The sequence below is a fragment of the Ornithorhynchus anatinus genome, chromosome X3 (genome assembly GCF_004115215.2).
Source record: "Ornithorhynchus anatinus isolate Pmale09 chromosome X3, mOrnAna1.pri.v4, whole genome shotgun sequence".
Classification (NCBI taxonomy): Eukaryota; Metazoa; Chordata; class Mammalia; order Monotremata; family Ornithorhynchidae; genus Ornithorhynchus; species Ornithorhynchus anatinus.
In genome coordinates this window covers 26501718-26572912 of record NC_041751.1, presented here as the reverse complement: position 1 = coordinate 26572912, position 71195 = coordinate 26501718, and the positions used below count along the sequence as shown (strand labels likewise).

Below are 71195 nucleotides of genomic sequence, written 5' to 3'. Positions count from 1 at the left end.
CCTATCAGAAGCGATGGGGGGCGGGGGGGCGGGATGGTAGGGGGCTTCCGCGGTTGCCCTGACAAAATGCTGGTGCGTTCAGCTCATCCGACAGTGGATGTTTTAGGTTCCAACAAACCTAAACACTTCCTCTCATCCTGCTCTCACTTAAAGGTCAGGTTTTGGACTAGCTCCCCGTCCTGGGGGAAACAAATGAGGAGTTGGGGGGAGATAAGGGCGAGGGCAGGGTAGGGGAGGAGGAAAAGGGAAGGGATTTTCCTGGGAGGTGGAGAGGATAAAGTCTTCTAAATGTGCATTTTTTTTTCCTCTTCGGCTAGTAGTGACACCTCTGCCATGATGAATAATCCAGACATCTTTTTTTCCGAGGCCCGAGTGACATACAAGAGCTTCATTGGCCTGTGAAAAAGAAACAAGCTTCCGTAGGCGTCAAGGTACCTATATATGCCGAGCCAGGAAAGCTCTCATGATCGCCAGGGAGAATCCAACTTCAGGCAACACCATGAATGACTATAGGCCACAGAGGCATATGCCCTTCAGAGGCTGGCAAGGTAACCTTGGTGTAGCCATGCACCCCAAGGGCAGTTCTTTAGGTTTCGGGAGCTACCACCGCCTGGTGGAGAGGGCAAGGGTATGGGGGCTGTGGGGAGAGAGGAGGGGGATACCTTCCAAGGGGCTAACTACTTTGTATCGGTCCAGTTTTATACAGGTGGATCGCCTTACTTCAACTGACCGCCCTGGTGCTGTCTTACAACTTCAGTGGCTGCAACCATCACCAGATTAAAAAGGATTATAAATTTGTCATATTTGCCAGTCTGAACAAGGTAGCCCCGAATTTGATTTTGGATGGGTGGGTAATGGGACTTTTAGAATATATACTTTAAATGCACTCCTTTGGAGAAACGGGATGCGAAAGCCTTTACCGGTTTATTTCTTGGCCATTCTGTTGGTTAATTTATAACCAGAGCAAATAACTAAGCACGTGTGATATCGGTGTTGGCCAAGATGTGTGGCCTTTTTCCAAGAATTCCTTGAATTTGGAAAGGGTTACTGACATTTCCATCGTGTCTCTCCAGTAATTCTCACTGAGAGGTGTTGAGGAAAACCCTCTTTTTAGTATATTAACTCGAGGTGCTATTCATGTGACCTTGCCTCATCTATGTTCTTTTCCAGTCCTGCAAGGAGAATGAAGGAATGCATCGCGGTGCAGATCGGAGGATGGATGGGGTGTATGTGTGTGTTTGTGGGGTGTGTGTGTGTGTGTGTGTGTCGGCTTACCCAAGACTCAGGAGTCAGAGCGAAACCTTAGTTGGAGGGAACGGCAGAGGACACGTGCTTGAGGTCTTTCCAGACCAGAGAGAGAGAGCATGATCAGGGACTACTAGAGTGATTTTGCTTTTCAAAAGTTGTTAATTTTTTTTAAAAAGATGGTTTTCTGCTTATGAAAAGGACAGCAATCATTTTTCTAACGGGAATGCCATCGTTTAAAATTATGACCTTATGTATACCCGTGTCTGGATTTGGGGGATGCACTTGCAAGCGTATGCACGGTTGAGCGTGGGGGGGGGTGGATTTAGGGTCCAAAAAGTGTTTATTCTCTGAATTAGACTGTGAGCCCGTTGTCGAGCAGGGATTGTCTCTATCTGTTGCCGAAGTGAATATTCCAAGCGTTTAGTACAGTGCTCTGCACATAATAAGCGCTCAATAAATACGATTGAATGAATGAAATATGGCATATGCCTTAGTTAAAAACATAAGCTGCGCTTTCAAGGAGAAGTCTTGGAGAGGGATGATGCTCCTTTGGGAATCTCAGGATCGCTTTGCCTTTTTTCTCTAGATAAACACTACTGGCCTTGATGGGATTAGTTCCTGCTCCAACACGGTGAGTAGGGCAGTGGACGGTTTGAGATCTGCAGCGGGGTCCTGCAGGAGGCGGGGTTGCCGTCTGGGTCTGGGTCTCACCGAGGAGCTCAGGGACTGGAGAACCCCGTCCTTGAAAAAAAAAAAAAACCAAACCCAACTCTTAAAGCCTCCGGTCCTTAGCTCTGCAGCGCTATCTCATTTACGCACAGCCAGGGGGTGTGTCTTCAGGAAGCTCATTCAGTGTGATCTAACCGTAACCTTCCTCGGGAGCCTTACGTTAGGGAGCTAATTACTCTTTTAAAAGTCAAGAATTGGAGGAAGGGAACCTGGATTTCCGAAGGCGCGTCTGTATCCTAATGGGGGAGAAATACGGTAATCGGAGAGCCGTCTGGGGCCACTAGCGCCACCTATGGACCGCGCTCCGACACTGAGCCCTGACGCCTCTGCTACTGGATTCGTTTGCACAGCTGCAGACGCCACTTTTCCTTCCTCACTTCTCCCGGGACTGTTCTTCCTCCCTAACACCAACTGCCCCGGGCTCTCCCCTTCCCCTCTCCACCCCCCCCAACCCACACTTCACTCCTTTTCCTTCCTTTCCATCTCACTTTCATCTCTCTGTTTCTGCCCCTACTCAGTCCATCTTCCTAACTCCTTGTCTCTTCCATTTCCCACTTCTTTTTCTCTCTCTCTCTCCTCCCCCCCTCCCCAGCCCTCCATCATCGTTTTCCTTTCGTCTCCTTTTCCCTTTTTCATCTCTCTCTCTCCCTCTCTTCCACCTTGAGCAGGTCACTTGCCTGATGGTTATAGATCGGACCAGTCCCAAGGTGAAGAACTGTTCCTCGGAGGAGTTAATGAATCAGATCCTCTCCACCCTGAGCAAGCACTGTCCAGACTACTCCGGATGGCAGGTAAGGCCTGACTGGACGTCCATCTCCCTCTGTTTTGCACTCCGGAGATTTGGGGGCTCTGTTTGGGGGGGGGGGGGTTCTGCCTATACAACTACTGACTAATCATGCTGCTTCGACCGAGACTGAAGCGATCTTGCCTGTGGCTCGAGCCACTGTGTCCCCGAGGACATAGTCTTAGGATGGAGGGGAAGATGAATGACTTGTAAAAAGCTATGGGGAGAAATTCCACAGCCAGAGCCGGAGAGGGTACTTTTGTCAGGGAACACTTCTGTTCGGCTCTAGGCAAGGCACTCTGGAGGCTCTGGTTTCCTCTAACCGAAAGAGGGAATACATCAGACAATCAGTGGTATTGATTTAGTGCGTATTATGTGTGGGACACTGGACTAAGCAGCACTTGGGGAAGTGCATTATGATAGAGTGGATAGACTCCATCCCTGCCCACGGGGAACTTACAGTCTAAGAGGGGAGACAGACATTAGAATAAATTACAGATCCTAGAAATGACAGAGTGTATTACAAAGTCTATACTGTGAAGTTAGGAAACTTCCACTCCCAGGTAGCTAACATAACACTAGGACAAATTCTCATCTTCAGCGGGAAAATTGTCTTTGAGTAATCTTTTGCTAAGGAGGTCTGAATAAAAAGAGAAAAACTATAGACGTCAATCTTTTCTAATTTTATCCTATGAAAGCACTATTTTCCTAGAGTTAGGGTGAGCCCTTCAAAATTCAGAGCCAACTGTCTACACCACTCAGTTTCATCTCTCCCCGGATAAGGAGGAAACGATTAGGGCTCACGAGGAGCAGGTTGGCCTAGTGGATAGAGCACAGGTCTGGAAGTCAGAAAGTCATAGGTTCTAATCCCGACTCTGCCACTTGTCTGTGGTGTGACCTTTGGCAAGTCACTTCACTTCCTCTGTGCCTCAGTTACCTCATCCGTAAAATGGGGATTAAGACCGTGAGTCTAATATGGGCCAATCTGATTTGTTCATATTCCCCCACCTCTTAGTACAGTGCCTGGCACATAGTAAGAGCTTAACAGATACCATTATTAATATGAGGAGGGGCTCTTCTGGTTGTTGAGAATCAAAGACCCGGGGGTACAAGTGGAGATGCACCTAAAATTGATACTCATCAGCCCTGGCTGGATTCAGGTAGACTTGTGTCCTAGCCGGTTTATGGGGTAGTTTTAGACTTAAACCTTCAGGCCCCATAAGCCTCTTCAAAGACTGTCGAAGCTTCTTTCCTTCCATCACCTGCACTAGGGCAGGGAAGAGTTCTGATGTGCCCACCGTCATTCTCCCCAGTGCCACAAACTCCAGTTCCTAGGGGCTAAACCTCAGCTCAGTGAAGGGGCTTTTCTCGGCAGAGGTGGTCTAGTGATTCTCCAGAATTAATCTGGAGTGTATAAAGGGGGTGCTGATGGAGGCATTCCACCCTCTCTTTCTCAGGAGGGCTCCTGGCTTGAACCCTCCTGCAAAGTAAGCCAAGAGACTCAAGTGTAATGATACTGTTAACTCCCGGCCCACGATCCCTCAGGACACGGTGGGAAATTTTCAGTTGCCCAGCATCTCAGTCTTTGGGAAATGATAAATTCCTCTTTCCCCTTCCCAGGCATTCTCCATGCCATTCAGGCCTATGGAGGGGAGAATAACTTGGCTGCTGGAGGCAGCCTGTTTCCAAGGTGAGTGGGCTGTGGAAATGCTCTACCAATCAATCAATCAATTAGTCAGTCATATTTATTGAGTACTTACTGGGTGCAGAACACTGTAGTAAGCACTTGGGAGAGTACACTTTAACAGATTTGGTAGACACATTCCCTGCCCACAAGGAGCTAACAGTCTAGAAGGGGATATAGATATTAAAATAAATTACTGATATTTACAGAAGTGCTGTGGGGCTGAGGGTGGGGTGAATAAAGGGTACAAATGCAAGTGCAAGGGCGATGCAGAAGGGAAAGGGAGTAGAGAAAATGATGGCTTAGTCAGGGAAGCCCTCTTTCAGTAGGTAGATGTGATACCCAAATATTAGCATCTTGGACTTAGTATGTTCTGTCATTCTATACTCTCAGACACAACCAGACAACCAGAAAATCCAAAGCAGAGGGAAAAGAAGCAAAAGAATAAGGAATGATAAAGAAAATAAAAATGAAGCATGTTTTCAAATACTTGCAAACTTGAAAAAAACCTGGCAACATTACAGTCGGATACAGCCAAAATGATGAGAAGAATTGATGGTCCGTTAATGCCTATAGATTCTGGAAAAGTGCCTTCAGTATTTTTAAAGATTATTTATATTTTTTTTAAGAATTCCTCTGAACTAACTTATTTTGTAAACACAAAGATAAAGATGTTCATTTGTAAAAAAAAAAATGGCTAAGCATCACAATGTATGACTTTCTTAATAAAATATTTTTCAAAGAAATGTAATTGTGGAATGTCTCTTTTTATATACTTAATAAGTAGACGTGTTTTACACCTCCCTAGATAAGGTTCGAAACATGTGTCCTGTCCATGGTTTTATGATTTGCTTATCTGGTTCAAGTTATTTTTGAATGGAGATGCAAGATTAAATGAGTTTCTCTCAATGAAAATTGGCTTTTAAAATTTTTTTTATGTTTTATGGTATCTGTTAAGTGCTTATTATGTGCCAGGCATTGTACTAAGCACTGGGGTAGGTACAGGCTACTCAGGTTGGACAAAGTCTATGACCCACCTGGTGCTCACAGTCTTAATCCCCAGTTTTTACAGATGAGGTAACTGAGGCACAGAGAATTTAAGTGCTTGCCCAAGGTCACACATCAGAGAAGTGGCAGAGCTGAGATTAAAACCCAGATCCTTCAGACGCCCAGTCCTATGCTCTATCCACTAAGCCTTGCTGCTTCTAGTTATATACTCTGCTTCCTATTATATAATAATGTGGTACGAGTATTAGTGTTAATTAGTACTAATTAGCTAATTAGTATTAATACCAAATAATTATTTGTTAAGCACTTACTATGTGCCAGGCACTGAACTAAGCACTGGGGTAGATATAAGGTTGGACATAGTCCCTGTCTCACATGGAGCTCACAGTCTTAATCTCCATTTTACAGATGAGGTAATTGAGGCACAGAAAAGTGAAGTGATTGGCCCAAGATCACTCAGCAGACAAGTGGCAGAGCTGGGATTAGAACCCAGATCCTCTGACTCCCAGGCCCATGCTTTTTCCATTAGGCCACTCTGCTTCCCGTTATAAACTACTATATTACAGCGTCTCATCATTATACTAATCACAGTCAAAATTTGAAGACAGAGATGTTAACGGATGAAGCAAGGTTTCCTTTTTTGGAATATAATTTTTTCATCTTTGGCACAAAAATGGATCTCAAGTCCACAGTGAAGTAAAGCTCTTGACAAATGGTGCAGATCACACATGGCCAGACTACTTGTTTTGTTGTGTTCTGTTTCGCTTTGCTGTCTGTCTCCGCCGTTTAGACTGTGAGCCCATTATTGGGCAGGGATTGGCTCTATCTGTTGCCGAATTGTACATTCCAAGCGCTTAGTATAGTCCTCTGCACATAGTAAGTGCTCAATAAATACTATTGAATGAATGAATAAAGCAATTTAACCCATTTCTGAAGGATGTACTATTCACTCGTCCATTCAGTAGCATTTATTGAGCTCCTAATGTGTGTAGAAGCCCCCTTTGCTGACCCCAAAGAGCTTATGATCTAATGGGGGAGACAGGCAGATATAAAATGATCCTTACTTTATATATGGTATATAACGTATATGCTGTCTATATATATATATATATTTATACTAAATAGTGAGCTCACTGTGGGCAGGGAACGTATCCACCAGTTCTATTATATTGTATTCTCTCAAGCACTTAGTTCAGTGCTCTGCACATAGTTAGCGCTAAATAAATGCCATTGATTAACAGGATATTGAAAGCATGAACCCACAAATATGTTGGAAAACAGCTGCTATAATATGAAGGGGAACAGAGCCATACGAACGGACTAATACATTTTGGTAAACATACCATACATTTTACTGTTTGACAGAAATACAACTGTGGAATTCATTAATTTTGCTGCGCTAAGTGGTAATAGTCTAAGAACATCCTGAGAAAAGATAAATAGTGGTCCGAACTAAATTACAGCAAAGCAAGTTCCATTATCATCGACCATCCCCTTCTCCTCAACGCGTTACCCAACCTTGGCTTCACGGACTCCGTCCTCTCCTGGTTCTCCTCTTATCTCTCTGGCCGTTTATTCTCGGTCTCCTTCGCGGGCTCCTCCTCCCCCTCCTATCCTCTAAGTGTAGAGGGTCAGTTCTTGGTCCCCTTCTGTTCTCCATCTACACTCACTCCCTCGGTGAACTCATTTGCTCCCACGGCTTCAACTATCATCTCTACGCAGATGATACCCAAATCACCATCTCCTCCCCTGTTCTCTCGCCCTCCCTCCAGGCTCGTATCTCCTCCTGCCTTCAGGACATCTCCACCTGGATGTCCACCCGCCACCTAAAACTCAACACATCCAAGACTGAGCTCCTTATCTTCCCTCCCAAACTCTATCCTCTCCCTGACTTTCCTGTCACTGTGGACAGCATTACCATCGCTCCCATCTCACAAGCCCGCGACCTAGGTGTCATCCTTGACCCCGCTCTCTCATTCACCCCACACATCCAATCCGTCACCAAGACCTGCCAATCTCACCTTCACAACATCGGCAAGATCCGCCCTTTCCTCTCCATCCAAACCGCTACCTTGTTGGTACAATCTCTCATCCTATCCTGACTGGATTACTGCATCAGCCTCCTCTCTGATCTCCCATCCTCCCGTCTCTCCTCGCTTCAGTCTATACTTCACTCTGTCGCCCGGATCATCTTTCTACAGAAATGCTCTGGGCAGGTCACCCCACTCCTCAAAAATCTCCAGTGGTTGCCCATCAACCTCCGTATGAAGCAAAAACTCCTCACTGTTGGCTTCAAAGCTCTCCATCACCTTGCCCCCTCCTACCTCACCTCCCTTCTCTCTTTCTTCTGCTCACCCTGTACACTCCGCTCCTCTGCCGCTCACCTCCTCACTGTCCCTCATTCACGCCTATCCCGCCGTCGACCCCCGGCCTCCATCCTATCTCTGGCCTGGAATGCCCTCCCTCCTCACATCTGCCATACTAGCTCTCTTCCCCTCTTCAAAGCCCTACTGAGAGCTCACCTCCTCCAGGAGGCCTTCTCAGACTGAGCCCCCCCTTTTTCCTCTGCTCCTCCTCCCATCCCCTTCGCCCCTACTCCCTCCCTCTGCTCTACCCCCTTCCCCCCCCCCACAGCACTTGTATATATTTGTACATATTTATTACTCTATTTTATTAATGATGTGTATATGCCTATAATTCTATTTATCTATTTTGATGGTATTGATGCCTATCTACTTGTTTCGTTTTGCTGTCTGTCTCCCTTTCTAGACTGTGAGCCTGTTGTTGGGTAGGGATTATCTCTGTTGCCGATTTGTACTTTCCAAGCACTTAGTACAGTGTTCTGCACACAGTAAGTGCTCAATAAATACAATTGAATGAATGAATGAATCTCAACAATGATCATCATTCCCCACGCACTAGTTAAGAATAATAATAATAATAATGATGATGATGGCATTTGTTAAGGGCTTACTATGTGCCAAGCACTGTATTAAGCGCTGGGGCAGATACAAGGTAATCAGGTTGTCCCACGAGGGGCTCACACTCTTCATCCCCATTTTTACAGAGGTGGTCACTGAGGCACAGAGAAGTGAAGTGACTTGCCCAAAGTCACACAGCTGACAAGTGGCGGAGCCGGCATTAGGACCCATGACCTCTGACTCCCAAGCCCGGGCTCTTTCCATTAAGTCACGCTGCTTGTCATCGTACCATTACCAAACAAATATATTGACCATTCTGTAAGATGGCTCTTGTGAATTGCTTTGGATTTTAATTCTTTATTTTTCTTCAAGAGGGATTTCATAGTGGGCTCATCTTTACTGCCAGGCTCAAGGTTGGGATCGTGCCAAGATTTGTAGGACGTCGCAGAGGTTCTCTTAAAGGTCTTGATCATCCAGAAGCCTCCTACTGCCTAGCACTTTGGAGTTTCAACTATATATTATATATAAGTATATATTCCACAAACAAGTTCTGTTCCTGGATGTAGGCTCCAGTACTGGATTTACACTTCCGTGTGTCTCCCAGAATGAAGTTGAGGCTATTATTCACTCTGCTGCACAGATAATAATTGTGGCTTTGTTACGCGTTTACTGTGTGCCAGGTACTGTACTAAGCGCTGAGGAGGATACAAGCAAATCGTGTTAGCCACACGGGCTCACAGCCTCGATCCCCATTTTCCAGATGAGGTAACTGAGGCCCAGAGAAGCGAAGTGACTCGCCCAAGGCCACACAGCAGGCAAATGGCGGAGCCGGGATTAGAACCCACGACCTTCTGCTCTATCTACTACACCATGTTGCAGCTTGGCCAGTGGTGGTAGCAGGGGCCAGACACAAAACTAGGTATAACTGAGATGAAAAGGAGAACTACAATAATAATAATGATGGCATTTGTTAAGCACTTACTATGTGCAAAGCACTGTTCTAAGCGCTGGGGAGGATACAAGGTCATCAGGTTGTCCCACGTGGGGCTCACAGTCTTCATCCCCATTTTACAGATGGGGTAACTGAGGCACCGAGAAGTTAAGTGCAAGCAGCGTGGCTCAGTGGAAAGAGCCCGGGCTTGGGAATCAGAGGTCATGGGTTCGAATTCCGGCTCTGCCACTTGGCAGCTGTGTGACTGTGGGCAAGTCACTTCACTTCTCTGTGCCTCAGTTACCTCATCTGTAAAATGGGGATTAACTGTGAGCCTCACGTAGGACAATCTGATTACCCTGTATCTACCGCAGCGCTTAGAACAGTGCTCTGCACATAGTAAGGGCTTAACAAATACCAACATTATTATAAAGAAAGAAAGGGAAATGAATGAGTGTTTAACTTGAGCATGTCTATCAGTGCTTTGGGTAGCTGTGAATACATGAATACTGGAAGGATAGGAAAAATGAAACACACAAATGCCTCTTGGAAACCCTGGGATTTAAAGACGGGGAGAACTCTGGTCCAGTCGATTTGAAAGACCAAGGAGTTCTAGGTTTGGGGGAGGAAAGGAGCTAGGGGTCAAGATTGGGAGATGTGTGAGTAAGGAGCTCTCTCCTCTGCCTATCTTCCCTTGTCTGGCAGCATTTCCTCTTTTTATCGTTCCCACCTCCATCAAGTATCAGAGATTCCAGTTACATCAAACTCCTCACTAGTCACTGAGATTTCACACCCACTTTATTTTTTAGATTTCTATCTCCGGTGTAGAAGCGTCTGTTTACTCTGGCTTGCTTTTTGCCAGTTTCTTCATCTGCCAAATTCCCTAATGATTGGATTGTCTTTATCTGAACGCATTGTTTTCCTCTTATGTCCTGGTTAATTCTCTCTGCCTTTTTCCTCCTTTTCCGCACACTCCCTTGCACTCTCGACCTTGAGTCACTTCCCTCTCAGGGACTCTGTCATGCTTTTCCACATTTGCTGGCTTTCTTCTTGTTTTCAATTTAGGTTTGTTATCTTTTGCATCCTATTAAGCAAAAAGCCACTTTGTGCTAACATCAATCAGTGGTATTCACTGAGCGCTTACTCTGTGCAGAGCTCTGTAATAAGCATGTGGGGGAGGACAGTATAGCAGAGTTAGTAGACATGATCCCTTAGCACTTAACCTACCCCACCTTGATTACTGCAACGGCTTCCTTGCTGACCTCCCACTCTCCTCTCTCTCCTCACTCCAGTCCATACTTCGCTCTGCTGTCTGGATCATTTTCTACAAAAACATTTAGGCCATGTTTCCCCCCTCCTCAAGAAACTGCAGTGGTCGCCCATCCATCTTCTGAATCCAACAGAAATTCCTCACCATTGGCTTTAAAGCACTCAATCATCTTGCCCCCTCCTACCCCACCTCGTTACTCTCCTGCTCCAACCCAGCCCAACACACTTTGGTCCTCTAATGCTAACTTCTTCGCTGTACCTCAATCTCATCTGTCTCGCCGCTGACTCTTCACCCACATCCTGCTTCTGGCCTGGAACTCCTTCCCTGCTTCCTACCCAACAGACGACTGCTCTTCCCACCTCCAAAGCCTTGAAAAGTAGCGTGGTATAGTGGATAGAACACCGGGCCGGGAGTTAGAAAGTCAGGTTTTCTAATCCCGGCTCCACCCTTATCTGCTGTGTGATTCTGGGCAAGTCACTTCCCTACTCTGTGCCTCGTTACCTCATCTGTAAAATGGGGATCCAGACTGTGAGCCCCACGAGCAACGAGGACTGTGCCCAACCCGTTTTGCTTGTATCCACCCCAGCACTTAGTACAGTGCCTGGCACATAGTAAGCGCTTAACAAATACCGTAATTATTATTAAAACACATCTCCAAGAGGTCTCCCTCGACTAAGCTGTCCTTTCCTCTTCATCCATTCCCTTCTGCATCGCCGTTGCTCTTGGATTTGTAGCCTGTATTCACCCCACCCTCACCCGCACACCACTTAGGTACGTATCAATAATTTATTTATTCATATTAATGTCTGGCTCCCCCTCTAGAATGTGAGCTCGGTGATAGTCATTCATTCATTCCATCGTATTTATTGAGCGCTTACTGTGTGCAGAGCACTGTACTAAGTGCTTGGAAAGTACAATTTGGCAACAGTTAGAGACGATCCCTACCCGACAACCGGCTCGCAGTCTAGAAGGGGGGAGACAGACAATGAAACGAAACAAAACAAGTAGACAGGCATCAATAGCATCAATATAAATTAGTAGAATTATAGATATATACATAGATATATGTATGCATCTCCAAAGCGCTTAGTACAGTGCTCTGCACACAGTAAACTCTCAACAAATACAACTGATACAATTGATTAACTGGTTGATTGATGATCCCGGCCCACAAGGAGCTTATAGTCTAGAGGGAATAATAAGTCCGGTGTGGGCAGGGATTGTCTCTCTCTTTATTGCTGAATTGTACTTTCCGAGCGCTAAGTACAGTGCTCTGCACACAGCAAGCATTCAACGAATACGGTTGAATGAACGAATTTGAGTTCTTTCATAATCTAGTACTTGAAAGAGGAAAACATCTATTGAAATAGGCTTTAATTTTTCTATTCAAGTCTGTCAAAGTACTTCAAAGGTTGAGGTGGAGAGGAAAGGGAGGTTACTGAGCCAAAGCAAACTTTGCACACACTGTAAAATGAGGGAGCATGGTAAGAAATACAATTAAATAAATTAAAATTAAATTACAATTAAATCACAATTAAATAACAAAAGAGTATTAAACAAAAGTGTTATTATTAATAATGATATTTGTGGTGGTTGCTAAACACTATATGCTAGGCATTGCATACTGGGGTAGGTACAAGCTAATCAGGTCCTACATGGGGCTCACAGTCTAAGCAGAAGGGAGAAGAGGTATTGAAACCCCATTCTGCAGATGAGGGAACTGAGACACAGAGAAGTTAGGTGACTTGTCCAAGATCACACAACAGGTGAGTGTGGGAGCCAGGATTAGAACCCAGGTCCTCTGAGTTCCTGGCCCGAGCTCTTTCCGCTAGGCCATGCTTTACATCCCTTGACGTACTTGAAGCAGCATGGCCTAGTGGATAGAGGACGGGCCTGGGAGTCAGAAAGTCATGGGTTCTACTCCCAATGCTGCCACTTGCCTGCTGTGTGGCCTTGGGCAAGTCACTTTGCTTCTCTGCGCCTCAGTGACCTCATCTGTAAAATGGGGATCTGTGAGCCCCATGCAGGTCAGGGACTGTGTCTAACCTGATTTCCTTGTATCCACCCCAGGGCTTAGTATGGTGCCTGGCACATAGTAAGTGCTTAACAAATACCACAATTACTATTATTATTTTAAGGCAAAGAAGCACAAATATGTCCGAAGGTGTTTTTTCCCAATTGCATAATTATTTCAAATATATGATCCATCAATTCTAGACTGTGAGCCCATTGTTGGGTAGGGTTCGTCTCTATTTGTTGTCGAATTGTACTTTCCGAGCACTTAGTACAATGCTCTGCACCCAGTAAGCACTCAATAGTTATGATCAATTGAATGAATGAATGAACGAAAGCATTATTAAGGTCACCTCTCCTCCAAAAGGCCTTCCCTGATTAAGCCCTTTTTTCCCCAGCTCACTCTCCTTTCTACATCTGGATCTGTGACCTTTGGACATTTGATATTCGTCCCACCCGCAACCCCACGTCATCTACTTATTTCTCTCTAAATAGCTATTATTTATTTATTTATTTAGATTCGCTATTATTTATTTAGATTAATGTCTGTCTCCCCCTCTAGACCGTAAGCTCGTTACAGCAGGGAAAGTGTCTGTTAATTCTGTTGCATTACACTCTCCCAAGCGCTTAGTATGGTGCTCTGCACATAGTAAACACTCAATAAATACCAGTGACTGATTGATAGTTAAGACCAATTATTCCACTTGCCAATTTTCTTCCAATCCTGAACCATGATGTGGTGTGTTACAGGGGAGACTTTTTCTACTTTCACTTGAGGCCAAACGAATGGTGTGTTGTATTCCTGGAGTTTTCACATTAAATTGATTGCCGTTTGCACACAAGAAAATAATTAATCTTAGTCTTAGTCTTCTAGACTGTAAGCACAGTGTGGGCAGGGATTGTCTCTCTTTATTGCTGAATTGTACTTTCCAAGCGCTTAATACTCTGCACACAGTACGTGCTCAAGAAATACTACTGAATGAATGAATCGATCGATCAAATTCATTTAGACATGCCAGCGTTTAAAGGCCATTTAAGTGTATTCCATTCAGCCTGCGTTCTCTGCCTGTCATTAAATTCTGTCGCTTCTCCCTTCATAACATCTCCAGAATCCGCCATGCTGATCTAACCATTATCCCAGCCCACTTCGACTACTGCATCAGCCTCCTCACTGACCTTCCTGCCTCCTGTCTCTCCCTAATCTAGTTCTTAGTTCACTCTGCTGCCCGGATGAATTTTCTAAAAAGAAAAAGTTCAGTCCACGCCTCCCGACTCCTCGAGAATCGGCAGTGGTTGCCCATCCACCTTCACAGTAAACAGAAACTCCTTACCACTGGCTTTAAAGCTCTCCCCCTCCTATTTTGCCTCACTGATCTACTACAGCTCTCCCCTGACCTGGAACTCCCTTCCCCTCCACATATGAGAGAACACCACTTCTCCCATCCCCCAAACCATAAACTTGTTGCGCTTAACAAAAACCACCATCATTATTATTATATCTGTCCCAGCACTCAGTACAGTGCCTGGCACATAGTAAGCATATACTGGCACATAGTTATGAGAAGTGGTGTGGCTCAGTGGAAAGAGCATGGGCTTAGGAGTCAGAGGTCATGGGTTCTAATTCCGGCTCCACCACCTGTCAGCTGTGTGACTTTGGGCAAGTCACTTCACTTCTCGGTGCCTCAGTTCCCTCATCTGTAAAATGGGGATGAAGACTGTGAGCCCCAAGTGGGACAACCTGATTACCCTCTATCTACCCAGCTTAGAACAGTGCTTGACACATAGTAAGTGCTTAACAAATACCACAGTTATTATTATTATTATAGTAAGTGCTTAACAAATACCACCATTATTATTATTACTGTATCCACCCCAGCGCTTAGTACAGTGCTTGGCACATAGTAAGTGCTTACCAAGCAGCATGGCATAGTGGAAAGTGGTTGGGCTTGGGAGTCAGAGGACATGGGTTCTGATCCTGCTCTGCCACTTGTCATTCATTCATTCAATCGTATTAATTTCATTCATTTAATTGTATTTATTGAGCGCTTACTGTGTGCAGAGCACTGGACTCAGCACACGGAAAGTACAATTCAGCAACTAATAGAAACGATCCCTGCTCACAACGGGCTCACAGTCTAGAAGGGGGGAGACAGGCATCAAAACAAGTCAATGGGCATCAATAGCATCAATATAAATGAATAGAATTATAGATACAGACGCATCATTCATATAAAAAAATAGAATTATAAATATGTACAGATAACCCAAGTTCCGTGGGTGGGGAGAGGGGAGTAGAGCAAAGGGAACGAGTCGGGGCGATGGGGAGGGCGAGTAGAGGAAAAGTGTGGGGGAGGCTTAGTCTGGGAAGGCCTCCTGGAGGAGGGGACCCTTCATTCATTCATTCACTCATTCAATAGTATTTATTGAGCGCTTACTATGTGCAGAGCACTGTACTAAGCGCTTGAAATGTACAATTTGGCAAGGGGGGAATAATAATAATAATAATGTTGGTACTTGTTAAGCGCTTACTATGTGCAGAGCAATGTTCTAAGCGCTGGTTAATCAGGTTGTCCCACATGAGGCTGACAGTCTTATCCCCATTTTCCAGATGAGGTCACTGAAGTGAAATGACTTGCCCAAAGTCACCTAGCTGGCCAGCGGCGGAGTCGGCATTAGAACCCACGACCTCTGACTCCCAAGCCCGGGCTCTTTCCGCAGAGCCGGTGTGTGATTGCCTGCTGTGTGACCTTGGGCAAGCCGCTTAACTTCTCTGTGCCTCAGTTGCCTCATCTGGAAAATGGGGATTAAAACTGGAAGCCTGATTCCCCCAGCGCTTAGAACAGAGCTTGGCACATAGTAAGCGCTTAACAGATCCTCTTATAGCTATTGTGGTATAGTACAGTGGCTGACAGACAGTAAACGCTTAACAAATATTAGTATTTTTATTAGTGTTATCATCATCATCATGTGAGAGGGCGATTGGGACTCCGTCAAAGGGCAGGGCCTGTCTCTATCTGTTACCGATTTGTCCATTCCAAGCGCTTAGTACAATGCTCTGCACATAGTAAGCGCTCAATAAATACCATTGAATGAAAGTCCCCGGGAGGAGCCCGAACGCAACGCTCCCCGCCGGAACGGAAAACGCGGAACTGAAGCGGCGCCGCCGCGGGGTCGGAGGGACAGTGATACACGAGCTCCGCGGCCGCCGGAAGGACCTCCCCGCTCCGCTTCCCACCGGCCCGGAGCCGCCGGCTTGACCTCTCGTGGTACCGTTGCCGCCGGGCCTGGAGCGAGAGCAAAAGCGAAGAAAGGGGAGGCGAGAAGATGTCGGAAGGCAGGGAGGGCCGGTCGAGCAGCGCTCTGTTCTCGGGGTTCCGGGCGCTGGGGCTCTACTGCAACCACCTCCCGCACGTGCTCCGCTACCACAAGCGGCACCGCCAGTTCTACGTGACCACCTGCGTGGGGAAGAGCGTCCACACTTACAAAGTGAGTAGAGACCCCCCCGCCCCCCTATTCCCCGGATCGGGTCCCTCGGCTCAGCGCTTTTGAGAAGTTAGAAGGGCCTGGGTTCTAATCCTGCCTCCGCCACGCTTCTGCCGGCTGATCTTGGGCCGCTCACTTCACCGCCCTGGGCCTCAGTGATCTCATCTGTACCCCGGGAGCCCCACATGGGACGGGGACTGCTTCCAACCCGATTTGCTAGTCTTCACCCCAGCGCTTAGAACAGTGCCTGGCACGTAGTAAGCGCTCAACAGATCCCACGAGAGAAGCAGCGTGGCTCAGTGGAAAGAGCATGGGCTTGGGAGTCAGAGGTCATGAGTTCGAACCCCGGCTCTGCCACTTGTCAGCTGTGTGACTGTGGGCAAGTCACTTCACTTCTCTGGGCCTCAGTTACCTCATCTGTAAAATGGGGATTAACTGTGAGCCTCACGCGGGACAACCTGATGACCCTGTATCTCCCCCAGCGCTTAAAACAGTGCTCTGCACATAGTAAGCGCTTAACAAATACCAACATTATTATTACTAGTCCCCCGCTCCTCCGTGGGCCCTCGGGTCCCTCCCCTTCCCTCTGACCTCAGCCATGTGGTTCCCACTCTCGTTAAAGAGCCAGAGGGGATGGAGGAATCTGGGAATCTAGACTCGTCGTGGTCAGGGAACGTGTCCCTGGCAGGAAGAGTAGGCCGCTTTTCCAAGGGCTTAGTACGGTGCTCTGCGCTCAGTAAATATCATCGACGATGAGGATGAAATCCAACCCCTCCTAGCCTACCTCTGGCACAAAAACTGATCTCAAGCCCGTACAGAAGTGAAATCCGTGGTAGATGGTGGAGATCACACGTGGTAACTAATAAAAGCAATTTAACACCTTACCTGAAGGATGTAGTGCTCACTCGATCATTCAGTAGCACTTATTGAGCTCCTAATGTGCATCTTCCGTTTCACTCTCTTCTTGATTCTCTCCCTCCCCCCCGCCAAATTAAATCAGTTACCCCTCCTGGAATTACAGTTTGCTCCTAAATAGTTCTGGGCAGTTTGGGGACTAAGTTTAATAACGGTCCTTATTCATTCAGAGGCTCCACAATCTCCATCAGTTTCATTACTAATCATATTCATTGAGCTCCCATTGAGTACAAAGTCTTCACAATCAATCAGCGGTATTTACTGAGCGCTTACTATGTGCAGAGCATGTACTAAGTGCATAGTAGGCACTTAACAAATACCGTCATTATTATTGTTAGCAGATATGTTCCCTGTCCATTCCTAGGGATGTTGGGTTGGGCAGAAAAGTAGGAGACACGGTTGCTGCATTCAAGGCGCCAACGATCCGATGGATGAAGTATGTCTCAGTGCCGGTGTGTCTCAAATTTTTCAATAAGGAAGTTTTCTAGTGCAAGGTTAAGCATGAGTGTCACCAGATCAGTCAGTCATATTTATCGAGTGCTTACTGTTTGCAGAGTACTTTACTAAGCGCTTGGAAGAGTACAGTGCAACAGTAAACAGACACCCTGCCCACAACGAGTCATTGGGAAATAGGTTAGAGTCTTGAGGTTTCAGATGTTGAAAACATTTTGGAGAGATATTGAAAGGCAGTACTGGAGAGGGACATAGGTGAGAAGAGGTTGGGAGTATTCTAGAATTACCTTGCTCCCTTTTTCTGTTTCTTACTCCTATGTCACTCCTCCCATGGTTTTCTTCCCACCTCCCCACCTTTCCCTGTTTTCTTTTTCCTCCCGTTCAAGGTCAGGAATTCCTGTGGTGGTAGCTGTTGGGATGGTCTGCAGTGTTGCTGAAAAGATTCCTTATTTCTCAGTTCAGTGCAGTTCCTTCGAATTAGTCTCCCGCTGAGTTTAGTTCGAATTTGACGTCAAACTCGTCTCATAAGTTGAACGGAGGTCTCTCTCGAGGTCTGGTAAATCTATGTTAATCAAGTCTCGAGTAATTGGATTGTACCTCAGTCACTGTGTTTTGAGGGTTTACTGTGTTATTAATCCACAGGCACAGATTGTCTCCTTCTTCCTCTTGCTAATCTCCGTGGAAACTGAAGCCCCGCTTGTTTGAGCATTGTGCAGCGGCAAGGCTCAGTCTCCCAGGAGGCCCCCTGGTATTGCCACTTTTCCATTTCTTAGTGCCTTTTGGGTACTCCCCAGGTCCTAGGGGATCCCATGGCTTTTGGCAAATGGACCTTGGAGAGCTGTTGCCACCCAGAACAGTAGAGGAAAGAGGAGCAAGGAGGTGCTGAAACTTGGGTGTGTGACCACCTCCGTTCTTCCTTAGTTGCCCACACAGCAGCAGTAGCTCTCTGGGGTCTCGCTCTCCAGAGCAGAAATCGCTCCAGTTTCCCGACCCATCGTTGTGGACAGAAGTGCCGCTTTGCTCATCGTCATCAGTGGTTTTTATTGAGCGCTTCCTGTGTGCAGAGCACTACACTAAGCCCTTGGGAGAGTACAGTACAACAGTTGGTAGACATGTTCGCTCACTGTCTAGAGGGGGGAGATGGGCATTAATATAAAGAAATAATTTGTAATGTATGTGCTGTGGGGCTGAGGGTGGGGCATCCATAGTAAGTGTCTCCAGTTGGAGGAAACTTATGCTCAGCTCCCCTGATGACCAGCCAGTTGCTGCAGGGGGGCTGGAATCAAGCGGGAGTATTAACTGAGCACCTACCGTGTGCAGAGCACTGTCCTGGGAACTTGGGAGAGAGCAGTAGTCAGTACAGTTCCCTCCACCCAAGGAGCCCCAAACTCTAGCAGGAAAGAGGCACTATTTAGTTATCGAAGACAGTTTTGCAAACTCTAGTCCCTGAGCCAGGGGGAGATCCGGTTTGGTCTTCAAAAGCCTGTTTTGAACCTTTTCACTGTAAAGATAGCTTGGTTTTCATCTTTGTTTTTTGGCCTCCAGACCAGACTCCATTGTTTTAAGCCCCAGGCTTAGAAGTAGGGCCTTAAAGGGTCAGCTCTCTGGCTGCCCTTGAAGCCTTTTTCTGTTGCTGTGGTCCAGCCCTGCCCCAATTTACAGGTATCTTTGAACTGTGGATTAAAAGTTCCTTCTGCCCAGGTCATATCTTACCAACTCCCACTTTAGGACTAATGTGCTCACAATCACCCGGAACACTTGGGTATATGTCAACCTACATACCCTGCTATTTAAACAGTTTAAAAAAAAAATGATGGTATTTGTCACTATGTGACAGACACTGTAACTAAGCACTGGAGTAGATATAAACTAATCAGAGTCCCTGTCCCATATGGGGCTCACAGTCTTAGTCCCCATTTTACAGATGAGGTAACTGAGGCCCAGAGAAGTGAAGTGATTTGTCCAAGGTCACACAGCAGACAAATGATGGAGCCAGGATATGAACCCAGGTCCTCTTGACTCTTAGGTCCATGCTTTTTCCACTTCGTCACGCTTCTATCCATCCACCTTTCTATCTATCTGTAAATTATCTTGTGTCTGTCTCTTTCCCGGGTAGGTTGTGGATTCCTTGAGGGCAAGCAAGGATCCTGTCCTCTCCCTCTGTTTTATTCTCCTAAGTCCAGTGCTCTACACCCAGTAGATGCTCAGATCAATATTGTTGATTGATTAAGAATTAGACGCGAAAGAGGCCCTGGCTCGGATTCATTTCAAGATTTACTTTTGTCTCTTCACAGGCCGACCGTCTTAATCTGGTGGCAGTAAGTAAGTATAAACTTACATTTTAGCCAATTCTCTGAATTTTTTTCGGAAAGATGATTGATGTTTCTGAATTATGTAATGGAAGTAATCACATGCCGTTACCTAATTTTTAATGTGTATGCATCTGCTTAGGAAAGTTTCAAATGACTGAAATATTTTTTTACCTGAGTCCCAGCAAAAGTATTCCTTATTCCTTGAGAAATCGTCAAAGACTCTGTTGACTCACACACACAGTCATCAAGGAAACACAGCCGAGGGACTGTTGAGGCCAAAAGCACTGCTCTTTGTCCCCAGACTGCATTCTTATATCTGTCCACCTGCTTGATATCATCTGGCTGCAGCCCTGAAAAATGCTATATGTGAATTTGAGGAAGTTTGTTACTTTGTATAATGGAGCTGAGTAAATGCTAACTTCCATCTCATTTGTTTACTTCAGGTAATTCTCTACCCCAGGATATTACTTGTTTAGCAGCTGACAGAATGCGAATCTTTGCTGCGTATGGAAATGTTTTTTGTGCATTTGCCCGGAACAAAGAGGTGCGTATCACTTAATCATTGAGACGTGTTACCGGTTTTTACTTCATGTTTATGTTTAGCAAGCACTGATTTTTAGTTTAACAGTTTTCAAGTGGAGGTGATTTTTGATTATGTCTTTGGAAGTGAGGGTGCGGCTGTAAATTAATCTGGTAAACTAAGCACACATTATTGTTTTTTGATATTTACTACTTCTTATGGGAAGGAATTTGCCATGCGCAACTAGGATAAACTAGTGGATAAACTGACTATAAATCAGCATAAACACTGTAGTTTAAAAACAACAACAACCAAACAAATGAGCATGATACTGGGATGTGTGATTAGGAGTATAGCATGAAAGACGCAGGGGAAAGTCTTCTCATGAGAAGCATGGGATAGAGCACCGGCCTGGGAGTCAGAAGGACCTGGGTTCTAATCCTGGCTCTGCCACTGCCTTGCTTTGTGACCTTGGGCAAGTCACTTCCGTTTGTCTCAGTTACTTCCTCTGTAATATGGGGATTAGTACTGTGAGCCCCATGTAGGACATGGACTGTGTCCAACCTGATCTACCCCAGCACTTAGTAGAGTGCCTGGCACATGGTAAGGGCTTGACAAACACCATAAAAAAAAAAGTGGGAGACATTTACATAATGTTCATATAGTGGCCTGAAAGTTACGGCACTTTTTCAGTAATTCCCGTATTTCACTCATAGTAGAAAGGGAATTGGAATCCAGTATGAGGTCAGGAACTTGAAGTTGTTGTGTTGAATTCATGTGCTGCCAAAACTATGAGGCAGGTGTCGTGCTGGTTTACCATAAAAAGACTGATAAAAGAACAAGTCTGTTTGGAGTCATTTTTGTACTTTAAATCTACCGATTTTGATTTTCCTAAAGCAGTGTAGGAATTGTAAATGGATAATTGTAAAAAAGGGATCTGTTGGAATATATTACAGTGCCTTGCATGTATTTTTCCCACCCTTAGAGAACTAGCAGCATGTTGATTATAAGTACTAAAATTATTTTCATCCTTCAAAATTGCAGGTGACTCAAACCTTCAAGGGTCACCAGGCTGAAATCTACCTTTTGCAGCCCTTTGGTGAACACGTGATCTCTGTTGATGTCGAAAGTGTTGTCATTATTTGGCATGTACATTCAGAAGGTAAGACTAACCGTATAGTTTAACGAGTCAAGCGGGTCACACACCGTGTGTACTAAAAGCAAGGTAAATGTTTGTAAGTATCTTTTCTCATTTTCCTCCATGATTTACAGCAGGGTTTCTGACTTGTAGAAAGTAGTCTTGTGGTCTCAAGTGCCTCCCGCCATCTCTCTTCCTACACACATGGTCACCGCATACCTATACTCAGTACCTATACTCAAGCCATCCTCCCGCTAAAGGAGCTGGAGAATAGCAGCAGCAAAAGACAAAATTAAATAGCTTTTCTATGCCTTGAATCAATCCATCAGTGGCATTTATTGAGCCCATACCGTGTGCAGAACACTGTATCCAAGCACTTGGGAGAGTACAGTGCAACAGAGTTGGTAGATACGTCCCCTGCCCACAAGGAACTGACAGTCTCGAGGGAAAGTTGGATCCCATTCTTAGTTACCTTACTCTTGTACCTCAGATGCTGCATCTGGGATCCCCAAAGATCCTATTCCCTTCATAATGTTTGTACCCCTGTAGTGCTTTGAAGTACTCACGGATTTGAACTTTGGGTTGGAAACCTCCATCTTTCAGCATTGGAGGCCTGTTATGAGATACAGCCCAAGGACAGGGATTTCATTACCTAGGGACCTCTGAGGTGATGTCTTTCAGGAACGTTAAAAGCCTTTCACATTCTTAATATTTGTTTCTTGATGGGGTAGCTTTCCCCCCTTTTCGGTGTTGACATTAGTTTAAAGAATTAGAAAACAATTTTTTTGCTTACTGATTCAGTTGATTTTTTTGTTTAAATTCCAGCCCATATTAATGCCATATAACAATTTCCCCCCCAGTTTCCGTGCGCAGATGTAGTACTTTATGATGTCACCTAAAGAGTTGATTTTGCCTGGGTTGTTCTTGGCATATGTTAATTAGCAGTAGGGCAAGATTTTTGCAAGCAAGTTTAGGCAGTTTAATGTAAAATCATATTTAGTGTAGAATGCCTTCATTTTAGAATTTGAGGTACACACACACACACACATCCACAAATATTTCATTTGAGATGTCCCACTTTCAAGGGATAGCTTCAGTAATATGTATCATATGGTCATTTGCAGAAGATTGTCTTTCGGGATTACTTAGAATTTTCTCCATTTTGCAGAAGAATACCTGCAGCTGAACTTCGATAAGACTGTATTTAAAATTTCTGCAGTTATGCATCCAAGCACCTACTTGAATAAAGTACTTTTTGGCAGTGAACAAGGAAGTCTGCAGTTGTGGAATATAAAGTCCAAGTAAGAACCTTTCTAATTAGAACTCCTTAAAGATCATTCTTTACTGAAGTGTATAACTGACATATATGCAGTAGTTATAGTAATTTACTGAAGGTAACGTTTGTATATTTGATAAATATTTGATCTTGGTTCTTTTTATCAATTTTAAAATATTTGTCTCTTTATAGCCAGCTTTTATATACATTTCCGGGATGGAAGTCAGGAGTGACGACGCTCCAGCAGGTTAGTACCGGTGTTGTGAAAACTAGAATGTAAATGACAGAGTACGCTTTTTTTGAGTTTTCAAAGAATATTTCGGTAACTCACTTGACCATCATGCAGCTTTTTCCACATGTGCACAAGCAGTTCCATGTATGTTTATCTGTGCCCCTCAACAGCTGAGTATAGGTGTCTGTTTTAAATGTTTATCCTCTTACGATTCTCTCTTCTCTTTCCCCACGTGGCACAGTTTTCTATAATAATAATAATCGTGGTATTTCTTGAGCTCTTACAATGTGCCAAGCACTGTACTGCGTGCTGGGGTAGAGTAAAGATAATCAGATTGGACACAAGTTCCTGTCCCACATGGGACTTGCAGTCTAAGAGGAAGAACAGGTACTGAAACCCCCATTTTACAGATGAGGAAACAGGCATGGGGAAGTTAAGTGACGTGCCCAAGGTTGCACAGCAGGTAAGTGGCAGAGCCGGGACTAGAAAACAGGTCCTTTGATTCCACCAGGTCACGCTGCTTCTATATGTCATTTCCTGAATGAGCGAGTATTTGTCATTTGACTGGTCCTGCCTCCCAAGCACATGATATGACTTGGTGTCTCTGTTGAATTCTTTTCAGCAATGGCCTTCATTTTTTTCCCCCCTAAAGTCAAGCTTGGTGATGAGTGTCTTTCTCCCCCCATGCCTCCCTCCTTCTGCCCCCCCCCCCCCCCAAATAACCTCCAAAATAAAAACTTCCTTGACCATCTTGTTTGTCCAGGGAACAAGAACAAAGTATTCTGTGGCTTATTAATATGTTTTAATGATTGGAGGCCTCATTACCAAGTCAACTTCAGTTTAGGCGGGGCTATTAAAGCATCCCAGAGGAGAATCAGGGCAGAACTGTTCTTGATAACCTTTGTTTGTGTCTAACCACTCTCACTGTTGGCATATGCCAATCTCACTGTTGGCCGATTAGACTGTAAGCCCGTCAAACGGCAGGGACTGTCTCTATCTGTTGCCGACTTGTTCATCCCAAGCACTTAGTACAGTGCTCTGCACATAGTAAGCGCTCAATAAATACTATTGAATGAAAAAATAAATACTATTGAATGAGTATGGAAAGCATTTTGATTTCAACAGATGGTTCAGTTCCTTTTGATGTAATTTAACTGCTTTTCAGGCACCAGCGTTGGATGTCATTGCGGTTGGTCTTGCATCCGGGCAGATTATCATTCACAACATTAAATTTGATGAAACGGTAATGAAATTTCAGCAAGACTGGGGTCCCATCACTTCAATTGCTTTCCGCACAGGTATATTTTAGCTGATTTTTAAATCAGTATATAAACTGGGATTGTGTTGTTACTAACAGGAACTTCAGTGTTTTATGGAACACTTGAGGAAATCATCACTGAACAGTGGGAATCCGGGCGGTCGTGAGCCCGAAGAAGTCACAGCATAAAAAAGAATGCTCAGTTCATAGTTAGCTTTTGGAATTTTTTTTAAATATGGGCAGCTCCACCGAGCTTTCATTTGTTTTTCTATTTTCAATAATTGACATTTCAATGCTTGGAGTTGTTCTGGGGGTGAATAATGATTATTATTCATTTTGGATATTTTAGAAGCATTTCAAGCTTGTAAGTAAGGTGCTTTCTCTCCCCTCTCCCCTCCCCCCCGCCTTTTTCTGTTTTCATTGCAGATGGACATCCAGTGATGGCAGTTGGGAGTCCAATTGGCCATATTGGGCTCTGGGATCTGGAAGAGAAAAAATTGATCAGTCAGATGAGAAATGCCCATTCTACAGCAATAGCTGGTCTGACATTTATCACTGGCGAGCCGCTTCTCATCACAAATAGTGCTGATAATGCCCTTAAGGTAGGATTTCCCTTTGTGAAGGTGGCCCTAACCTGCTTCCTTTTGAATGTCCTCATCATTCGTCCAGCTTCCATTCCTTAGGGGGAAAAAGGAAACCATAGATGGTAGGTAAAGGCGTGCATCTTTTCATCCAAGAAAAGTAAGGGAGGGTGGAAGAACTCAAACTGGAGGAAAATAGCAAACAAAGAAAGGGCCACACTCTTGTAGGAATAAATTGGCGGTGTCCCCAAGCCAGAGCAGTTCTTGGAGTGAGGAACCCTGGTAGTCATAGCCACCCAGTTGCTGGTGCCTCTTGATCTGGAATCAGACCCCTACCAAATAGAGCAGTAGAGTACCTGGTCATAGCAATCACCTGGGAGTTCTTAATGCTGTTTTCATCCCTTGACAGATGTGGCGATTTGATGGCCCTGCGGGTGAAGCTCAGCTGCTTAGGATAAGGAGGGGACATAGTGCTCCTCCTTGTAAAATCCGATACCATGGGCAAAATGGGCAGCAAATCCTTAGTGCAGGTAAGCATTCTATCTCCACTGACCACTAATAACGTATATTTGGTATTGTCGAAACATTTTTAAATGTATACCAGGCGAGTAGGGCTCTCTGCCTGTCACGAAGCCTTGTCATTATTGCTGTTGTCACTGTTTCCATTTCCCTTCCTTTGTCTGACTTATCAGAATTCGGTGGTACAGGTGTGCACTGCCAGGCCTCTGACAGGTGATGTTTTAAAAACCCCTTCTTGTTAATGAGAATAGGCCTACCCCCTCTTTGTAAAATGCTCAGCGCTTAGTCGAGGCAAAATCTTGTTGGACTTCATATTGTTTAGCTTTAGACATTCCCGCCCCAGATCTCTTGCCCCAATGTAAGATTAGGTCTTGAACTCTTTTTTATGGTATTTGCTAAGCGCCTACTCTCTGTCAGGCTCTGTACTAAGCGCTGGGGTAGGTACAAGCTAATCAGGTTGGACACAGTTCGTGTCACATATGGGCTCACAGTATTAATCCCCATTATACAATTGAGGTAACCGAGGCTAGAGAAGTTAAATGACTCACCCAAGGTCACCCAGCAGAAAAGTGGCAGAGTTGGGATGAGAACCCAGGTCCTTCTGACTCACAGACCCATGCTTTATCCACTAGGCCACGTTGCTTTTCCAAAGAGAAGACCTCAGAGCCCATTGAAGATCTTTAATATTTTGAATAATTGGGCTTTTCACTTGGTGATCCCCCTCATGTCCAAAGTTTGAGGGTTCAGTGGCTTATTTGCTTATTCACCTCTAAAACAGCTTAGGTATGGGACATAATCTGCTTGAAGTAGCCTTTAATTTAAACACTGATTATATACATTTGTCAGGTGTTGTAGTTGAGATGACTAGTTATTTTTTGGTAAAGTTGATGTCTAAGGATGATGTTGATGTCTAATGCCTTAATGTTCTGTCAGGTCAAGATGGGACACTGCAGTCATTTTCCACAGTGCATGATAAATTCAATAAGAGTTTGGGACATGGTAAGTGATTTCAAAGCAAAACCATTGTTGCTGAGAATCTGCTTCCACAAAAGCCTGTCTATTAAGAAAACTTTTTCACTCAGTGTTTTGAACTGCCAAAGTATTTGTTAATGTACCAACCAAAAATCAGTTCTGGAGAGTTTTCTAGAGTTAAATTTTCCACAAAATGTTTCACAAAACTAATGGTGTTTATCTTTGGGCTTTACCCTTCCACCAAAGGTTGTGATTGTTGCGTATTGTGTCCTTTCAGCACATTCTTTCTTTTCTATGACTCTTGATCCGGAAAGATGATTACCCAGTAGATTTTATAGACAGCTCTCAGTTATAGGCTGCTTAACGAGGATCTTGGCCTTCTGCTCTTTGGCTTTTGCTCTTCATTTTAGCCCTCCTTCCCGACCATGAAGAAGGAGAGCAGGGACAGAAGAGAAAGTGAAACTCAAAGCCATCATAAGAATTAAGTACTGTCATATTTGCAACTGAGAGGGAGCATTTAATTACAGATGTTTTTGTTGTTTATAGGGGTCATAGATAAAAAAGCAGCCAAAAGGAAACGACTTGAGAAATCGGAGTCATTAAGACTCCCACCTATTACAGCATTTGTATCAGGTCAGTAATATTTGATGCAAGTTTTAGAGAACTTCTACTTTGCACTGTCACTTTTTTTAAAAATTGATTATCGGATTTTCCTCCTTTCCACAATGACCATTTTTATTACATCTGTAAGCACAGTGTGTCGGCTTGGTGCTTTATTTAGACACTATCTATTGCCCCATCTCCCTGCCTCTAATAACTGATTATGGTATTTCTAAGAATTTAATACGTGCCAAGCACTGTACTAAGTGCTGGGGTAGATACAAGTTAAATCAGTTGGGACACGGTCTTCCCTGTCCCACATAGGGTTCACAGTCTAAGTAGGACGGGTTAGGATTTAATCCCCCTTTTACAAATGAGGAAGCTGGGGCCCAGAGAAGTTATGTGACTTGCCCAAGGTCATACGGCAGACATGGTGGAGCTGGGATTAGAACTCAGGTCTCCTGACTCCTAGACCTGTGCTCTTTCCCTAGGCCATGCTGCGTTTCCACATTCAGCAGTTGACTCAGAAACTACTCGATTGAGCAGATACTGCTTTTTTCTATGGCCACACTGCTTCCCCATTTCTTCCAGTCTACACCCACTGCCTATGCTTTGTCTCCTCCAATTCCCTCCTCAGCCCCTCCCAACCTAGCTTCTTACTCCTTCGTCGTACAGCAACGCCCCTCTCAAAGTCACCAGTGATCTCCTTTTGCCAAATCCAACGCCCTGTACTTCATCCTAATCGTCCTCCACCTTTCAGCCACCTTCGACACTGTCGACCACCCCTTCTCCAGGAAATATTATTCAACCTTGGCTTCCCTGACAGCTCTCTTCGCCTGGTTCTCCTGTCTCTCGGACAGCTCCTTAGTCTCTTACGCAGATTGTTCCTCCGCTTCCCACCCCCTAACTGTGGGAGTCTCTCAAGGTTCAGTTGGGTTTTGGCCATGTTAAATTTGAGATGTCGGCTGGACATCCAAATAGAGATGTCCTGGAGGCAGGAGGAAGTGCGAGCCTGCAGAGAAGGAGAGAGGTCAGGGATGGAGAGGTAGATTTAGGAATCATCTGCATAGAGATGGTAGTTGAAGCCATGGGAGTGAATGAGTTCTCCAAGGAAGTGGGTGTAGATGGAAAATAAAAGGGGATCCAGAGCCAAGGATAATATTGTTTAAGACTGTGGCTGGAACAGGAACAGATCATTACCATCCATACTTAGTAATAGATTATCATTCAGTTGTTTTTACTGAGCGCTTACTGTGTGTGGAGCACTATACTGACCACTTGGGAGATGGCAATATAACAGGGTTGGTAGATGTGTGTCCTGCCCACAATGACTTTAAAACTTTAAAGGCTGTAAAACTTTAAAATTTTCTGTTATAATTAGGATAATAGGTTATAGTTAGGTTATAATAGGTTAAGTCTTGCATGTCTGTAAAATGTGATTTCTGTTCTGAGAATAACTGAAATGTCTGTTTTAGGATTGCCTCACTCATGTCTTCAGGTACACTCAGGGCCAATCCTATATGGGTGGCCCTACCCCCCCCCCCCACCACCTAATGTAGAAATGCCGTGGATAGCTTAATCGTCATTGTACCTTTTTTATGGTATTTAAGCGCTTACTATGTGGCAGGCATCGTACTAAGCTCTGGGGTAGATACAAACCAATCAGGTTGGACACAGTCCCTGTCCCACGTTGGGGCTGACAGCCTCAATCCCCATTTTCAGATGAGGGAACTGAAGCACAGAGAAGCAAACCGAGGTCACTCAGCAGATATGGTGTGCAGGAATTGGAACCCAGGTCCTTCTGATTTCCAAGCTTGTGCTCTCTCCACTAGACCCTGATACTTCTCTGTTTTCAGAGCTCAATAAGGTTAGCTATTATAAAATTTGTAGAACCTCTAGTGCTTTGCACATAGTAAGTGCTTAACAAATGCCATCATTGTTATTACTTTCCCTGGTGTCTAGATCGAGAAACCAAACGGGTGCATGCAGCAAATGCGCTAATTTCTCTTGTGAGCCCAGATTCACATGAAAAGCAAGCAGAAGGGGAATAGAAATGAGAAGAGCATCCTGAATTGTGTAGGCCCCGTGCCTGACTTCCTTTAGATCTGTTGTAATTTCTTTTGGTTTGTAGCTAATTGAACAGGTGCTTATTTTCCTGACTGGCTTAAATTAAAGGCAGCCTTAATTGCTTAAAGAGCAATGCTTTCAGATTCTCATGATGGAATATGGCAAAAATTTCTAGATTGAAATGACCTTTGGAAACTTAAGTCTTTGAGACTTAATGCGAAGGTACACTATTAGGTGCAAAATGAGAAAATTATATGACTCAGTCATGCCTAAAATGAGGCCACACAGTGGTGTACAGCCAATTTTCAATTATTGGCTAAGGAAAAGAGAAATTATATATCTCTTTCCATGTCTGCCCTCTGGCAAAAATACAAACAAGCAGTAAAGTGCTCGAGACAGTCACAGGGGTAAAGCAGAAATAAGAGGCTTGTAAAATCAATCCCTTGAATAATCAAGTTGACTAAATCTGGATCATCTATTTAGTACTGATTGAAAGCTACTGCTGTTGGCCTATTTAAAGTGTGTGCGAGGTTTGGGTTTCTGCCTAGTTCCTCAAGAACAGTTGGAAGATGAGGTTCAGGTTGAGAGAGGGGGAAGGGTAGGAATGATACCAGTGTGTGTCTCAAGGAACTAGTGAAGGGGCAAGTTCTTCAGCATTGAATACAGACTCCAGTGTGTTCAAAAAGGTTTTTTAGCCACGCACCTTTAGAGTGAAGAGCAATTATGACCATTAATAATTGCTACATTTATGGTAAAAGAAGTCATTGCTGGGAAATGAGCTTTAGAAATTGTAGTCTCACTGTTTCACCTCTCTTCAACCACAGCACTTATGTGCATATATGTAAATTATACTTCTATCTGTCACCCCCTCTAGACCGTAAATTCGTGGGCAGGGAATGTGTTATATTGTTACATGCTGCTCTTCCAAGTGCTTAGTACAGTGGTCTGCGCTCGGCACTCAATAAATATATCTGACTGACTGACAGATTGACTGATTTAGAAGACCACCTTCAACAGAACATCTCTCACACACAACACCCCACCCACTCACAAGCTGCACAGGCCAATCCTCCATAAAACATGGCTACTTTTTTTTTTTTAAAAAACTTTCACCATCTTGCAATCAAGTGTTAATCTCAAATAGGGGAAGCTACAGTTTGGCCCCAGTGACTGTAGGCCCCTCTTGAAGGAGGAGGAAGAGCAGTTGCTACCTTGCCAAATCGGAAGGCACTTAGCTGGCTGGGCGGGACCAGGGTATGTACGTGGGTGTGGGTTGCCTAGCCCCCCACACCTCTCGGTTGTTTTCCCCACCATGTGATGCACTCGTTTCAGGAAGGAGCAGCTGCAACATTCAGGGGACCGAGAAGGATGCTGTTTTGCAGCCCAGACTGAATCCAGGCCTAGTCTTGGGTCTCTAGCTTCCCCTAGGAGGAGTTTTGGGGACTTGAGGTGTTGGGTCTTTGCTCAATTCCTTGCTTCCTTCTCTCTCTGGAGGAGAAGACGTAGGACTGATCTGATGGTAGAACTTGTAGTTGTGGGTTGGGAATGACTTCAGCTCCTCCCTGCTCTTGTTGCCCCTTTCTTCCCCTCTCTCCATTTCCCCAAACCTGTCCCCCTCTTCTCGGACAAAGAGGTGCGTTGGGGTGATAATGAGGCCTGTTGATAATGGCTGGGTTAGAAAAGAGGGATGAAAGGGCAACTTTTTATTTGTGGGAAGTCAGAGGTGGGATGATTCTCACTAAGCTTGTTTTCCATCTGCCTTAAAGGAGCTGTGTGCAATTCTGGAAAACACATATTGATTGCCGCTTTTGTGTGTTTGATTTTTGTGCGTGGGATTTTCTCATTAAAATCAACTTTTTCTAGGAAATTCACTCCTTGGCTACATGATCCAGTGCTCTGGGTGGTTACTTTGTCACCACAGGATCAAAGGCACTTCATTAGAATGACCTAACTTTTCTTAATCCCCTGCCACTGCCAAAGCGTCTGTATTTCAAGAGTACACTCTCTGAATAATAAACTTGCATCCCATTACAGAGGAGGCTCGTGAAAGTGACTGGGATGGAATCATTGCTTGCCATCAGGGTTTCTCTTCCTGCACAACCTGGAACTTCCAGAGGTCCACCATGGGGAGCCATAAACTGAAGCCCCAAGATGAGATGACTAAATCCTTGACCATAACCGCAACAGTAAGTGGACCTTTCTCTGGATGGAAATACGCTCCTTCGGAATTGTCAAACTTAGCTGCAGGTTTTTGCGTCCAGTCGTATTCAAGGCCCATCATGCTGGAGGCTGCCCAATAAATTCTAATTATTATAATTCCCAAAAACGAAGCTGCTCTACACGGTTAAATTGGAAGTTCCACAGAGTGTACACACTCCATAGACTTGTAAAAATCCTTAATGATTTAGCTTAAAGTGCAGTATTCTAACCACAGTTTAAATTTTCAAAAATTGAATAGAACGAGGTTTGTAAGAAGCCTGATGCTTTCTTTTTTAGTACTTTGTCCCCTCCTGCAGGGGTTCATTATCTGTCAACGTGCAGGTCTCTTGCTGAGGTTGGGAAAAATTTTATTATGGAGAGATAGTGTAATAAGTAGCGTATGCGGTATCGATGCACATCATTCTGGAGATTTTAAGGAAAAAACAACAACAATTTTTCCCCATTAGGAAATTAGCCTGACAGATTTCTCCCTTTCTTCTGCCCTCTTGTCTGACTGGCAAAATCTTTTCAGTGGCTGCAGAGGATTGTATTATATAGTATTTTGGCTTCGCACGGTTAATACAGACTTAGATTTATGACCCTAAAGTATTCCTCTATAACCTGTTCACATAGTAGGTTCTCTCTTTGGCTGAAATTTCCCATATGTTGAGGTTTTTAGCAGCTAGTTCTTAGAGGGTTACATAATGCGAGCATAAATAGACATTTATTCCTTTATAAGGAAAAACATTTGCTTGTTCCCTACAAGAAGCATCTTAGCCTAGTGAATAGAGCACGGGTCACGGAGTCAGAAGGACCTGGGTTCTAATCCAGCTCTTCCACTTGTCTGCTGCGTGACCTTGGACAAGTCATTTAACTTCTCTGTGCCTCAGTTACCTCATCTGCAAAATGGGGATTAAGGCTGTGGCTCCATGTGGGAAAGGGACCGTATCCAACTTGATTAGCTTGTATCTACCCCAGTACTTAGTACAGTTGCCTGGCATATAATGAACAGTTAACAAATACCATTAACCCCCCCTCCCCCCCCCCAAAATCAAAAACCAACAAAATGAAAACACCAGGTGGGTTTGCTCAAACTATTCATATCCATGTGATGCGAATGTGTGGCCATTTATTCCCAAGCCCTAAGAGTCAGCACATGGCTTTAAGAATGATTACAACAGGCTGCTACTTGGAGTCTAAGGGTCCAAAAGCAAAGTGACAAATCAGATCCAAGAACCCTGCTTTACAAGAAGGGAATGCCACTTATCATCTATTTTTAGGCATCCATAATTTCGGCCCAGTTGAGCACTCCCACCAAAGGTTACATCAATCAGTAATACTTAGTAAGTGCTTAGTATGTGCAGAGCACTGTACTAAGCACTTGGGAGAGTACAGTACAACAAAATAAGTAGTCACGTTCCCTGCCCACAAGAGGCTTGCAGTTCATCAAGAATATTGGGAACCTCCTAGGTGCAGAATGCTGTGTATTTGGTGTGGGGAAAACACAATAACAGTAAAAGACAGTACATGTTTATAACAGATCCATCGTTTTGACCATTATGAAGATTATGAACCTCTTTCAGAGGTGATAAATGGGCATAGCTTGCTGACTTAGAAGATTTCAGTTCCTGAGCCACCATTAGCCATATCCCCTTAGGCTAAGCTAATAAAATGGGGGTTATGTTTGAATCAAATTGTGACTTGATTTTTTTAAAAAAAAAAAAAGCTTTCAGAGATGGGGTGAGGAAATAGTGAAGCTAATCTTTATCTTAGGGCAAAGTTTCCTTGACACCGAGATGAATGTCCAAGGATGAGGAAATAGTGAAGCTAATCTTTATCTTAGGGCAAAGTTTCCTTGACACCGAGATGAATGTCCAAGGGAAACTAATTTAATTGTGTTCATTTATCATGCTTATGCCATGTGTGTGAAAGTATTTTTTCTTTTCTAAAAATACAGGCCGTAGAGATAACCTCATGTGGAAACTTTGCTCTTATTGGCCTCTCATCAGGAAACGTGAATGTATATAACATGCAGTCAGGCTTGCACCGAGGACAGTATGGCCAGAAAACTGGTAGTTATAACACCTATTTTTTTGGATATACTTTTTAAAAAAGCATGGTCTGATCTATTAAATGTTTAAGCTTGGGGATCCTTATTGTTTTCCAAAGGAAAAATGATCCAGGTTACTGAGAAAGTAGGATAATTCTTCAATGCATGAGAAAACTGTCAGTAGGAACAATCCTCATAATCTTCAAAGTACACTTTCAAATTTTAGGTTGAAAAGTAACCACCCAGTTTTTGTTTAAAAGTTTGGACATTTCTTCATCCTGAAAACTCTGGGGCCGAACAGGGCAGTGCAATCCAGTTAAACCATTTTTGAAAATGCACTATTATTCAGAATCAGTTTGTGTGTTTTCCTGACTATCTGTGGGGTCATTTGCTAAAACATCACTGATAATCTCCACATAGTGGCTAAACCTGATGGTTTTTATAATATTCCCCCCAAAAAAGCCCTACTATCTTGTCATCGAAGAATGTAAGCATAGTTATGGGTATTTCCCCCCCTCCACATTTTAATAAACGAATGTTCAGTTTATTCTTTAGAACTCTGAAAGTGATCATTAATTCTTATAATGAAATCTTCTCCCATGATTTGCAGCCCACCAAGGTACAGTAAGAGGAGTAGCGGTGGATGGATTAAATCAGTTGACGATTACAGCTGGTAGTGAAGGTTTAATCAAATTCTGGAATTTTAAGAGTAAAGTTTTAATTCACACTTCAGACCTCAGTTCATCTCCAAGTATGATGTTGCTGCATAGAGACAGGTGAGAAGAAATGTTAAGTATCTCATCATCTCTAGTCACTGTACAGTCTCTACGCTTACCAACTCAAAAAGTCCTCCCATCCTGTAACTGTGGGAGTCCCACAAGGCTCACTTCTGGGTCCTCTTCTAATCTCCATCTTCACCTTCTTCCTTGGAGAACTCATTCGTTCCCACAGCTTCAATGATCACCTCTCTGCGGATGATTCCCAAATCTACACCTCAGCCCTTCTCTCTCTCTCCCCTTCTCTGCAGTTTCGCATTTCCTCCTGCCTTCAAGACATCTCTATTTGGATGTCTCGCAGACACCTCACATTTTAACATGCCCCAAAACAAACGCTTTATCATCCCACCCAAACCTTGTCCTCCCCTTGACTTTCCCATCACAGTAGATAGCATCATCATCCTTCTTTGCTCACAATCCCATAAGCTTGACATTAGCCTCTACTCATCTCTCTCATTCAACCAACATAGTCAATCTGTCAGTTAAATCCTGTTGGTTCAGCCTTCATAATGTCACGAAAATCCACCCTTTCTTCTCCATCCAAACTACTCCCATGCTAATCCAAGCACTTCTTCTATCCCTGCTTGATTACTGTATCAACCTCCTTGCTGACTTCATTGCCTCCTCTCTCTCCCCACTCCAGTCCTTTCATCACTCTGGGGCCCGAATCATTTTTCCACAAAAATATTCAGTTTGTGTTTCTCCAGTCCTCAAGAACCTCTGGTGGTTACCCATCCACCTGTGTGTCAAACAGAAATTCCTTACCATCGACTTTAAAGCACTCAACCACCTTGCCCCTCCTACCTTACCTCACTGCTCTTCTAATTCAGCCTAGCCCGCACACTTTGCTCCTCTAATGCCAACCTATTTGCTGTACCTCGATTGCGTTTGTCTCGCCATCAACCTCCCTTCCACATCCTGCCCCTGGCCCGGAACATCCTCCCTCTTCATATCCGACAGGCAATTACTCTATCCACCTTCAACCTCCAAGAGGTCTTCCCTAAGTCTTCATTTCCTCTTTTCCCATTCCCTTCTGTGTCGCTCTGATTTGCTCCCTTTATTCACCCCTCCCTCAGCTTCGCAGCACTTATGTACATATCTGTAATTTATTATATTAATGTCTTTCTCTCTAGGCTGTGACCTTGTTGTGGGCAGGGAATGTGTCTGCCAACTCTGTTATATTGTACTCTCCAAACGCTTAGTACAATAGTACAATGCTCTAAACACAGTAAGCGCTCAAGAAATTCATTTGATTGTATAACACATACATTCTAAGCTCCCAGAGAGCAGAAACTTTGTCTAAATCCCTTTGCACAATACCTAGAACTTGCAGAGTGGTCTTTAGTAAACTTTTAGCGTGATCATTTTCTGCGTATAGAGCCTCTGTTTCACTTCAGTTTGAGTGCTTACTGTATGGAAAGCACTGTATTAAGCACTTGGGAAAGTATAATACAGTAGAGTGGGTAAATGTAAACCGTAGCAGTGTAGAAATAACTCACTCAGTTGTTACTGTGGTAATCTGTGTTAAATTAAAAAAAAAAAACAAACCTCCGAGTACCCCATAAATTATGAATCCAGAAAGTTGAAGCAGCATGGCCTAGTGGAAAGAGCATGGGCCTGGGAATCAGAGGACCTGGGTTCTAATTCTGGCTCTGCCGCTTGTCCCCTGTGTGACTGTGGCAAGTCACTTAACTTCTCTGTGCCTCAATTACCTCATCTGTAAAGTGGCGATTAAGACTGAGCCCTGTGTAGGTCAGGAACTTTGTGCAACCCGATTATCTTGTGTCTACCCCAGCACTCAGTTCGGTGCCCGGAACATAGAAGCACGTAACAAATACCATTAAAACAATCACGTGCAATTTTTCTGAGAAGCACTTTTACCTAGTTTAGCTAAGAGTGGAAAACTAATTTAATGGCGGTTGAATTGGGAATGAAAGGTAGAATTTTTTTTTGCATGTCAAATTATTAGTATAGTGATTTTTATTTCTTTGTGTTTAAATTTTATTTTACTTTTGCCAGTGGTATCCTGGGAATTGCCACAGACAATTTCATCATTAGTATTATGGACATAGAAACGAGAAAGACTGTCAGAATATTTTCTGGACACCAAGGACAGATCACTGATATGGTAATGGTATTTTTAGACTGAAAATTTCATTTTGTCAGTTTACATCCAAAAGTCTTTTCGTGATTCAAAATACGTTACGTGAAAGTGACAGTGTGTGATGGGTTAAATTCAACATGTCTCACCACTCTGATACTTATCCAAGTATAAATTAGCTTGAAGTCGCCTTCCGTGGGAAAGACTATCTTCAGAAGTGTTCTTTGGACATATATTTGCAGTAACATGAGCTTTTGAAGTTATACTGAAATAAGTGAAGCACCAGAATAGATTGATCTAAAAATTTAAAATTGATCTTTACGTTTTGAAAATCATCTGAGTTTTTAAAATAGGTTGTATTCCGGATATGGGGAATTGGTGTCTTGCTAAAATGGATGTTTCCCTTTTTTATAGAATTTCAATTTTGCAATTTTCTCTATAGTTAGTATCCACCACTATCAAACTGAGAAGTAAATAATGAAGGAAGAAAGCATCGGTCAGGAGAAAATCATGCTTTTCGGCTGAGGTTAAAAATGAGCCAGAATAGAAATCCTGCATTTAAAAAAAAGTTCAAATTTCCAATTTCTCCTCATATATGAAATGTGGCATTTTGAAGATTACTGAAGCGATACAGAGCCACTTAACTTCAGTACCTCGATTGCTATGTTTATTGGTGATGTATGTTATTTTAAAATGAGGATTTCAGAGATGTTTTGATTTCCTTTAAAGGCATTCAGTCCTGATGGTCGTTGGTTAATATCTGCTTCGATGGATTGCACTGTTAGGGTTTGGGATCTTCCGTCTGGATGGTAAGTTGATTTAAAAGCAATTTTAGAACTGTTACGAATGGACCCCAAACATCTGTCTAGTTAGGAGCAATTAGCTGCCTCTAGTACTGAAGCCACATATTGGCAATGATGCTGTATTCGTAATCTGCTCGTGTGCTATGCCCTTTATGCCTGTTATATGGGGGATTTATATCAGAGTGATTCACTCAACTCTGATTTTGGCTTTAGATTTGAGTCTGTATATTTATCATTGAATAAGGAGGGTTTCCTGGAAACTTTCCTGCCACTCATGCTTTCCGCGGATCGTGTTGGCAAGTAGAGAGAGGATATGCTTATAGAACTACCATCCGTCTCTTCTTGAAAGCATGGGCTGGTACAAGGGAGAGAACAGTCTCCTCCTGTTTTGCCGTTAGTAATTCGCTTGAGACCTGGACTAGAAATGTATGAGATAATGAAAAGCTCAGGCGATCAGCCTTCATGGTCACCAACCATATTTTGGTTTTGCTCATACTTAGACCAATTGAAAAAACAAAATCCCTAACTGAATTTTTCCAATCTGTCTTTCCTAGTCAGTCGCTGGTATCTGAGCACTTAATGTGTGCAGAGCGCTTGGGAAAGTACAGTTCAAGAATTGGTAGACATGATCCCTGCCCCCCAAGGGGCTTGCAGTTTACCGGGGGAGACGGGCATCAAAATAAATTTCAGGTAGGGAAAATAGCAGAGTAAAGCACATTTTCATAAGTACTGTGGAGCCAGGCGAGTATCCAAGTGCTGGAGGAGTACACAGCCAAGTAGAAGTTTACGCAGAGGGAAGAGCGGATATGGCAAATAAGGGCTTAGTTAGAGAAGGCCTCTTGGAGGAGATGTGATTTTTTTTTTTAATGGTATTTGTTAACCGCTTATTATGTGCCGGGCACTGTACTAAGCGCTGGGGTAGATACAAGCTAATCAGGTTGGACACAGACCATGTCCCCCATCCCCATTTTATAGATGAGAGAATTGAAGTGAAGTGAGACCAGAGTGACTAGTGGATAGAGCACAGGCCTGGGAGTCAGAAGGACCTGGGTTCTAGTCCCAGCTCTCCCATTTGACTACTGCGTGATCGTGGACAAGTTACTTAAACTTCTCTGTGACTTGCCCAAGTGCTCTATCCACTAAGCCACGCTGCTTCCATGGATTTTAGGAGGGTTTTGAAGGTGGGGAGTGGTGGTCGGTTGGATATGAAGTTGGGGCGGAGGGGGGAGTTTCCAGCCCGAAGGAGGTCATAGGCAAAGAATTGGTGGTGGGATAGATGAGACTGTGGTTCAGAGACCACGTTCCTAGCTGTGAGTGTCATATAATTCATCAGTGAGGGGTCAGGGTAGACACCCTCTGGAAGTGGCTAAAATGTGTTTATTGGCGTGTGCCAGAAACATACTGGTAGTAAAGAATTGGGTTATAAGAAGTCACATTTCTGCTGTGGAATTCTGTGTAATAACACTACTTAAACCACATTTCCCTAAAGCTCTACAACCCAAGTTTTTGTCCAGTGGTAGTGCAGAAATCTCTTTGGGACCTCAAGTTAGCTTTGGTGGCTAAAAAATGTCTTCTCTTCCTCCGCTTGTGGGTCTCAGAGGAGAGGGCAGGGAAGAAGTCAAAACAGCTGTAAAAGGGGGCCAAACTTGAAACCAGTGAGGGTTAAAGAGGCAGGGGAATGATGGTGTCTTTTGTGATTGACTCTGTCTCTAGGCGCTGGGTTTTGCTTATCTCTTCCTCCTAGTGGGAATGGGGCTGTGGAATGGGACTGGTCTGTACCTGAAAGCAGCCTGACCTTTAGAAAGGTAAAACCCCAGTTTCGTCATCATTGCTTTCACCTCAGCTCTCCCTGATTTTTATGTCATCGGAATGTAGTCACTGGGCACACCTGTCTTCCTTTCGCTAATGGGGCTACGGACTCATTAATTAGGGACTTTCACCCAGAGGCATGTCTCCTCCAGGGAACTTCCGTTTTGTGGGAAGCCAACCGGAGAGTTACCTAGTTCAGAAGTCATTTGCACTTACCAAAGCATTCCTCGCCTTTTTCTGGTGAAAGACACCGTCCCCTACTGTTTTAGCACTTCATCACTGGGTACATAGCAAGTTCATAGTCTGAAAATACAAGGTGGGGTGACGTTCTCCCTCACTTTCCTTTTCACTTTGATCAGCGTTCTTGGTTTGTGAACTGGACTAGTAAATGTTAAAATTGCAGCCTGTAAATCTTTACGGTGCAAGAGAAATTAAACGGAGGAATGCTTTGAGGAACAAACCGTAGCCACGAAGTAGAGGGCAATTTGACCAAGTATTCATTATCAGTCAGTTGTGTTCATTGATCTCTTACTGTGTGCAGAGTACTGTACTAAGCGCTTGGGAGAATGTAACAGACATGTTCCCTACCCACAATGAGCTTACAGTCTAGAGAACCTTCAATGTGAAAAGAAAGCACATTTTGGTCTCGAATCAGACATATTTGTCTGTAAGGGTAACAGTGTCATCGATAGCATCGTTTTAAACTCAAGAGGGCAATAACATATGCGTTAACTTGTCAGGGACATTCTATTCTCAGGATCCATTACAAAAAGCAACCTGCACCTGCTCAGTAGATGCCCTGAATTGAACTGAATTAAAATGTAGAAAGACAAGGATGGAATCGATTACTGAGCTATTTAGACGCGATGTATTAGGAAATGCAGTCACGGGCCAGCACCAGAGATCCCCAGTCATTTGTAGGTGCTGTTTCTGAGAAATGAACCCAATGTTAACACAGGTAAGTGAGGAAATTTCTCAATAGCCTTCATTTTTAATGCTGCAATGGCATCAGCCTGCAAGTCTAAATTTTGGATTTTAAAAAGGTGGTTCTGTCATCCATTTCAGTTGTTTACAGTCCTAGTTCATTATGGGCAGGGAACATGTCTGCTTATTCTGTTGTATTGTACTGTCCCAAGAACTTAGTACAGTGCTCTGCGCATGGTAAGCGCTCAATAAATACCATTGATTGTTATGAAATGTGGAAATGATTTCAGATTCAAAATGGAGCTTGTGAGACTTGTTGAAACTAAGGGCATGCTGTGGTGAAGACTCTTTGGAGATGATTAATTGAAGTTGTCAAAAAAATGGAGTGAGGCAAGTGGCATGTTTCTCAGAAAGGGAAAAAAAGTAGTGTGGAATATTACTCTTTATAGTTGTACCACCAAGCTCGCTTTAAAAAGCAGTTAGAAAGATCTGGAAAATATAACGAGGAGCAGCGTGGCGTCGTGGAGAGAGCACGGGCTTGGGAGTTAGAGGACCTCAGTTCTAATTCCACCTTTGCCTCTTAATAATAATAATAATGTTGGTATTTGTTAAGCACTTACTATGTGCAGAGCACTGTTCTAAGCGCTGGGGTAGACACAGGGGAATCAGGTTGTCCCACGTGGGACTCACAGTCTTAATCCCCATTTTACAGATGAGGTAACTGAGACACAGAGAAGTTAAGTGACTTGCCCACAGTCACACAGCTGACAAGTGGCAGAGCTGGGATTCAAACTCATGACCCCTGACTCCAAAGCCCGTGCTCTTTCCACTGAGCCACGGTGTGACCTGGGGCAAGTCACGTAACTTCTCTGTGCCCCAGTTCCCTCATCTGTAAAATGTTCTCTCTCCTCTTTAAATTGGGAGCCCTGTGTGGGCCAAGGACTGTGTCTCACCTGATTGATTTGAATCTACTCCAGTACTCAGAACAGTGCCTGATGTATAGTAAGCACTTAAGTACAATAATATGACTTGGATTCTACTATGATGCATGTTATTTTGGCTACATATTAAAAATGCAGCTTCCAGGGAGCAGATTCTTTCCCTCCCTTGATGAAATCAAGGAGTGTGGTGTCAGAAAGCGTTGTAATAAGAATTGGAAGATTATGAAAGTTTCCCTGCAAATCTTGAGATGTGTAAGGCCAGGCAAATAATCTGAAAATGAACGGTGTGGCATTTCACATTTCCGAGAGCCAATTCTTTAAAGTATTTCCAGGTACAAGCAAAGATAAGATGGGTGTAATGAGACAGGTAGCCAAGTTGTTATCTGTATGTATCACCATTCAGTCTGACAGCCCTCTGGGTTTCCAAGTTGTGTCTTGGATAAGGAGTTTCTTCATTCCAGTAAAATGTCAAATATTTGAAGAATGACCAGCTTCTGAAAGCTGAAGCAATCCAGGCGAGGGTGTTGGGTGTGGGACAGATATCAAAGCGTATGTGCCGACCTGGAGATTTGCCTGCCCGGAATAGTCTTTGAGGAAGCAGGGGACTGAATAGTTTGTGAAAATTGGACTTCCCACTGGTACGACACATCTGGTGAAATTGAATATATGCCTGTGAAGAGCCTTCCAGCAGTTGACTCTAATGTAGTTTTCCCTCAGCTTGACTGGTTTGGGTCAGTGCTGCTTTGTAAATTATAAGCATATTGGTTCTCATTCAGGTCATTTGAACGTCACTGAACCGACGTGTTTGACCCCATTTTGTTGTGCTTAGGATGGTGGATTTTGGTTGTTGGATTTTTTTGTTCTGTTTTAAATTGTCACTGTCTTCCCAACAATCTTAGGGAAAAGTACTGGGAGGTGGAATCGAATCCCATGAAATGAGGCCGATGTGATCGAGATGCTTGGCCACTGCTAGAGCTGAACATGCCAAGCAAAGTCAGTCAGTGGTATTTATTGAGCGCTGTGTGCAGATCACTGAACTAAGCGCTTGGGAGAGGACAATATAACAATAAGCAGAGATGTTCACTGCGAAGGCATCTGTGCTTTGTGAATTCTTAATTCTGGCTGTCAGGGTTAGGCGATGCTGAAGGAAGAAATTTTCCCATCGAGTCAAGCCATTCCAAGTGTGCTTGCATTGCTGCCTTGGCGAAATGAGGAGCCAGTCATCCGATTGCAGCAGCTGGAGGCCTGGATGCACAAGCAGTTTCAGACACAGTATGATTTCAGTGAGATGCAGCATCTGGAATATGTGACTCTTTTTTTTCCTTTAGGTTTTATAAACCCCTTTTTATGATACAGTTGCTGAAAAGTGCCCTGGTTATGCAGACAGAAAATAGCTATACAATCCAGAAGGGTTTGGATAAATTCATGGATGAGCAGTCTATAATGGGGCACTAGAAGGAAAGTGAGGAATGTCAGGTGGTCCATCTCTAGCCACAAGGACAACCATGACTTGGTTCCTCTAAGCACCCCTTTGCCTGTGTCTGAAATAGAATCCTAGGGTGTGGAGACCATTGGATTGGCCCAGTGTTCTTTGAAGTGTGGACCCTGAAATGGCTTAGAGTTTCTGAAGATGTGGAAATATAGTTGTTCTCTCACGTCAGTCACCATCAGCCCAGGAAGGCTGATCAGAGGGCAGCAATCGGCCCATCAGTGGTATTTATTGGGCGCTTACTGTGTGCAGAGCGCTGCACTAAGTGCTTGGGAGAGTACAATAGAGTTGGTGGACTCGTTCCCTGCCCACAATGAGCTTATAGTCTGCGTTTTGGGATGCTCCTTTTCCAGCTCAAATTGAAGGCCCATTGAATGGTGAGCATAGGTAGGGAGCCATTATTATTATTATTTTATGGCCATAAGGAAGACCAAGTGTCCATACTTGGGAAATTTCACAACTAGAGTTAGCTCACCACTGTTGTGAGCGGGCTTTTGAACTTGGCACGTTTCCAACCCTCCCTGCTTTTTCTGCTCTTACCGCTTTCGCTCAGCCTTTTAGTTTTATATAATTGAGAGCTGACATTGAAGCAAATGTTCACGATTCCTTCAGAAGTGAAAATAGATTTGTAGACCTCAGTCAGTTGGCAATCTTGCTATTGTAAGACCTGGTTGAAGGAGGAGGGACTTCATTTCAGGGCAGAGAGGGAAACGTTCATATTACGAGACTAAGTTTAGTTGGAACCGCACAGACCTTGAGCCTTCCCAATTTCTGTATCCCGGAGTTCAGTGCAGAAGTCGGAGATAACAGTGGAGGTGGAGACCCCTGTAGCCCACCCGGCGCTTGAAGGAGAAAATTCCAGACACTTTTCAACCGGCGGAAGCACTTGGACCCATCTCCAGCACAGTCTCGGCTCATGGCGGGGGCTCTCCTCTAATGGGGTCCCGTATATCTGTGCTAGTCCCTTGCCATAAGTATGGTGGCGTCTATTAAGTGCTATCTTTGTGCCAAACCCAGTCCTAGACCGGGGCAGATACAAGATAGCCAGATTGGACACAAGCCCCATCCCACACAGGGCTCATCGTCTACACAGGTTTTTAATTGTTTACTCTGTGCGCGCCGCTGCTTCGGTAGACGTGAGCCACATCAGCGGTCGTGTCAGAAACCGTATTTGTAATCCGTCCCCAGTGGAAGAGGGTGATTCATAGCTAACTTTCCAAGTGAATCAATTCTGGATTTGGATGAGTGGCATGAAGATCCTTTTATCTCGATCGTTATTAGATGAACTCATGTTCCTTCACAGTATGTGTATTGTCGCTGCCACCTAAACAGGGTAGCTAAGAAGAATCAAGGGCCCGGGAGAAACCCAAGAGAAGTTTCAGCCAAGAAGGTCACTTGCCTGGTTACTGTAATCCAGAAAATGCTAAATATTTTCACACTTTCATTTAGGTGAGGTGAAAAAGCAGAGTATTTAAAGAAGCGGTTGAGCAATGCCACCTAGCGCCTGAAATAAAAATTGTACTTTGTGCGTTACAGCCTGTGCTGCAATTTTGATGCTCTGAGTTAATAATAATAATAATAATAATAATGATAATAATGTTGGTATTTGTTAAGCACTTACTATGTGCAGAGCACTGTTCTAAGCGCTGGGGGAGATACAGGGTAATCAGGTTGTCCCACGTGAGGCTCACAGTTAATCCCCATTTTACAGATGAGGGAACTGAGGCACAGAGAAGTTAAGTGACTTGCCCACAGTCACCCAGCTGACAAGTGGCAGAGCCAGGATTCAAGCCCATGACCTCTGACTCCCAAGCCTGGGTTCTTTCCACTGAGCCACGCTGCTTCTCTTAAGACCAAGAGTCTTCTTTGAGATCAGGAGTCTCAAAGAAGCAGCATTGCCTAGTGGATAGAGCACAGGCCTGGGAATCAGAAGAACCTGGTTCACTTCACTTCTCTGTGCCTCAGTTCCCTCGTCAGTGAAATGGGGATTAAGACTGTGAGCCCAATGTGGGACAGGGACTGTGTCTAACTTGATTAGCTTGTATCTACCCCAGCGCCTAGTACAGTGTCTGGCACATAGTAAGTGTGTAACAAATATTAAAAAACCAAAAAAAAACCAACCCCAAAACCCAGGATCAGTCATTCCATTGGTTTGGTTTCCAGGAGACCAGTGATATCCAGGGACTTTTTGCGCTTGTACACACACCCCTACCCCCACCCCCATAATCCATTCAACATGAGGGATTAAAGAAACCTTCCACAAATTAAGAGGATTAGGACCCATGGGTGTAAAATGGAAGTCCATCCCATCCCGTCTCCCCACCCCGCTGGTTGGGACCTCGAGGTGCAGTGAACTCCCAAGCCCAGCTAGCCTTCATACTTGAGGGAAATGTAAGGGTTTTCAAACTAAAAAGGAGTTACTTTAACTTTGTTTTAATAAAGGTTTTATTTTTCTTCCTTAGCCTCATTGACTGCTTTTTGTTGGACTCGGCAGCTACTAGCATCACTGTCTCTCCTACTGGAGATTTTTTGGCCACTTCACATGTTGATGACCTGGGAATCTATCTGTGGTAAGGACTGCTTCTCATAGTTACTTTCTGATGTGTCTTCTTTGGGCTTTTATCCTAAATGCCCCCCATTAGAAAAATCTAGCTACTAAAACTGCTCACACAGTATCTTCATCTATAAAATGAAAATAACAATGCCATCTCTCTTCACAGGCTTGTTGTAAGGAATTCTAGAATTAAATTCCCTTAGCCTTTTTCCAGGGCCATTGAAGTCACCCGCTTGCCAATACAGAATCACTCCCTCAGAATAGTCTTCATTCTTTTTTGAACTGGGCGAAACAAGGAGTACCCCAAACTCTGAGGAAGATGTTTTTTTTTCCTCTGTTTGCAAGAATTAGTTCAAACAAATTCATAGTAGTATCCAACAGCTTCGACTACCATGTCTACACAGGTGGTTTCCAAACCTGACCTCTCTCCTTCTCCACAGACTCACATTTCCTCTTACCTTCAGGACATCTGTTTGGATGTCTTGCCTCCGACACCTGAAACCACATATCCAAAACAGAATTCCTCATCTTCTTACCTAGATTCTGTTTTCTCTCAGACTTTCCCATCACTGTAGGCAACACCACCCATACATAACCTGTCTCACAAGCCCATCACCTTGGCTTTATCCTCGACTCATCTCTTGCATTCAACCCACATATTCAATCTGTCACAAAATCCTGTCAGTTCTACCCTCACAACATCACTAGAATCTCCCTTGCCTCTCAATCCAAACTGCTGCTACGCTGATCCAGGCACTTACTTCCCACCTTGCCTACTGCATCAGCCTCCTTGCTGACCTTCCTGCCTTTTGTCTCTTCCCACTGTAGGCCATACTTCACTTTGCTGCCCGGATCATCTTTTGAAAAACCGTTCATTCCATATCTCCCCACCCCTCAAAAACCTACAACAGTTGCCCGTCCATCTCCAAATCGAACATCTATCGCTATATCCTTACCATCGCCTTTAAGGTGTTCAATCTGCTCTTCCCTTCCTACCTTGCCTCACAGATCTCCTACTACAGCCCAACCCGAACTCTGCTCTTCTAATGCTCATCTACTCTCTGCAATTCAGTCTTGTCTATACCATCACTGACTCCTTGCTCACATCCTCCCTCCCCCTTCATATCTGTCAGACCAACACTCTCCCTATCGTCAAAGCCCCCTACCTGCATCTGATTTTAATGTCTGTCTCCCCCATTAGACTGTAAGGTCCTTGTGGGCTAGGGATCACGCGTACGAATTCTTGTACACAGCAAGTGCTCAGTAAATACCATCGATCGATTCTGACCAAAGAACCAACCGGGGCGCTCTGTAGGATAGACGGGTCCAGATGGAATCCTGAAAAATATCTGCCAACACGGGTGGCGAAGACCGAAGCAGAGCTACCATAGCAACAGTCTGCTGGGTCATTGAGCTACAACACAGCACTGCTGCGATCAGCTTGGCCACAGATGTGTTTCGCACTTAAAGATCCTTTGTGTTCATTTCCCTGCGGTTGTTCTGCTCGCTCACTGCAGTCCATGTCTCGGGAATATGACAGGCTGGGACCAGGGAGTGCAAACAGCACTAGGCAAACCACTAACACTGTAATCATTTCCTTCATGCAAGTATTGTTCTTGACAGGAAACTACCTCGTCATTGGGCAGAGATGAGTTCAAATTTGAAGTGGTTTGGTAGCAAATTCATCTCGCATCATCATCCGTATATTTCTTTGAGTGCTCGCTGTGGGTAGAGCACGGTAGTAAACGCTTGGGGACATACCACTGACATGGTTCCTGCCTTTGAGGATCTTATAGTCTAATCACTTTCCCCATCATCCATTCCCTTTTTTGACCCCATTTCTGTACATTCTGTTTTACTACTTTTCCAAATGGCATGTTTTCTTTTTTTTCATCACCGTGAATTATGGGAGAGATAAAGGAGTTGGATGTCTTTTCTAACTGCAGAATCACGCTTGATTTAGCACTAATGCTCTTTTATAAGCTTCAGAAGCTGTTGACTCAGTTTCCGAGCTAAGGTTAATGCATACTTCCTTTAAATGAGATTTGTATTGTATTGTTAAATGAACATGTCACAGAAGACTGCAAGTGACAGGTACCTTTCAGTAAAAGTAGAACTCAGGGCCGGTGACTGCTAAAATTGCCCCGACAAGATTGTTTTCATTTAAAGAACATTCTCTTTAATATCCACATCTTTTTGTTTTGTCTTGTTTCAATTACTCAGGTCTAATGTTTCCTTGTATTCCCTTGTTTCGTTACGGCCACTTCCTGCGGATTATGTGCCTTCGGTAGTAATGCTTCCTGGAACCTGTCACGTTCATGGTAACCAAAATTTAAAAAAAAGTTTATCCCAGATAGTATAACAAACCCAAGGGAGTAAATCCATTATTTCTGAGTGTCAAAGGTAACAGGTACACGAAAAGAGCGTGTAAAATTTGTAGAGAACATTTGGGATTGAGCTAAATCAGGCATAGCCTTCCGTCAGGGCATCTGCAGTGTGCCGCGGTATTCATTCATTCATTCAATAGTATTTATTGAGCGCTTACTATGTGCAGAGCACTGTACTAAGCGCTTGGGATGAACAAGTCGGCAACAGATAGAGACAGTCCCTGCCGTTTGACGGGCTTACAGTCTAATCGGGGGAGACGGACAGACAAGAACAATGGCAATAAACAGCGTCAAGCGGTAGAAGAGACTCTGCCTAACCCGCTCCCTCTCGCCACTGCTGGCAACTCCACCTCTTGCTAGGAACTGAAGGAGTTCCTTCTGCTATGATCACCACCACAAAACTTTGCTCCTGAACAGTCTCCCGTGGGAATGTGTATAGTGGGGGGCAGCGCAGGAGAAGGGGGTGTGTGGGCAAGTTATCAGCTGCTGCTTGGGCTAAGGAGGAGGTTAGGTGGGAGTGAGAGAATGTTTATCCCCTCTGCCATCTCCCCTCTAATCTGTTGCTCTGTTCCTCTCTCCTTACTAGTTGCCATGATGGTGATGGTATTTGTTGAGTGTTTACTATGTGCCAAGCACTATACTAAGCCCCGGGGTAGACACAAGATAATCAGATCTCACATGCGGCTCACGATCTAAGTTTTTGGGTTTTTTTTCCAAATCAGTGGAGTGGAATCTGCTTTATATTTTATGCTCACGGTGTAACTAGTGCTAAGCAAATCATAGAATTATGCTAGGACTGCGTTCTCAGTCTACTTGGGATAGATTAAACTACGTTAAGCGCTTAGTACAGTAGTCAGTGCTTAAAGACCACAATTATTATTAGAGAACAAATGAATAGAGCCAAATGGGAGCCGGGGCGGAGTGGGGAGCACAAGTGGAAAGGATGAACTAGCTAATGATGTGAAGGGGGGGGGGGGGGGGGAAACCGGGGAATGGCTCCAATCTTGCCAATTTTAAGCAGATTATTTTTAAGGAATTCAGCTGGCATTGATTTAGACTAATGATAAAATCTCATGTTTGGTGTGCATCTGTTTCTGTGAAGATGCGGGGCTTCCAGAAGAAATTATGGAACCAAGTGATGAGATGATAGAGTATACGTCACCAGAGCAATTGGATGAGCAGCTGGTGACATTATCATTACTCTCAGAATCAAGGTGGAAAAATCTCCTCAACCTTGATGTTATTAAGGTAATAGCATTTGCCCTGCCTCATTGAAACGTCTGTGGCGGCTGCTGTTCTGTTATTGGTTTTAGGACTCTATTAGAAAATGGACATTGTGGTGAGGTTATGAGTTTTTATTTTCAAAATCCCTCACCTTGTTTTCTTCTCCACAGAAAAGGAATAAACCGAAGGAACCACCCAAAGTGCCCAAATCTGCACCATTCTTTATCCCAACAGTTCCTGGTCTCATTCCAAAGTACCTTTCCTCTGAACCATCTGATGTGCAAGAGGTAAAAAAAAAAAACCCTGCAGCGAAGCCCAAGTTCCATATTCTCTTTCCCCCTGGATCTACCCTGGCTTAAATAGCTTAGTTGTATATTTAGGAGCTCCAGTCCTTTGGTTCTAACATCTTACTAGGAAACATGGCAGTCACTTGTTGGCGCGTGGCTATACGGAGTAGAGTACATCAGCATTGATGGATTTTTAACTGTCCACGTGCAATTGGGCAAAATTGGTCATTTAAAAAGCAAATTGTATGCTTACATGCACTTTGAATATTGGGTGATGCTTTCTTTTTGTTGTTTCAGTCCAAGATCGTAAATCTGGGGATTTTGGCGCAGAAATCTGACTTCTATCTGAAACTAGAGGAAAGTCTTACCAGTACGAAGTGTAAGTTAAAACGCCAGATTTTTTTGTCCCAGATTCGATTAGACAGTGTGACATCTCCATTCCGTGTGGAAAAATGAACTCAGCGTAGTGCGGTAATTGGAGGTAATTCAATAGCTGGACGACAGCAGTGACATCCAAGTACATCCCAAACCGATGAATTCGTTTACCTCGTAAACTAATGGGTAGGGATGTTTTTCTTGAGGCATCGTTTTGTAATGTGAGCCGGAAGTCCATTAGGGCTGCGAGCCGGAAGTCCATTACGCTGCTTTAAATCTTCCATTTAACTTCAGTCCTTCCTTGATGCATTGCCCAAATTCACCAAAGCGGTTCCCTGATTTTTGAAAACTTAGCACTTAAACAGAAAATTTAAACAGAACTAATCCACAGTCGTGCCTCATCTGTAAAATGGGGATTAAAAGTGAGAGCCCCACGTGGGACAACCTGATTACACCTGCATCGACCCCAGTGCTTAGAACAGTGCTTGGCACATAGTAAGCGCTTAACAAATACCATTATTATCATTATTAGAAAAATGGCCAGAAATAAAATAATTCATTCAATCATATTTGTTGAATGCTTACTGTGTGCCGAGCACTTTACTAAGCACTTGGAAAATACAATACAGCAATAGAGAGAGACAATCCCTGCCCACGACCACCGAGCTCACAGTCTAGAGGGGGCGGGACTGTGAACTAAATGCCTTTGAAAACCTGAAGAGGGACGGACTTCGTTTATTCATTTTTTTTCACATTTTTGCTACCACCAGGTGCCTCTCTCCTTTTTTTTTTTTCTTTTTTGGCTCCTGCTATATTTATTCATGCCCATCTTTTGCATTAGACCACATCCGTGATTTTTATTATCCTTTCCTAAGTACTTAGTACAGTACTCTAATGTGGTCAGAGTGTAGTAGGCTTTTCCTTTGGTTTTTCTTCCCCTGACTCCCAAGTCTCATTCTTTAATACATCATCTTGGGAGACTTTATAAACTGTTGACACATTTCCCCCTCGGGAATGTATTAGTCTGCTGTGGCCCTAATGACATACTCGCATGAGCTGGAGTTTATATTAATATCCAGAGGAGCTGTAATTCAGCCTCTTGTAAAGGAAAAAAAACTAAAACCCAAACCAAAGTTAAATTACTCTAGCAGTGCATTTAGCATTCTGCTACTGAACATGGATTTCCATTATTGGGTAATTTCATCATAATTTAGAAATGTGCTAATTGATTTAGACTGCTCTGTGAGCACTTAATGTGGAAATGTCAGTCATTTGTTGACTTCTTGCTGGAACATCCATGGAAACACATCACCATCTACAAGTGCTTATCCCTCCATAAATTTACAATTAAATATCAGTGTTCTCTCACCTAAAGTAATTGAACAATACATGTTCAGTTCAAAAAAAGTAACCTTAGAGTGTACTGACATGATGTCTGTTGCCCTGACGCAATTTTAGGCATTCCTTAATTATGGCCAAAAATGTAATTAATTTCCTACCAGATGCTATTGAATAATTATATCTACATATAGAACATTTTCATAAATAGAGTTGAAAAATACATCAGGTGATGTGGAATGTTAACCAGTGAAGGAAACAATAACAATTAGGTAATCTCTACCAGCAAAGTGGAGCTACTGTTTGTTCAGATTACCCGGTTATAAACTCCAAATGTATTTGGTCTGTCTAGCAGCCTCACCGGCTTCATTCAGCCTCTGGAGAATGTTACGGATCTGTACTGAGTGGATCAGTTGGGAAAAAGCAGAAAAGGAAAGTCAGCTAAAATATGGGGGGGGCAGTAATCAGGAAATTATATCTTAAATTTAAGCATATTTTATGTCTTAAATTGGGGGGAAAAGAATAAAACTAGTATCACTGGTATTTATTGAGTGCCTACTGAGTGTGAGACAGTAAGTATACTAAGCTCTTGAGAGAGCACAGTAGAAGCAAGGCACTCCGTCACTGACTGCCCTTATGAGTTTACATTCTAATAAGGTGTACAGACAAAAATCATTTACAGGTAGTGGGAGTAGGAGGAAGAACAAGATTATAAAAGGTAGAAGTTTGAACCACCAGAATAAACTGTTGCATATATAAATAAAATTATACGTAGGTATGTATGTCGACAGACGTGAGCTATATAAATCCTAACGGTAGTGTTGGGTTGCTGCGGCTGGCGAATTAACCAAGGAAGGCCTTCAGAAGGAGGTATTTCCTACAGATGATTGAAGCCTTGGGCTGCCTGTCACCAACCTGCTTTTAAGTTAGCTCTCTGGGGAGGAGCTGTTTATAGCTTTGTGGTATCAGGTATTCATCAGATTTTCTGACGTTCTTTTGGGCTGATTGTTAAGGGATATTTTCTGCCCTCAGGAGGATGGACGAAACAGGACAGTCCTTAATAGCTGCATTAATGTATAGTTGTGGTGAAACTTTGTACACTAGCAGATTAAGTGCTTCTTCAAGGTGCAGGTAGTCCCGGCAGAACACAGTGTTTCTCAGAGTGCTTTGGATAGAAGGGAATAGCTGTAATGGCTGCGAATTGGCCGTAACCAGTGCGGCTCTTCAGACATGCGTGTTTTTAAAGCTCGTTTCATAGAGGATCAAAAGATCACGGTAGCAGTAATGTAGCAGCAGAGAGCCAAGTGCCACTTGTTTGTCATTGTTTAGTCCAAACAACTTTAAGCTGCTGTGAATTGGTTTCCCGGTGCAGTGTTAATGAACTTGCAGAGAAAGGGTCAGGTCAATGCAGAGCACTTGAAATAAGCCTTTTTGTTTCCCACAACCTTTTTCAATTTCACCCAGTGAGACAGAAGCTGTGTACTATTTCACTTGTATTGCAACCATCTTCCCCATAGGCTGTATTTCCCACTGAAAACATGGTTGTCCCAAGATGGTTTTCTGATAGCTCGGGGGTCGGCAAGAATGTAGCTGTCGGTATCGTAGGAGGAATGCCTTTGCCGCAAAAGTTTCTCACAGTTCTGTTTAGGGTCTATTTGGAGCGTAAAATGCTATCTTGCTAAAGCCAATGATGCCAATAACTGAACTACCTTTTTAAACCCTGACACAGACGAACCTCCACTTAACCTTCTGAAAGAAATGGGTCCTTCACGGATTGAAACAGAGCTACGAAGCTTATCTCCAGAGTGCGGCGGTTCTGTAGAAGCAATGCAAAGTTTCTTGAGAATGATTGGGACGGTGTTGCACTCCAAGCAAAATTTCGAACTGGCCCAGGCTTACCTTGCCTTGTTTTTGAAGGTAATTTTCCTTGTGACCATGTGTTTATGGAGTGGTAGGGGAGAAGTGGAGGAGGGATATTTTGCACTTATCTGAGCACTCTTCTATTGAAATCTTTCAACCGCAACTTACGCCCAGGGTGCTCTTTGAATAGGAATTGCCTTCACACGCAAAGTTAGCTGAGGATCAGAATAGCAAGCCAGGGTAGCAGCTGGAAATGCCCCTTTAAGGAGAAACCACATGCAGCCCCAGAGCATCTCCCCCAGACACTTAGGGAACTGTTTGGTACCTAGGTCTTAGGTTTGAGTTCCCTCTTGTCCCCGAACCCAAGTATCTTTAAGGGTGAAGTGCTAGTTAGCTAATTGCTTTCCGATGCACCCAATAATTTGTTTGGACTCATTAGCATTGTACTGTGATTGTGTTTCTTTTGCCCACCCCTTTGCAATTTCATTGATTCCTAAGAAGTTGTATCTTTGCAATCACAAGACATCATCTGAAGTACCCCATCCTTCCCCCTGCCTCGCACCACATACACACACACACTGTTAGTAACCAGAGAGTGAGCAGTCTCTCTGTACTGGAGTGTGAGAGTAGCAGAAAACTCTAACAGGAGCAGATGAAAAAGAGAAAATCTCTCCTTCTGACTTTTGGGCACCCTGGAGTTCCTTTTCTTTGTTCCCACTCTCTGCCATAATGGCATTCCCCCCTACAGGGTTTTGAGTTGTCCTCAAGGGTAGACTATATTTTTTACCCTATTTGAGAGTCAGTGGCAGCTGGTGTTTTAGTAACGTGTGTTTACAGTTAACTTCCTGAATAAGTAAGTTGCAATTGATTTGGTAAATAGGAAGTTGTCCGCTTGACACAAAATGCTTTAAAGCCAGAGTGATTACTTAATGTCGAACAGTAGCATCGTGGTTGCTGTGGTCTTGAGTATGTGGAAGGTAGGAGGTTATGCTTGTCAAGATAAAATAACAGTGGAATAGAAAGTCAATTTCAGCAACAGGGATTCTCCCATCTATTCTTCGTCTGTCATCAAAATGAAAGTGTTCACTTGATATTTAATCACATGTGGAATTCAGATTTAGGGCCGAGAGCACAGTCATATTTTCTTATTTCTGGCATCCCTAGGAAACATTTCACTTTATTCCCTGAGCTCCAATACACATTGCTGGAGAGTTCAAGACAAGAAGGAAAGAAATACCTCTGGTTATTATCATGAGCGAGTTAAATTAGAGAAGTTTGTTCCTGGGCCTTCAGGGAGTTAGATGTTGGAGGAGGTCAGAGTGCTCTGCCTTAAACAGAGAACGTTGTTGAAAAATGATTTATCTCCAGAGAAAGCGGTGCTACCCTGACATTACTGGCACCAGCTAGGCTAGATATAAGTGGTTAATAATCAGAGGTTGTTAACACTTAAAGGATTTTTCTGCTTTATAATTAAAAGCCAGAGTTAGTGGAAGACCAAGGGCTATCTGTGTTTAAGACTTGCAAAGAAAGAATTAAAAACAAAATTAGCATATGAGGACTGCAGTGTGTGTGTGTGCGCGCGTGCGTGTGCATATGGGAGGGGGTGCACTGAAAACTAAACTTCGATAAAATTCATCCTTTTGCATTTATAACTTTGAATGTTTACTTTTCAGTTGCATCTTAAAATGCTTCCTTCGGAGCCAGTGTTACTTGAAGAAGTATCCAAATTGTCAACGCAATTAGAAGAAACCTGGCTCCATCTGCAAAGGCTGTTCAATCAAAGTCTCTGTGTTTTGAGTTACACGAAGAGCGCTTTATTGTGAAGTACTTCTTGCTCCTGGTTGAAGAATCATTCAGAATCATAGGACCAAAAGACAGGAACTTCCACTGAGCAGTTTCAATTTGACCAGAATTTTATTTTTCTTACTGTTAGCCCAGTGTAGTGTTCCATCAATAGCACCTGTAAGTGAAATGCTGAGAACTTTGTCTAAAATAAAAATGTACACTTGGATGTTTAAATGAAGATACCTGCCATTTTTTTTACATATAGTGGAAGTGTATGCTGTAAAGAATCATCATTACCTTTAAAGCAATAAATCAAAGAGCCATTTAAAAAAAAAATTTCAAACAGTTAGAGTTGTCTTCAGTTGAAAATACCAGGGCCTTCCCCTGTATTCACTTCATTGTTTTATCAGAGATTGCTTGAATCTCTTGTAAGTTAAAAGCATACAGTTTCTTTTCTCATAGTGCCAACTTCCCAAATTACTGTGATTATCCATGGCTTTCTTACCTAGCCACCGTCATTATGGATTTCAGTTACTGCCAGTGCTGCAAAATGGCCTTCCCCTTCACTTGCAGTAAGTTCCATCCCATGGAGTCCCCAGAGCCTCCATCAGCAGGTGTAGCAAACAGCTTGCCACCACTGATAAGTTCTTCAAATGTGGCCAGAGAGTTCATTTTCCCAGTCACCTCTTTCACTTAGCCATCTCCTGTAGTACTATCTTCATCTGAACTGCTTTCAGTGCCCAAAATGGCTTTTGGCAAGCAGATCTGGCTCAATTGTGTCCCGCCTCACTGTAACGATACTTTACTTGAACTGGGGACAGCCATTCCTTAACCTCTGTCTCATAAATGAATGTATTTATATTAATGTCTGTCTCCCCCTCTAGATTAAGCTCGTGTGGGCGTGCGTCTGTTGTTATACGGTACTCTCCCAAGTGCTTAGTACAATGCTTTGCACACGATAAGCACTCAATAAATATAAGTGAATGAAAAGACCGGGCCTCGGGGGGGCCTGGTTTTCCAGCAGTGAATGACCCGTTGGTCCAATGGCTGCTGGTAACTTGTAGTTTGGCGAGGCAGAAAGAAGACGTGAGTAACTGATTGGTAATATCTATTGAACACTGTGTAGAGCGCTGTAATATGGGCCTGTAAGAGTATAGTGGAGTCAGGAGATACGATCCCTAACCTCTAAGAGTTTACAGTCTAGCGGGGGGAGAGAGTCACGGTAATTTACAGATAGGAGGAAGGTGGAAAATGGGATATGTATGTGAGTTAGTGCTTAAGTAATGGGGCATGGAAGGTATTTGTGGAAGTGCTACAGGAGGTTGAGAGTGCTTAGGTGGTGCACAGGTATCTCAGCGGCCGTCATGCGGGAGAGCCTTTCAAAGAAGGGGAGAACTGTGGGTGTTGGATAGGAAAGGAGCAGGGAGTTCCCGGCAGGAGAGTGACTGTGCGAGTCCACCTGAGTCTTCACTGCCAAGTGCTAAGAGGTATCATTGCCAATCTAAACAAATATCATTAATTATTGTTATTATCATGCTTTCCTCCATGGCGAGCCACATCGTCTTCTCTAATTGGGGGTTCCAATGGGAAAATTGGGCGGTTTTTGCATAAAATGTTCCCATTGGGGACTGTCTTTCACGAATCGCCCTCACACTTTGGTGCCGATCTTATGCAACGGTAACATGTATTACAAGTGTTTTGCCTTTAACGGGACCATGTATCCTTCTGTTAGGGCATTTTTAAAACTCCCATTTAATTTTTCCCTTTTTTTAAAGGGAACAAATATGGATGTGATATTAAGCTGGTCTGGCAAGTCCCTCTGTTAAACTAATCCCTTCTGCTACTCACCTTTCTCTGATGCCCTGAAGCCATTCTTTTCTTCATTTAACATTTATCGAACCCTATAATGGTCCCTCCCCTCTAGAAATTTCTACTCTAAAAGCGATAGATTCTCCAAATGGGAGCCAATCTTGATTTTCCTTTCTTGGATAGCAGCAGTTCAAGTCTCCTTAGAGTGGAAAGGAGAGCTGAAAGGAGTGAGATGTTTTTAGAGGTTTTTTGTTTTTAAATGGTATTTAAGCACTTACTATGTGTGCTGTACTAGGCACTGGGGTAGATTCAAGGTAATTAATTGGATTGCACAAAGTCCTTGACCCACATAGGGCTCGGTCTGATTTGCCATTTTACAGATGAGGTAACTGAGGCACAGAGGAGTTAAGGGGCTTGCTCAAGGGCACACAGGGACTCGTGGCAGAGGCAGAATTAGAACCCAGGTCCTCTGACTCCCAGGCCAATGCTCTTTTCACTAGGCTGTGCTGGTTCAATTTATGGGGTACTCAGGGTTTGTTTGATTTTATTTAATCTAGCACTCAGACTACAACAGTAACAACTGAGTTATTGCTATGCTGCTATGATTCATATCTACTAACTGTTGTACTTTCCCAAGTGCTTAGTACCCAGTTGGTCTTTTGAAGGCATCCATGTGGGAAGATTGTGGGGTAAGGAGAGGTTTTGGAAGGGGAATTCCAACTTGCTTTGCAATGTGATCTTTAGTTTTTTCTTTATCCATTTCATCTATTGGAAACTGTCAGTCCCTGGACTTTTTGCTACATAGTCATTGCGTGATCACAGTTTCTTTCTTCTCTTTTTTTTTAAAAAAATGGAATTTGTTAAGCATTTACAATGTGTCAGCGCCATACTGAGTGCTGGGGTAGTTGCTCAGTGGAAAGAGCACGGGCTTTGGAGTCAGGTCATGAGTTCGAATCCCAGCTCGGCCACTTGTCAGCTGTGTGACTGTGGACAAGTCACTTAACTTCTCTGGGCCTCAGTTACCTCATCTGTAAAATGGGGATTAAGACTGTGAGCCCCATGTGGGACAACCTGATTCCCCTCTGTCTACCCCAGCGCTTAGAACAGTGCTCAGCACATAGTAAGCGCTTAACAAATACCAACATTATTATTATTATTATACAAGCTAATCGGATTGGACACAGTCCCTGTCCCATAAGGGGCTCACAGTCTTAGTCCCCATTTTACCCATAAGATAACTGAGACACAGAAAAGTCAAGTGACTTGCACAGGGTCCCACAGCAGACAAGTGGTGAAGCTGGAATTAGAACCCAGGTCCTTTTGACTCTCAGGCCTGTGCTCTATCCACCAAGCCACGCTTCTTCCTTTCTCTCTCATTCCATAGTCCGTGACAAAATCATGACTATTGGAGCTGTCTTCAGCCACCCATGGTTTGAGATAACCAGTTTCTGAAGGCACAGGAGGACATTTTTCCACTTAATTTCAGGGGAACAAGATCTTGGATTGTTGTTCAAAATGATAGTTTTGTAGGAGAATTTCAAATTACTTCAAATGAAATACTTCTGAAATTGACTCTCAAATGAACGTTCTCCCAAATTTCTTAGATGATTAATCATAGAAACACATGATCCATTTGGTGTATCAATAATTTGGAGAAATAATTTTCAGATAGCACAAAGCAGTTGTGAGTGTCTGAGAATACTGATGCTACCTTTATTTTCACAAAGAAATTGCCGACTTCTTGCATCTAAAGTGAATTCCAATCTTCTGCTTGGTAGCATATTAACTCTGAGCTAAAATGTAACAAAAAATGGTATTTCCCTTGTTCCTGAATTACTCAGACATGTACGTGTTTGTTGATTCCAATTTGTGCTCCCTAGCTAGTTTTTCTTCCCGGTGGAAGACTGAAAATAACACTTGCTTTCTATTTTACAGTTTCTTACTGTAATTAACTGATGTAAAAAAAAAGTATCAAGTATATCATAGCAAATTACATATTGTATAAATGAGAATCCTTAAGCCTACTATTGACAGTGGGAAATAAGTTCTGTTTAAAAACAGATTTGGGCGGGGGGCCTTAATGGAACCAAATATTAACCATGTAAATGAGGGCTATTTTTTTTTTTTTTTTACAAGTAGAACGTTCTAGATTATTCTTTTAAAATTGGTCATTTCAGAATATGCAGTAGATGCTACAGCTGTCCTTTAGAGAAAAAGGGAGGTTTTATAAACTGGTACACACCTTGGCTCAAGTAGGTACTATTGGAAAATATGTCTTGTCATTGAGAATAAATATAGGGTGTTTTGTCCATTACAATAGAGCCTCATTTAAAGCCAATTTGCCCAGCGCGCTTCCAGCACACAGTGTCACTCGAGTGGAAAGGGTCAGGGGTTTCAGAAGCTCCCACAAAGCCTGTCCCCAGTGTCTGGTGACCTGAGTGGTCTGTTCTCTGCTCCCTGCCTCCTCTCCACAGAAATGGGATTTGGCCAGGGTGTTGTTTGCCCAGAGAATTTTGCCATCAGCCAATAATTTGAACATCCTCCTTTAGGTAGAGGCAAGTCGAGACACCAGAATTAAACCCACGTGAAACAGATCCACAAGGAGACACGGACCGATCTACTGACGCTTGCAGGAAGGCATAAACGCAGATGAGAGTAAAGGAATAAAGATGCTTAAGCAAACAGGAGGGCAGATCTACATTCAAATGTAGTAGTAAATATTGTTGTTAAATACTGGTCCAAATATGTCTTAGAATTGATGAAAAATAGGGGAATTCAAAAATTTAATCTGATTCAATGACTCCTGCAAATTGGTTTCATATAATATAGTGTTTTCCAAGTACCAACTATGTTATGATATTTTCCTGAATTTCACCCCAACATGCCTTGTATTAAGATTTAAATTCGTTGATGGAATGTACTGAGCATCAATTGGGCATAGAGCACTGTAACAAATGCACCAGAAGCAAAAGGGATAGCCCCTGCCCTCACAGGAGTCTGATAATCCAATGGGGGGAGACAATCGATCAATCAATTGCATAGATTGAGTGCTTACTGTGTGCGGAACACTTTTCTAAGTGCTTGGGAATGTGCAATCTAACAGAATTGATAGGCGTGCTCCCTGTCCACAGTGAGCTTACGCTCTAGAGGGAGAGACAGACATTAATATAAATGACAGATAAGTGTACAAAACTGCTGTGGGGCTGAGGAAGGGGTGGATAAAGGATGCAACTCCAAATGCAAAGGTGGGGCAGAAGGGAGAGGTAGAAGAGGAAATGAGGGCTTAGTCAGGAAGCCCTCTAGGAGATGTGCCTTCAATAAGGCTTTGAAGGTGGGGAGAGTGATCATCTGTCAGATATTAAGAGGGAGCGTGTTCCAGGCCAGAGTTGGGATGTGGGCGAGAGGGCAGCAGTGAGATAGACAAAATAGAGGTTCAGTGGGTAGATTGAGAGCGAAGTGGGTTGTAGGAAAGCAGCAAGGTAAGGTAGGAGTGGGCAAAGTGGTTGAGGGCTTTAAAGCCGGAGGTAAAGAGTTTCTGTTTGATGCGCCAGGTGGATGGGCAACCAGTGGAGGTTCTTGAGGAGTGAGGAACGGGGACTGAATGTTTTTGAAGAAAAATGATTGGGTAGCAGAGTGAAGTATGGGCTGGAGTGGGGAGAGTGAGGCAGAGAGGTCAGCAAGAAGGTTGATGCAGTAGTCAAGGTGGGATGGAATAAATTCTTGGATTAATGTAGTAGTTTGGATGGAGAGGAAAGGGTGGATTTTAACGATGTGAAGGTTGAACCCACAGGATTTAGTGACAAGTTGAATATGTGAGTTGAATGAGGGAGATGAGCGGAGAGTAATGCCAAGGTTCTGGGCTTGTGAGCAAGGAACGATGGTGGTGCTGTCATGAGAGAATGTCATGGGCAGGACAGGGTTTGGGTGGGAAAATAGGAGTTCTGTTTAGGACATGTTAAGTTTGAGGTGGTAGTGGAACATCCAAGAAAAGAGGTCCCGAAGGCAGGCGGAAATGCGAGATTTCAGAGAGGGAGAGAAATCTGAGCTGGAGGTGTAGATTTGGGAATCATCCGCGTAGAGGTGGTAATTGAAGCCATGGGAGCAGATGAGTCATCCAGGAATGAGCATAGGTGGAGAATAGAAGGGAACACAGAACTGAACCTTGAGGGACTCCCACAATTAGGGGGTGGGAGGCAAGGGTGGAGCCCATGAAAGAAACTGAGAATGGGTGGCCAGAAAGAGAGGAGGAAAACAGTGAGGAAAAAGCCACTGGAGAGCGAATAGTAGAAGATGGCAGTCAGAGAGGGAAGAAGGGAGGGGGCAAGTGCTTTGATAAGGTGTGGAGAAATGAGGTTGGAGTTGTAGGTGGAGAGGGTGGATTCCGAGAGAAGGCAAGAGATTTCTTGAGATACCGCTGGGCAAGATGGGAGAGTTGAAGAAGGGGCAGGAGGAGGGAGGGCCTGCAGAGGAGCAGGGGAGATTTTAGGCGGATCGCGCCTGATGGTTTCAATTTTCTCCATAAAGTATGTGGCCAGATCATTAGGAGCAAGAGATGGGGGAGGTGGGGAGACAGTGAACTTGAGGAGGGAGTTAAACATCTGGAACAACTGGTGAGGGCAATGAACATGGGAGTCAATAAGGATGGAGAAATAATTTTGCCCGGCAGAGTTAAAGCACATAAGGATAATAATAATAAGTATGATACTTGTTAAGTGCTTACTATGCGCCAAACACCGTTCTAAGCCCTGGGGTAGTACAGGTTAATCAGGTGGAGCCAGTCCTCCTCCCACATTGGGCTCACACTCCTAATCCCCATTTTTTACAGATGAAGTAACTGAGGCACAGAGAAGTTAAGTGCCTCACACAAGATCACACAGCAGATACACAGCAGAGCCGGGATTAGAATCCATGACCTTCTGACTCCCGGGCCTGTGCTCTATCCACTACACCATGCTGCTTCCTATGTTCGAGGATGAGCTCGAAGTGGCCGAGATTGGCCTGATATCTGGATTTTCACCGGCAACACTTTGGGGCTCATGAACAGGAGCGAAGGCAGACATAAATTGTCAGAAGCAGCGTGGCTCAGTGGAAAGGGCCCGGGCTTGGGAATCAGAGGTTATGGGTTCTAATCCCTGCTCTGCCACTTGTCAGCTGTGTCACTCTGGGCAAGTGACTTTACTTCTCTGTGCCTCAGTTCCCTCATCTGTAAAATGGGGATTAAGACTGTGAGCCCCACGTGGGACAACCTGATCACCTTGTATCCCCCCAGCGCTTAGAACAGTGCCTTGCACATAGTAAGCACTTAACAAATACCATCATTATTATTATTATTACCAACAGAGGGAGCAGGAGGAAGAACAAGGATATAACTGGGAATAGCAAGAGTGTGTCCTTAGAGAAGATTGAATTCCTGACAGTTATATTTATTGAGCACCTATCGTATGCAGAGCTCATGCAGAGGTGCAGTAGAACTAATAGATATGACCCCTGCCTTCAAGGATCTTGGATTCCACATTGGAGAGTTAGCGGGTAAGCAAGAGAGCTCGCAAGAGGAATGCTTAGCAGTCAACTAAAGGAAGTCAGTCGAGCAGCTGTATTTTATTGAGAGCTTACTATGTGCAGAGCAATGTATAAAGTACTTGGAAAAGTGCAATATGATAATATAAGAGATACATCTCCTAATCCTAGTGGAAGCGAGGGTGGCAGGAAGGGGTTACCTGAGGAACAGAGTCTGATCTGGGATTAGGGAATGGGCCAATTGACTTAGGGCGAGGAATGGCCTAAGAGTAAAACTTTGTCCTACCCTAAAGATGGTCCATTAGGAAAGAGATTCTGGGAAGGGTCCGCTGAGGGGTGGTGAATTCGAGAAGCCGGATGTGTAGTCTATCACAGGTCTGGGTGCCGCAGATATATAGGAAGTTGGATGACTGGTTCAAAGCTTGTTCCATTTAGAGCTTGCAGTCGTGTTGTTGCTTCACACCTACCCCAACAGGCATACTGACCTTCTGGATTTGATTTTCTCTATTCAGTATTTCTATTAAGTGTATTTGACTACTCTACTTTGAATTCTTGTATGAAATTACAGTTCGACCTTTAAACAGGCACTATAAATTGGTCATTTGTCATTTCTGGTCACCAAGCCTTTCTAATACCCTGAAGGATAATTTCAGACAAAACAGTAAGAACAAATACAGTAATGCAAATTTTCTGTTGCAAGCTGTGTAATAAGCTTCCTACAGTAAAAACAACCCTTGAAAAAGCACTTATAATCAGTGAGAGAAATAGATGTAGGCTGGTCATTGACAATGCTGGCATATATTTCGAGTGGTATTATTTAAAAAAAATTGAGTAGGAGGAAAATGGAATACTAAATAACTCATAGGGGAGGTTGATTAAACTGTTTGGAAGCTGGATGAAGGGCAAGACCAAATCCTGTAGCAGGAAAAACCCCTCAGACCATACCATTGTTGTACAGATCTTTAGCTCGCTCTGGACCTTGAAGCCCTGTTTATGGCGTTACTTTGATCTCTCAAAAGACGACTTGGCTTGCATTCGGTTTTCTATTCCTTCATCTATCAGTGCATCATTGGTCAATATAGTGGTCAAATTTGGTGCAACTTTCAGTTCCATGTTGCTATAGGTAAACCGCATAGTTTCCCTGATATAGATTGGCACACGTCACTCAATCGTAGGTGGGCTTCTAGAGGCCAATGCATAGTATCAATAGCATTCAAAAGCTCCTGGAAGACTATTTATGGTGTGTAGTTTAGTTGGTTTGAAAGACTAGAAAAGCACTGTTCAACAAACACTAGCTTTCTAGGTACCTTGTTTGGTTGAACAGAGCTGCATGATATAAATTGAATAAAATGAACGTATTATCTAACTCTTCCTCATTTGAAATGAAGAGCAGGTGACTCAGGATTCATCGACCCTTGCGTAGCTGTCAGTGTGATCAGGCAGGAACTGGTGTAGGCCTCTCTCTCTGCCACGTACTCTTTTCCTCACATGGATTCTTCTAAGCGGTCGTGATCAATCAGTGATATTTATTGAGCACTTACTGTGTGCAGAGCACTCTACTTAGTGCTTGGGAAAGTACAAGTGAACAGAGTTGGTAGAAATGTTCCCTGTTTAGAGAAGCAGCATGGCTCAGTGGAAAGAGCACGGGCTTGGGAGTCAGAGGTCATGGGTTCGAACCCCGGCTCTGCCACTTGTCAGCTGTGTGACTTTGGGCAAGTCACTTAACTTCTCAGTGCCTCAGTTACCTCATCTGTAAAATGGGGATTAAGACTGTGAGCCCCACATGGGGCAACCTGATCACCTTGTATCCCCGCAGCGCTGAGAACAGTGCTTTGCACATAGTAAGCACTTAACAAATACCATCATCATTATTATTACAAGGAGCTCACAGTGTAGAGGGAGAGACGGATGTTAAAATAAGTTACGGTTATGTACATAAATGATGTGGGCCGGAGGGTGGGGTAAATATCCAAAGGGTAAGAGGTGCTTAAAGGGTACAGATCCTAGTGCATAGATGATGCAGAAGGGAAAGCTCACCTCCTCCAAGAGGCCTTGCCAGACTGAGATCCCCTTTTCCCTCTGCTTCCTCTACTCCCCGCCCAAATTCACCTCTCCTTAGCTAAGCCCTCTTTTCCCCCCTTTCCCTCTGCTCCTCCCCCTCTCCTTTCCCATCCCCTCAGCACTGTACTCGTCCGCTTAACTGCATATCTTTTCATTACCCTATTTATTTTGGTAATGAGATGTACATCACCTTGATTCTGTTTATTTGCTATTGTTTTAATGAGATGTTCATCCCCTTGATCCTATTTACTGCTACTGTTCTTGTCTGTCCATCTCCCCTGATTAGACTGTAAGCCCGCCAAAGGGCAGGGACTGTCTCTATCTGTAACCGATTTGTACATTCCAAGCACTTAATACAGTGCTCTGCACATCGTAAGCACTCAATAAATACTATTGAATGAATGAATGAATGAGAGGGAGTAGGGGAAATGAGTTCTTCATTGGAGAAGGCCTCTTGGAGGAGACGTGATAATAATAAGTCTATGAAGATGGGGAGAGTGGTGGTTTGTCATATCTGAAGGGCAGGGAGGGAATTCCAGGCCAGAGGGAGGGTTAGGGTTAGGGGTTGGCCATGAGATAGATGAGATGGAGGCACAGTGAGAAGGATGGGGTTAAGAGGAGCAGAGCGTGCAGGCTGAGTTGTAGGAAATCAGTGAGGTAAGGTGGGTGGGGGCAAGGTGATTGAGAGCTTTAAAGCGGGTCTAAGCTGCTTTTTCCCAACTTGGCATTACCAGCAAAGATTTTAAACTATTTAACCATCTCCTTGGGTTAATCTTTTCCTCAATAGGCTTTCAGGCCACAGAACAGCTAAAGAGAAAAAGCATCTCTAGAAGAAAACGGAGCCTGCACCTTTCTCTGAGAATAGCCCATCAAAAAGTCCAGTTTCATTCTGTGAGGTAAGACAAATTCTATATCCATTCTATGCCTTGCAGGGCCCTAGTATTCTCTGCTGCGATTGCTGTTTATTGTCTCTGTGGGACATTGTTTTCCCTTGGTTTTTCTACTGTGGACAGATTGGGTCCTGGCTGAGGTAAAAAAACAAAACAAAACTCATTATGATACTGAGATAAGCATTTCCTTTCTGGAGCGCAGTGGTTATCATCTTTGAGACAGGGTGGAAACACATTCTCTTTAGAAGCAGCATGGACTAGTGGATAGAGCACAGGCCTGCGAGTGAGAAGGGACCTGAGTTCTCATTCTGGCTCCTCCACTTGTCTGCTGGTGACCTTGGACAAGTCACTTCACTTCTCTGTACCTCAGTTACCTCATCTGTAAAATGGGGATTAAGAATGTGAGCCCCATGTGGGATAGGGACTGTGTCCAACCTTCTATCTACCCTAGTGCTTAGTACAGTGCTTGAGTAAGCACTTAAAAAATACCATTCAAAGATGAAAAACCCAACACTTTCCAACTATGAATCAATCAGTGGTGTTTATTCAGCACTTAATGTGTGCAGAGAGAGTACTCTACTAAATGCTTGGGAGAGTATAATACGTCAGAGTTGGTAGACACGTTTCTTGCCCACAAGGAGTTTAGATGCTTTGTGAATCAGACCAAATTTAAGCACTCTTTAGCTGAGCGTGTTTTCCACTGTGAGTCATATCCTATCCCCTGATGGCAACTGAAATTACCTGTGAAATTGTTTGTGGTATAGTGTGCTTCTACAGAGACTCTGGGAAAGGGAGCCCAAAGCAGGATCTCATTACATTGACAAACACATTTTGAACCGTCATTGGATTTTGCCAACCTGTCCTGTACTTCTCTGGCATAGCTAATTACTTAACTTGCCATTAAGTTGAGGGAGAAAGCTGAAGAGAAGTATCGATAATTGATAAACAGCATGATGGAAGGCTAGGGAAAACAGAAAACAGCAGGCGCTTTGAAGTACAGTACTGAAAGAATTCTGGATTAGAGATTCCTTTCATCTTCACTAAAGGAAACAGTTCGGCCAGGAATCGGAACCAGACGTTCACCCACCAGAGGTTGGCACATCATCTCATCTCTGCCATAGCTGGCAGTGGTCAGCACTTTGCCCAGAGCTCCCTCTTGATCAGCAGTGGATAGGTCCTGCTAGGGAGATAGAATGTACCCTGCCACTATTTTCAGGGAGGCAGTGATCCCCTGACTCGATGAAATCTGAAAAGGGGGCAGGTTGACTCCACCTAGCCCAGTCTGGCCATTTTGGGTCCAACTTAGCCTAAGCAGAGCTCTTTACCGAGAGTTTGAATCCAGTCTAACCCTACCCACACACTAGAAGTCCTTTCAAATCACCATCCTATGATATTGGAACTGGCCCTCTTGATAATAATGATGGTATTTGTTAAGTACATACTAGGTGTCAAACGCTATTCTAAGCTCTGGGGTAAATACAAGTCGAGAAGCAACGTGGCCTAGTGGATGGAGTATGGACCTGGGAGTCAGAGGACATAGGTTCTATTCCCGGCTCCGCCACATCTGCTGTGTGACCTTGGGCAAGTCATTTAATTTCTCTGTGCCCCAGTTACCTCATCTGTAAAATGGGGATTAAAACTGTGAGCCTCATGGGGGACAGGGACTTAATCCAACCTGATTACCTTGTATCCACCCCAGAACTTAGTACAGTGCCTGGCACATAGTAAGCACTTAACAAATAGCACAATTACTATTATTATTATTCTCCATGACTGTTACCTAATTTGTAAAATGGGGCTTAAGATTGTGAGCCCCATGTGGGACTTGTGTCCAACCTGATTATCTTGTTATCTACCCCCGTGTTTAGTACAGTGCCTGGCACTTAGTAAGCGCTTAACAAATGCCTTTTAAAAAAAACTTAATCTGATCAGACACAGTCCCTGACCCTCATGGGGCTCAAAGTCTAAGTAGAAGGGAATGTCTGAACTGGTAGCTCCCATCTAAATAATGATGGTATTTGTTAAGCGTGTACTATGTGCCAAGCACTGTTCTAAGCGCTGACACAGGCCCTTAAGTACCCTTTTCATATTTACCTTCCATGGTGTGCCAAGCAAAGTCTGGGAAAAGGACTGGTCTGATAATAATAATAATAATGATGATGGTATTTGTTAGGTGCTTAATATGTGCAGAGCATGACTGAAATTCCAAATTTCTTCATATAATAATAATAATGTTGGTATTTGTTAAGCGCTTACTATGTGCAGAGCACTGTTCTAAGCGCTGGGGGAGATACAGGGTGATCAGGTTGTCCCTCGTGAAGCTCACGGTTTTAAACCCCATTTTACAGATGAGGTAACTGAGGCACAGAGAAGTTAAGTGACTTGCCCACAGTCACACAGCTGACAAGGGGCAGAACCGGAATTCAAACCCATGACCTCTGACTCCCAAGCCCATGCTCTTTCCACTGAGCCACGCTGCTTCTCTATAAAAGGTTAAGGATTCCTTACGAGCAATTTGAACAAGTCTTACGAATATCACACTCACTTATGCCTAGAATTCCTTAACTCCCATTCTCTCCTAGACCCCCTCCAATCTGGCTTCCGTCCCCTCCACTCTACCGAGACTGCTCTCTCTAAGGTCACCCGTGACCTCCTTCTTGCCAAATCCAATGGCTCCTACTCCATTCTGATCCTCCTCGACCTCTCTGCTGCCTTTGACACTGTCGACCATCCCCTCCTCCTCCATACCTTATCTCACCTTGGCTTCACGGACTCTGTCCTCTCCTGGTTCTCCTCTTACCTCTCTGGCCGATCATTCTCGGTCTCCTACGCTGGAGCCTCCTCCCCCTCCCATCTTTTAACTGTTGGAGTTCCTCAAGGGTCAGTTCTCGGCCCTCTTCTGTTCTCCATTTACACTCACTCCCTCGGTGAACTCATCCGCTCTCACGGCTTTGACTACCATCTCTACGCAGATGACACGCAGATCTACATCTCCGCCCCTGTCCTCTCCCCCTCCCTTCAGGCTCGCATCTCCTCCTGCCTCCGGGACGTCTCCACCTGGATGTCGGCCCGCCACCTAAAACTCAACATGAGCAAGACTGAGCTCCTCATCTTCCCTCCCAAACCCGGTCCGCTCCCAGACTTCTCTATCACCGTGGATGGCACGACCATCCTTCCCGTCCCGCAGGCCCGCAATCTCGGTGTCATCCTTGACTCGTCCCTCTCGTTCACCCCACACATCCTATCCGTTACCAAGACCTGCCGGTTTCACCTCTACAATATCGCCAAGATCCGCCCTTTCCTCTCCACCCAAACGGCTACCTTACTATTACGGGCTCTCGTTATATCCCGGCTAGACTACTGTGTCAGCCTTCTCTCTGACCTCCCTTCCTCCTCTCTCGCCCCGCTCCGGTCTATTCTTCACTCCGCTGCCCGGCTCATCTTCCCGCAGAAATGATCTGGGCATGTCACTCCCCTTCTTAAACAACTCCAGTGGTTGCCTATCGACCTCCGCTCCAAACAAAAACTCCTCACTCTAGGCTTCAAGGCTCTCCATCACCTTGCCCCTTCCTACCTCTCCTCCCTTCTCTCTTTCTACCGCCCACCCCGCACGCTCCGCTCCTCTGCCGCCCACCTCCTCACCGTCCCTCGGTCTCGCCTATCCCGCCGTCGACCCCTGGGTCACGTCCTCCCGCGGTCCTGGAACGCCCTCCCTCCTCACCTCCGCCAAACTGATTCTCTTTCCCTCTTCAAAACCTTACTTAAAAATCACCTCCTCCAAGAGGCGTTCCCAGACCGAGCTCCTCTTCCCCCTCTACTCCCTCTGCCATCCCCCCTTTACCTCTCCGCAGCTAAAGCCTCATTTTCCCCTTTTCCCTCTGCTCCTCCACCTCTCCCTTCCCATCCCCACAGCACTGTACTCGTCCGCTCAACTGTATATATTTTCGTTACCCTATTTATTTTGTTAATGAATTGTACATCGCCTTGATTCTATTTAGTTGCCATCGGTTTTTACGAGATGTTCTTCCCCTTGACGCTGTTTAGTGCCATTGTTCTTGTCTGTCCGTCTCCCCCGATTAGACTGTAAGCCCGTCAAACGGCAGGGACTGTCTCTATCTGTTGCCGACTTGTTCATCCCAAGCACTTAGTACAGTGCTCTGCACATAGTAAGCGCTCAATAAATACTATTGAATGAATGAATGAATGAATTTTAGTGGCGACAAGCTATTATGGCCAGAATAGAGGTACAGAATCAGGAATTTTGTGTTCCAATCCCTCCCTCTTGAGGTGCTTGGAACTTCCGGAAAATATACCGACCTACTCTGAACAGAGACTTATCTGCTCTGATGCCAACCTTGGCTGGATGTGAGGGATCTCCATTTTGAATTCTTTAAAATGAATCTCTTTTCGCTAGTCATCCACAATACCTGCAAATGAATCGAACAGGTACTAAAGAGCAACTGGTGATGTTAATTTCCTCTCCTTGACAACTTGCCCTGTATAAGAGAAAACAGAGAGAGTGTCCTTTGCCACATTCCTAGACTACAGAAACAGAGGAGCTGGAAATCAGTGGATCTAGCTGGCTCAAGGCCTGAATTTCTTTCCATTAATGGCCCTAGGAGATGCGGGCTGCACCTTGATATTTCATGAGGATGAGTCATTTCGAATGCCCATACATCACTGAAGTGCCGGGAGGCACGGGGTGTTCTTGAGAGCATCGGACACTAATGGTGATATATGATTCCAATATGATGCAAGGAGCGGCCGCCTCTGAATTTCAGAATTATTCAAATGACTGCAAATGGGAAATAGTGGACTGGCCAAATGTTAGTAATAGTAGAGAAGCAATCGCTAAACCCAAGAGGGTCCATATTTTTAGAAGCCTGGGAGGGCCTTTTCTGATTGCCACCTTCTCTCTCTTGTTTTATTATTGCTTCAGTCTTTATTTATTGAACATCTACAGTGTATAGAGCAATAGAGTTAGAGGACCTGATCCCTACCCTCAAGTAGCTTGCGGTCTGCTGTGCAGAGCACTGTACTAAGCAGTTGGGAGAGTACAATAGTTAGTAGACATGATCTCCACCCTTAAGGAGCTCACAATAATAAAGACGCTAAAATAATTTATAGGCGGGAGTAAGAAGGAGAAGGAGCTATGTATATGAATAAAGTTGTGAGTATGCCAGTGTTTAGGTGAAATAGTGCTTGGCCAGGGGGATATATGACATGAAGAGTAACCTCAGTCACATCTCCATCATATCAATCATTAGTATTGAGTCCCCTCTCAGGATCGCACCTGGAGAGTTTTCAATACTCTCCCCATCTCGGCTACAGAAGAGGGAGTCAAGCAGAGGCCTACCCATTCCATTCCTAGCTTTGCTACAAGTCAAAACTCATCCATGCTGGGCAGCAGCGGCATGGGAGAGAATCGAGGGCAGAGACTCGAGTTTACTGGCGGAAGGCGGCAGTGGGAAACCACTTCCGTATTTTTACCCGGAAAAATCTACAGATACACTTCCAGAACGATTGCAAATGGAGAGGGGGCGTTCTGGGATATGTGTGTCCGTGGTGTCGCTATGGGTCGGAAATGACTCAACAAGACATTCTGTGCGGAACACTGTACTAAATGCTTCAGAGTACAATAGAGTTAGTAAGTATGATCCCTGCCCTCAAGGAGCTTACAGTCCAACAGGAGAGACAAGAGGGAAGTTTGGTTAAGGAGGCCAAATGGAGGATGATGGTCTTGGGATAGGTGGACATGGTCTAGAGATTGGAGTTCCCTGTGCAGGGGGAGAACTTTTTTTCGGGAAGGGGAGCGTGAGTGAGAAGACAGATACAGAGGTTGTGGTCAGAAAGTGGTCATTCAGAGTTGGTGAGATTAGCGATGGTACAGTGACTAGTGATGATGGGGTCCCGTGTGTGCTCAAGTTGGTGAGTGGATGAGGTGGAGTGGACCGGGAGGGGTGAGGGGAAGCGGGTAGCTGGAAGGTCACAGGGAACATCTATATGGATATCAAAGTCCTCGAGGATCAGTGTAGGGAAGGAGAGAAAGACAGCTCAATCCCCCAGTAGGAGCTGTTAATGTGGGCTTCAAAGAAAGAGTTGAGGAATGATGATGATGATGATGGTATTTGGAGGAGAGGGAGTAGGGTGGGGGAAAGGTGCAAAAATGCATTGAAATGGTGAGGAGAAGGCTGACTTTTCACCTTGTCCCTCTAAGTCAGGAGGAATGGGAGAAGATGAGTTCCCCTCAGAAGACAGTGGCAGAGAAGTCAGTGTCATCCTGAGGAGGAGTGATGTCTGGGGGGTCAGGAACAGTTAGAGGATAATAATAATAATAATGATGATGATGGTATTTAAGCACTTACTATGTGCCAAGCACTGTTCTAAGCGCTGGGGTAGATACAAGGTAATCAGGTTGTCCCACGTGGGGCTCACAGTCTTAATCCCCATTTTACAGATAAGGCAAAATGCTTCAATATTAAGACTTCCGTAAAACATCCTTAGGCAGTACAAAAACGTTTGACACCATCAGCAGAACTACATTCTGACTACTGAAAAAGTTTGGTTGATCCTGAAAAGTTAATCAGGCCCAGAATCCTTTTCTCTCTGCAGTAGTGGGTAGCAGTAAATTAGTCATCCAATGCCTTCCTCTGGGGAAATCAATCCATCGATGGCAATGTTCTAGAAGCGATTCAGCAGGGAGGGAGACAAGATTACTCTCTTGGAGAAATCTCGGGAGAAACAGTGTGGGCTAGTGGATAGAACACAAGCCTGGGAGTCAGATGGATCTGGGTACTAATCCCAGCTCTGCCTCTCATTTCCTGTGTGACCTTGGACAAGTCACAACTTCTCTGTGCCTCAGTTACCCTGTCTGTAAAATGGGGATTAAGACTGGGACGTGGACTGTATCCAACCTGATTACCTTGTATCTACCCCAGTGCTTAGTACAGTGTCTGGCACAAAGTAAACACTTAACAAATACCACAGAAAAAATGATGAGTACTGGGAGCTCATTTTTCTTGATCCTTTGGAAGCTAGCACCAGTAAGGGAAGCTCTTCCAGGATTTAAAGCTTGTTTGCTGACTATATTGAGTTGAGGGCC

General features: G+C 44.1%; 2 protein-coding genes across 3 annotated transcripts; both read left to right on the top strand.

Annotated features, from left to right (window-relative positions):
* The first annotated feature begins 374 nt into the window (after window positions 1-374).
* On the top strand, window positions 375-5157 carry LOC103171390 (thymic stromal lymphopoietin). The gene is made up of 5 exons (XM_007672811.3): window positions 375-548; window positions 697-821; window positions 1835-1879; window positions 2646-2768; window positions 4839-5157. Exons 1-5 carry the CDS (start codon window positions 464-466, stop codon window positions 4986-4988), a joined length of 528 nt encoding a protein of 175 aa, XP_007671001.2. The 5' UTR covers window positions 375-463; the 3' UTR covers window positions 4989-5157.
* Window positions 5158-15770: 10613 nt separating this feature from the next.
* Window positions 15771-54054, top strand: WDR36 (WD repeat domain 36). 2 transcript variants are annotated; one of them, XM_001513088.5, is made up of 23 exons: window positions 15771-16074; window positions 19734-19761; window positions 20195-20295; window positions 21316-21433; window positions 22578-22710; window positions 22878-22932; window positions 24083-24215; window positions 24602-24777; window positions 25166-25286; window positions 26209-26274; window positions 26794-26880; window positions 30949-31100; window positions 33071-33185; window positions 33774-33939; window positions 35959-36067; window positions 36770-36849; window positions 44469-44576; window positions 46784-46881; window positions 48050-48195; window positions 48342-48458; window positions 48756-48837; window positions 51901-52088; window positions 53705-54054. In XM_001513088.5, the coding sequence occupies exons 1-23, from the start codon at window positions 15913-15915 to the stop codon at window positions 53852-53854; spliced, it is 2691 nt and encodes an 896-aa protein (XP_001513138.1). In that variant the 5' UTR covers window positions 15771-15912; the 3' UTR covers window positions 53855-54054. The 2 variants fall into 2 exon arrangements, with proteins under 2 accessions (XP_001513138.1, XP_028909843.1); XM_029054010.2 differs by having other exon boundaries at window positions 16019-16074; window positions 19734-19757.
* The last annotated feature ends 17141 nt before the right edge of the window (window positions 54055-71195 follow it).

Coding starts and splice junctions, on each gene's coding strand:
- WDR36 (XM_001513088.5), top strand. CDS start 15,913: ATGTCGGAAGGCAGGGAGGGCCGGTCGAGCAGCGCTCTGTTCTCGGGG. Junction 19,762..20,194: donor TCTTAATCTGGTGGCAGTAA/GTAAGTATAAAC, acceptor TGTTTACTTCAG/GTAATTCTCTACCCCAGGAT. Junction 22,933..24,082: donor GAGTGACGACGCTCCAGCAG/GTTAGTACCGGT, acceptor ACTGCTTTTCAG/GCACCAGCGTTGGATGTCAT.
- LOC103171390 (XM_007672811.3), top strand. CDS start 464: ATGATCGCCAGGGAGAATCCAACTTCAGGCAACACCATGAATGACTAT. Junction 549..696: donor GCCCTTCAGAGGCTGGCAAG/GTAACCTTGGTG, acceptor GTATCGGTCCAG/TTTTATACAGGTGGATCGCC. Junction 822..1,834: donor TATTTGCCAGTCTGAACAAG/GTAGCCCCGAAT, acceptor TTTTTTCTCTAG/ATAAACACTACTGGCCTTGA.